The 72,089-nt window shown below is 35.9% G+C and overlaps 3 protein-coding genes across 9 annotated transcripts; all 3 read left to right on the top strand.

Annotated features, from left to right (window-relative positions):
• Positions 1–30,119: 30,119 nt before the first annotated feature.
• On the top strand, positions 30,120–35,896 carry LOC130941804 (zinc finger protein CONSTANS-LIKE 9-like). Of its 5 annotated transcripts, XM_057870400.1 has the most exons (6): positions 30,132–30,438; positions 31,305–32,033; positions 33,016–33,252; positions 34,048–34,358; positions 34,997–35,128; positions 35,285–35,896. In XM_057870400.1, exons 2-5 carry the CDS (start codon positions 31,464–31,466, stop codon positions 35,124–35,126), a joined length of 1,248 nt encoding a protein of 415 aa, XP_057726383.1. In that variant the 5' UTR covers positions 30,132–30,438; positions 31,305–31,463; the 3' UTR covers positions 35,127–35,128; positions 35,285–35,896. The 5 variants fall into 5 exon arrangements, with proteins under 5 accessions (XP_057726384.1, XP_057726385.1, XP_057726383.1 ...); XM_057870401.1 differs by having other exon boundaries at positions 30,120–30,275; positions 34,997–35,896; XM_057870402.1 differs by having other exon boundaries at positions 30,126–30,275; positions 31,302–32,033; positions 34,997–35,896.
• Positions 35,897–44,395: 8,499 nt separating this feature from the next.
• Positions 44,396–49,452, top strand: LOC130940554 (uncharacterized). 3 transcript variants are annotated; one of them, XR_009070333.1, is made up of 6 exons: positions 44,396–44,542; positions 45,136–45,814; positions 46,011–47,262; positions 47,339–48,144; positions 48,429–48,709; positions 48,970–49,452. XR_009070333.1 is itself a non-coding variant. In XM_057868727.1 (5 exons), exons 2-4 carry the CDS (start codon positions 45,254–45,256, stop codon positions 48,142–48,144), a joined length of 2,619 nt encoding a protein of 872 aa, XP_057724710.1. In that variant the 5' UTR covers positions 44,396–44,542; positions 45,136–45,253; the 3' UTR covers positions 48,970–49,452. The 3 variants fall into 3 exon arrangements, 1 of the variants encoding a protein (XP_057724710.1); XR_009070332.1 differs by having other exon boundaries at positions 47,339–48,709; XM_057868727.1 differs by lacking the exon at positions 48,429–48,709.
• An 8,192-nt stretch (positions 49,453–57,644) lies between these two features.
• LOC130940359 (probable E3 ubiquitin-protein ligase XERICO) lies at positions 57,645–59,195 on the top strand. The gene is made up of 2 exons (XM_057868471.1): positions 57,645–57,727; positions 58,450–59,195. Exon 2 carries the CDS (start codon positions 58,592–58,594, stop codon positions 59,063–59,065), a length of 474 nt encoding a protein of 157 aa, XP_057724454.1. The 5' UTR covers positions 57,645–57,727; positions 58,450–58,591; the 3' UTR covers positions 59,066–59,195.
• The last annotated feature ends 12,894 nt before the right edge of the window (positions 59,196–72,089 follow it).

Genomic DNA, 72,089 nt, shown 5'->3' with positions numbered 1-72,089 from the left:
AAAGTTATAGCCGTTTGAGTGCGAAGAGGTCAGGCTGGACAGCTTAACAACTTCTTGTATTCCTTCCACTTTTGCATGCTTCCTTTCCATCCTCCAAGCCATTCCTACCCTATAATATCTGAAAACACTTAACACACATATCAAGGCATCTAATGGTAATAAGAGAGGATTAATAATAAGCAAATATAAGATCAAAGAAGCATGTTTTCAATCATAGCACAAAATCAGGAAGGAAAATGTAAAACATGCGAATTGTATGAATAAGTGAGTAAAGAGTTGATAAAAACCACTCAATTGAGTATAAGATAAACCATAAAATAGTGATTTTCAAATTTTCGTAAGACTTTTTAGTGAAATTGAAAAAATTAAACTTATGTTTTCAAAATTAGAATTAAGATTTTCTTTATTTTGGTTCATACTTATATTTTTCTGTCATTGTTTAATTTGTTCGTTTATTTTATTTCTTGGTTTTAATATTAATTTATAGTCTAAGTCGTTGGATTGTGAGGCAAGACTGACGGAGACCTTCAAGTACACCCATACTTTGAAGGCAAACAAGGAGAGATTTGCTGACGAGTGGTCTGCGGCCCAGTATGTGAGTTTAAATTAATCCTAAGTTTCAATTTTATTTAGTTTAAAGTTAATTATTTAACTATTATGCTAATCACAACTAACATGTGTGACGCAAGAGAAGTACACACAGAGGTTGGAGGCCGCGACCCAACAATCTCAGCCGCCTAGTAAGGCCAACGAAGCTAGCACTGAGACCTCAAGGGTGGATCCCGATAGAATTTGGTGCGAGAAGGCCTCTGAACCCCACAAAAATTACCGTGTTGGGTTGGGGTCGTTCTTCGCCAGTGACCTCTGCTCCTTTGCGTTGGTGACTTCCTCTGCCTCTATCTCTGCCACCAGCCCTACTGATCCCCAGGAAGTTGTCGACCTGAAGGAGGAGATGCAGAAGCTAACACAGGAGCTTCACCAGCAGGCGAAGTAGTCTGAGCAGAGGTATCGAGAGATTCTTGCATGTGTTGTCGTGAGCTCGAACCTGACGGAGAAGCTGGAAAAACTCGATCGATTGCGACAGCAGATGGAGGAGTACAACCAGCAGATATGCGTTGGAGGCAACGGCGCTGCTGGTTCTACGGGACTGCTAGTTCCAGCGACGACGCTCCTGGTAGGGAACCAACAGTAGCACCTCCTCTACCGCCTCAGTCGGGGGACCACAATGCCGCTGTTGTTGACGGCAACGAAGCTTACAGGGATCTGTAGGGTTTAAGGTTTTGCACATATTTATTTGTCTACTTTATTGTATTCTACATTTGTGACATTTTATTTCATTCAGACCCTTTATTTTTGAATAAAATAATTTTTTAATTTCTGAAAACGTTAAATTTTTACTAGTAATTTTGTTATCAAGAGTCTACTAATTGTGACTTAACTGTGCCAAAAAAATTTAAAAATAAAATTAACATTACCGTAGGATTTACCATCAGATTGGTGCCTAAACACGTGAAACGGCACCAAAATTAGCGTCTGATGTATCCGATAGTAACCATCAACACAATCTCGCCAAATCCATTGAAAAGACTGACAAAAAATCTGCCCGTAATTAGAGTCACACAAAATAAATCCTCTGGTAAGCAATTTTTTGCGACGTTTATACCGTCAACCCAAGGACAACGAAAATATATTTAGCGACGGATTTATTTGATTAATCCGACGGTAATCAATGTTTTTTATGTAGTGCGAATGCAGGTTCGTCGAAAATGGCATAGTCAAGGAAGGGTTGTTTGAAAAGCCTGATAAAATCACTAAGGGCATCTTCAACCCCTTCACATCAAGGCAAAAGTAGAAGGTGTTCCGGGGGTTACCTGAAACTGTAGGTCGATCTCGGATGAGATTTTCTGTGCTGGTCGGAGCTGATGTGTCCGGCAGGTGTGTAGCGGCCGGAGCTGGTGTGTCCAACTTGTTGGACTTGGTGGTGGTACTGATCCTTCGTCCCCGGAGGGTGGGGGGTACCTCCAAGAGACTCCGATGCTTAAGTTAGCAAGGGTATTAAGCAGGTATTGAGTAGAATCAGAGTATGAGTTATACCTGGGTGCTCCAGTGTATTTATAATGGTGAGATGTGGCCTCCTGTGGATAAGATAAGTTAGTTTATCTTATCTTATCTTTGAGGTCATCTTTTAAGGGAACCGCCTTTATCTCTATGGGCTTTGGGCTGCCCTTGGATTTGGGACGTGTTCCTCTATTTGGGCCCTTTGTTTGGGCTTTTCTGTGACTTGGCCGAGCTCTTTGAGAAGAGGTGGGTTGTCCTGACCTGAAGAGGTCGGTCGCTTTGTCTGTAGAACATCCCGGGTCGGACAGCTCAACCCAGGGTATGAACAGTGCCCCTGCTTGAGCTCGGTCTTCTTTTTTGAGGCCGAGTCCTTGACTTCGGTCCTTCTTTGGTGAAGCCAAACTCAAGCATTTTGTCGATTCCTTTGTATCAGCTTTTGAATGTAGAACGTTTTCCACTAGAAAACGAGCGCCTTTGCACCGGCGCTTTTTTGGGAACGTGCGAGGGTTTAATGCTTTTAATTTTGAGCATTAATTGCCCCGTTTCTCCTAGGCTCTTTACTTTCAATTTTGAAAAAACCTGAAAACGGTTTCTTTCCTTTGCTCTTTCGTAACTTCTTTTCTCAGTTCACTCCACTCTCTGCTTCTGTACTTCTGTTTTCCTTTCGTTGCGGCGTCATTTGGTGTTCTCTGGTGCTTGGGATCTTGCATTGGTTCCTGCGACATTTACTTTTGTTCGCATTCTTCGTGAGAAGGCATTTCCAGATTTCGTCTTCCCTCTTTGAAGCTTACTGCTCTTTTCCAGGTTGGTACTAGCTTTTCTTGCTTTTTCCGTAGCTTCGTCTTTAATTTTGGTGAATGTTCTAGTTTTGCATGTTTGAAAGTTTGGATCTTTTTGCGATCTTTTACTTGTTGCTGTGATATGCTTTTCTTATCTTCCTTCTTGTGGTTTTTCTTGGAATTTCTGTTGAGGCTTTCTGGGGTTTTACTGTTGCTTTCTGGTTGCTTTTGGTATTGGTAGAAGATTCGTATCTGTTTCTTACTTTTGGATATTGCTTCCTGTCTGATCTTTTTCAAAAAGGTTGCATCTTTAATGGTCCCATGCTTTGTTGCTTTGGGAATGTTTTTGTTTGGTAGGCTTTGTAATGATTTGCTGTGTTTTTTCTTTGATGAAAAGCGCTTGTTGTTTTTGAATCCTTTTTGAGAAATGCTTGGGATGTGATCTGTAGAGTATTTCTGAAAACCCTGCTTTATTGCTGCCTCCAAAGGATGCCCCAGGACTTTGGTTTGAGTCTTGGGGTTTTCCTTTTTGTGGTTTCATCATCTGAGAAGTATTGACCGAGTTGTTTTCTCCCTATCCGAGATATTTGTAGTAACCCCTATCTTTTTTTTCTTACTTGTAGGATTTAGTTGGCCTCATGTCTTCTCGCAATAACATTGTAGAGATGTCTTCCAGAGTTCCCGAGGGGATGTCCGATTGGCTGGACTCCCTTGTTTTGTTGTGTGTTTCCGTTGTGGATGTTGAATTTTGCACAGAGCTGAGGAAGCGTCATAGGATTTGTGGTAACGATGCTCGTGAGGGGGATTACGAGCTTGTTGCTCCTGATTCTGATGAGAGGGTTTGCTTTTCGACCTCCATTGAGAGGGAGCGTCCTTTCTTTTATGCCTATGAATACTTTTTCAGCCAGTTGAATGTTACTTTTCCTTTTACTGCTTTTGAAACCGACCTGTTGTGGTCATGTAATATAGCTCCATCCCAGCTTCAACCCAATTCCTGGGGTTTTATTAAAATTTTTCAACTTCTCTGCCGTGAACTAGATGTAACACCTTTCCAGACTCTGTTTCTTTACTTGTTTGTTTCTGCCAAGCCTGGCGGTTCTTCAAAAAAGAAAGCTTCTTGGGTTTCTTTCCGGTCCGCCCAGGGCCATAAAGTGTTTGCAATGCATGATGAGTCCTTTAAGGACTTCAAAAACTACTTCTTTAGAGTTTGAGCTGTTGAGGGGGCCCGCCCCTTTTCTCTTGATGAAAATGACGAGCCCTCCTTCCCTCTAGAGTGGCAGAAGGATGTAAGAGTGTCTCGCTATACTTGGAAGATGCTTGATGATGTCGAACGTGTTTTTGTAGTTGTTCTTGAGGATCTCTGGGAAAAACCACCTCATCTTGATAAAAAGATTTTTGACTAATCCGTCCTTGGTTCGGACTGCTTTGGGTATTTGTTTGTCTATTTGTCTTACTTGTTTCTATACTTATTTCCTTTTTCTTCCTCTTTTGTAACTTTTTGTCGTGGCTGTTTTTGTGTTTGTAGAGATGTCAAAGAACAATGACTCTATGAAGGCCTTCAAAAGGGCAAAGAAGGCAACTGCTGCTCTGAACATCTCGGCCAAGGTGGCCGGCGAGGGATCTTCACAGGTCCCCGTGAAGCCCCCTGTGCCGAGTTCCCTTCGGCCGAGGAAAGTAATTCCTACTCCCCAGTTTCATCAGGTCGATCCTCCTCAGACATCTGCTGCTGCTTCTGGTGCCCCACCTTTGAAAAAGCAAAAAACATCCGAGCCTTTTAACTTGGATGCCCCAGACTTTGATGCCATTGAGTTTGTTGACCAGCAAATTGCCCCCTATGGTGAGCTTTCCATGGACGACGTGTCTCTTCTTCGGCATTTGAATTTTATCACTAAAAATAGTGTGAAGATGGCTCATATGGGTGCGGCTATATTTCGGACAGTTTAGAGGATTCTGATTCATGCCACAAAATCCTTTATGGAAGAGGCCAAGTCGGAATTTGATCGAATCAAGGGTCTAAAGGAGGAGTTGGAGGTGAAGTTGGCGAAGGTGGAGAAGGAGCTGGAGGGTGAGAAGGCCAGCTCTATTGCCCTTGCTGCTTCTTTGAAGCTGGCCGAAGACATGGCATTGAAACATAAGGATAGCTATGTCTCGGCTTATAGGGAATTGATGCATCTTCAGGAGGATTTGGAAACAGCTCGGGTTAATTATGGTGAGCTTCAGGGTCACCTTGTGGGTAGCGTAACTGCTGCCTCCGAGAACCTGATGGAGCAGTTCCGGGTTGTTGCTCCTGATGCCGACTTGACTCTTATCAGCCTGGACAATGTCGTGAGAGATGGTAAGATTGTCCCTGATGACCAGGATGATGATGAGACTGATCCTCCCCCCGTGCCTTCTCTTAAGGTGTCGACCTCTTCTGTTCCCCCTGTTACATCTGATCCAGAATGCCAGATTCTGAACCGGGAGGATGGGACCGTAGATGCTGTGCCCCTTCAGACTCGTCCTCCTTCTCCCCATACTGATGCTGCCGGGAAAGCTCCCGATCTTTAGCTGATTTTTTTCTGGATATTTTGTGTAAATAGCCCGGTTTGTGGGCTTTTGAACTTTGTTTTGTTTGTTCTTCTTGACGCTTCTAGTTGTCTGCCTTGCAACTTTTTTTTGAAAAACAAAAGTAGCTTCCGAGGTTGGTTTGTGGTGACCTCTTGAAGCTTTATCGTATTATTCATGATATCTGTTGAAATTTTGCTGTCTGGCCTCTTTAGGTTGTTTTCGTGCTTATCGTTTGTAGCTTGGATCCTTTTGAGGCCGTGCCTGTGGGGGGTCCGACTTGTTTCTCGGTTTCCTCGCTCTTGTTTGTATTTTTAGTACATCATAACCGATTTCTTTATGTTGGTCCCCTTCTAAGTTATTTTTGTAATCCTCGTTCCCGGACCTTTTGTCAGGGATTACTTTCATAACTTATTTTTGTGGGAGACCGACTTCGTTAGGTCGATCTTTTTTTAGTTGTTTTTGTAATCCTCTTTCTTGGACCTTTTATTAGGTTTCTTTCAGGGATTACTTTTACAACTTGTTCCGTAGGAGACCGACTTCGTTAGGTTGATCTCTACTAAGTTATTTTTGTAATCCTCTTTCTTGGACCTTTGTTAGGTCTCTTTCAGGGATTACTTTTACAACTTGTTTTGTAGGAGACCGACTTCGTTAGGTCGATCTCTTCTAAGTTGTTTTTGTAATCCTCTTTCTTGGACCTTTGTTAGGTCTCTTTCAGGGATTACTTTTACAACTTTTTTTAGTGATAGGAGTCCGACTTGGTTGTGTTGGTCTCCTTTAAGTTATTTTTCGTAGTCCTCTTTCTTGGATCTTTGTCAGATCTCTTTCAGGGACTACTTGTATAACTTTTTTAGTGATAGGAGTCCGACTTGGTTGTGTTGGTCTCCTTTAAGTAATTTTTCGTAGTCCTCTTTCTTGGATCTTTGTCAGATCTCTTTCAGGGACTACTTGTATAACTTTTTTAGTGATAGGAGTCCGACTTGGTTGTATCGGTCTCCTTTAAGTTATTTTTCGTAGTCCTCTTTCTTGGATCTTTGTCAGATCTCTTTTAGGGACTACTTGTATAACTTTTCGTTTTGGGCAGACTTTATTATGTCGGGCCCTTCTAAGTTAAAGTAATCCTCTTTAATAGGGTTGGCCAGGCCTCTTTCCAGGGTTTACCTATAACTTGGGTTGACTTGGTCCGACTTCCGCACGTCGACCAGTCTTTAAGTTATTATATTAGCTATCCGTAAGACCTCGTCAGGTTCTTTTTTGGATTGCTTTCGATAACTTCTTACATTATTCTGTGTTCATCTTTGCCGATTTGTAGAAAATGGTTGGCATCTTTAGATCGTCCTTTGGGTGAATCGCGTTTTCACCTTTATCGGACGATTATCTTTATCGTGGTCGGGCAGTGAATTTGTTTTTCACTTTCTGCCGACCTGTTGCTTTATAATCGGACGATGAATACTTCAGATTAATGCGTCTTGGACTCTTGTGGAATATCTAAATAAACTTTATTCAAAGAAAAAATGCAAATATATACATGTGGAAATTTTCTTATCCTTTAAGTCGGGCATGATCTAGATCTCAACATGGTGCCTCATTAAAAAACCTTTTCAGGAAAAAGAGCGCATCCATTTAGTGAGATCCTTGACCTTTTCTAACGGTAGTACCTTCTTAGGTTGCAGGTGTGCCACGATCGGGGAAGCTCTCGTCCATCGAGCTCGGACAGTCTGTAGTAGCCCTTCCCAAGTACTTCTATGACTCGATAGGGTCCTTTCCAGTTTGTTGCCAGCTTCCCTTCTCCGGGTCGAGTTGTTCCAATGTCATTCCGGATTAGGATGAGATCATTCTCTGTAAAACTTCTCGGCACTACCTTTTGATTATATTTGGAAGCCATTCGGCGTTTTAGAGCTTCTTCCCTGATCCGAGCTCTTTCTTGGATTTCGGATAACAAGTCGAGCTCTTCTCTCTGAAGTTGCGAGTTTGCTCGTTCATTGTAGTGGACTACTCGGGGAGATCCTTCCTCGATTTCTATCGGAATCATTGCCTCCGCTCCGTATGCTAGTCGGAATGGTGATTCGTTTGTAGTAGAATGGGGGGTTGTTCGATACGCCATAGGACTTGTGGAAGTTCCTCGGCCCAAGCTCCCTTTGCTTCTTGTAGCCTCTGCTTTAGTCCGGCCAATATGACTTTGTTGGCCGCTTCAGCTTGTCCATTGGCTTGGGGATGTTCAACGGAGGTGAACTGGTATTTTATGTTCAAGTCGGCCACCAGTTTTCTGAAGCCTGCATCTATAAATTAGGTACCGTTGTCCGTGGTGATGGAGTATGGTATTCCGAACCTCGTAATAATGTTCCTATATAGGAATTTTCGACTTCTTTGAGCGATGGCGTTGGCTAGGGGTTCTGCCTCGATCCATTTTGTGAAATAGTCTACTCCTACTATGAGGAATTTTACTTGTCCTGATTCCTGTGGGAAGGGTCCGAGAAGGTCGAGTCCCCATTTCGCAAATGGCCAGGGTGAGGTCACGCTGATGAGCTTTTCTGGTGGAGTAATGTGAAAGTTGGCATGCTTCTGGCATGGTGGGCATGTCCTCACAAATTCTGTAGCCTCCTTTTGTAGAGTTCGCCAATAGAATCCCGCCCGGAGTACTTTTTTGGTGAGAGCTTGCGCTCCAAGATGATTACCACAAATGCCGCTGTGCACTTCCTCCAAGACTTTCTTTGTGTTAGAAGTCGGTACGCATTTTAGTAAAGGTGTTGATATCCCTCTTTTGTATAGTGTGTTGTTTATGATAGTGTAGTACTGTGCCTCCCTTTTTAGCCTCTTTGCCTCCTTTTTATCTGTAGGGAGTGCTTTTGTTTTGAGGTAGTTTATTATGGGGGTCATCCATCCTTGATCCCGACCTATTATGGCTAGGATTTTTTCTTCTTCCGCTATTCACGGGTTCTGTAGTATCTCCTGGATGAGGCTTCTGTTGTTGCCCCCTGGTTTGGTGCTGGCTAATTTTGAAAGGGTGTCCGCTCGGGCATTTTGCTCACGAGGTATGTGGTAGATCCTATATTCCCCGAGTTGTCCGAGCTGTTCTTTGGTTTTATCCAAATATTTTTTCATGGTCGAATCTTTGGCTTGGTAGCTTCCTGTTATTTGTGAGGTGATGACTTGTGAGTCACTGTAGATGTTGAATTTCTGAGCTCCAACCTCCCTAGCCAGCTTCAAACCTGCTAATAGTGCTTTGTATTCTGCCTGGTTGTTTGAGGCCGGGAATCCGAATTTAAGGGAGAGCTCAAGTTGAGTTCCTAGGTTGCTTTCGATTATCACACCCGCACCGCTTCCTGTTTTATTTGAGGATCCGTCCACGTATATGTTCCATTCTATGGGAATTTCCGGGGTGTCTGTGAATTCTGCGATGAAGTCGGCCAGGTGTTGTGATTTGATGGCTGTCCGCGCCTCGTATTGGAGGTCGAACTCAGACAACTCGATTGCCCATTGTAGGATTCGTCCTGCTAGATCTGTTTTCTGCAATATCCCTTTTATGGGTTGGTTGGACCGAACTTTAATGGTATGCGCTTGGAAATATGGGCGAAGCCGCCGGGATGTGAGGATCAGAGCATAGGCAAACTTTTCTATTTTCTGGTAGTTCAGCTCAGATCCCTGTAGCGCTTTGCTAATGAAGTAGACGGGTTTTTGCCCATGTTCGTCTTCTCTGACTAGTGCTGAGGCTATTGCCCGGCTCTCTACTGCGAGATATAATATGAGCGGTTCTCCTTCTCGTGGCCGAGATAGGATAGGTGGTCGTTGATGAGCGGATAATTTGTACGCTTTTTGGCATTGTTTTTAGTATGTTCTTAGTATCTTTTAGTTAGTTTTTATTATATTTTTATTAGTTTTTAGTTAAAATTCACTTTTCTGGACTTTACTATGAGTTTGTGTGTTTTTCTGTGATTTCAGGTATTTTCTGGCTGAAATTGAGGGACCTGAGCAAAAATCTGATTCAGAGACTGAAAAGGACTGCAGATGCTGTTGGATTCTGACCTCCCTGCACTCGAAGTAGATTTTCTGGAGCTACAGAAGCCCAATTGGCGCGCTCTCAACGGCGTTGGAAAGTAGACATCCTGGGCTTTCCAGCAATATATAATAGTCCATACTTTGCCCAAGATTTGATGGCCCAAACCGGCGTTCAAAGTCACCTACAGAAATTCCAGCGTTAAACGCCGGAACTGGCATAAAACTTGGAGTTAAACGCCCAAACTGGCATGAAAGCTGGCGTTTAACTCCAGAAAACGTCTCTACACGAAAATGCTTCATTGCTCAGCCCAAGCACACACCAAGTGGGCCCATGCTCTGTACACCCTAGGCTACTAGTTTTCTATATATAGGACCTTTTACTATTGTATTTTCATCTTGGTTCTTCTGGTTCCCTCTTTGGGGCCGAAACCAATGATCACTTTTGTTCTTATGTATTTTCAACGGTGGAGTTTCTACACACCATAGATTAAGGTGTGGAGCTCTACTGTACCTCGAGTATTAATGCAATTACTATTGTTCTTCCATTCAATTCCGCTTGTTCTTGTTCTAAGATATCACTTGTTCTTCAACTTGATGAATGTGATGATCCGTGACGCTCATCATCATTCTCACTCATGAACAAGGTGACTAACAACCACTTTTGTTCTACAAGCAACCAAGGCTCTAGTGAATATCTCTTGGATTCTTTAATCGGAATCTTCGTGGTATAGGCAGGACCTGATGGCGGCATTCAAGAGAATCCGGAAGGTCTAAACCTTGTCTGTGGTATTCTGAGTAGGATTCAATGATTGAATGACTGTGACGTGCTTCAAACCCTGAGGGCGGGGCGTTAGTGACAGACGCAAAAGAATCACTGGATTCTATTCCGCGCCTGATTGAGAACCGACAGATGAATTCCGCTATGCTGTGACCAGAGCATATGCAATCGCTTTCACTGAGAGGATGGGAGGTAGCCATTGACAACGGTGAAACCCTACACGAGCTTGCCATGGAAAGGAGTAAGAAGGATTGGATGAAGACAGTAGGAAAGCAGAGAGACGGAAGGGAAGGCATCTTCATGCGCTTATCTGAAGTTCCTACCAATGAATTACATAAGTATCTCTATCTTTATCTTTATGTTATTTTCGTTCATCACCATTATACATTTGAGTCTGCCTGACTGAGATTTACAAGATGACCATAGCTTGCTTCATACCACCAATCTCCGTGGGATCGACCCTTACTCGCGTAAGGTATTACTTGGACGACCCAGTGCACTTGCTGGTTAGTTGTGCGAAGTTGTAGTGATCACAATTTCGTGCACCAGCCGTCCTAAGAACTCTTTGAAGTCTCGGAAGGCTTGCTCACATTCTGTCGTCCATTCGAACTGTTTTCCCTTTCTTAAAGTAGCATAGAAGGGAAGAGATCTTATCGCAGCTCCTGCTAAGAATCGGGATAGAGCGGCCAGCCTCCCGTTGAGTTGTTATACTTCTTTGACACAAGTTGGGCTCTTCATGTTGAGTATGGCTTGACACTTGTCTGGATTTGCTTCAATCCCCCTTTGTGTGAGCATGAAGCCCAAGAATTTGCATGCTTCTACTGTGAAGGTGCATTTTGCGGGATTGAGCCGCATGTCGTGTTTCCTGATAGTGTAAAACACTTGAGCCAGGTCAGATAATAATGTATCTTTGCTTTGTGTCTTTATCAACATGTTGTCTACATAAACTTCCATGGTTTTCCCGATGTGATCTGAGAAAACTTTATTCATTAGCCTTTGATAAGTAGCTCCTGCGTTCTTGAGACCGAAAGGCATCACGATGTAACAGTAGTTTACTTTCGGCGTTAGGAACAAGGTCTTTTCTTGATCTGACGGATACATGGGGATTTGGTTGTACCCTGAATACACGTCCATGAACGAGAGATACTTATATCCTAATGAAGCATCTACTAGAGCGTCGATGCTTGGGAGTGGGCAAGGGTCTTTTGGGCAGGCTTTGTTGAGGTCGGTGTAGTCGGTGCACATTCGCCACTTCCCATTTGACTTTTTCACCAAGACGACATTTGCTAGCCATAGTGGGTATTTGACTTCCCTTATGAACCCGGCCTCTAGTAGCGCCTGTACTTGTTCTTCTACAACTTGAGCTCGTTCTGGTCCGAGTTTTCTTCGTCTTTGTTGTACCGGCCGGGATCCCGGGTAGACTGCCAATTTGTGGCTCATTAGTTCGGGATCAATGCCTGGCATGTCGGCAGCTTTCCATGCAAAGAGATCAACATTATCTCGTAGGAACCGTATTAGTGATTCCTTTGTGTCTCTTTTCAGGATCGTGCCAATATTAGTTGTTTTATCCGAGGTGTCTCCGATCTGGACTCTTTCTACTTCTCCTTTGGGTTGTGGTCGGAATTCTTCTCGCCTCTGAACTCCACCGAGCTCGATTGTGTGGAACTCTCCTCCTTCACCTCGGAGGTTTAGGCTTTCGTTATAACAGCGACGTGCCATCTTTTGATCTGCCTTTATTGTAGCTATCCCTTCCGCAGTTGGGAATTTCATACATAGATGTGGAGTTGAAACTATTGCGCCGAGTTGATTTAACGTTGTCCGACCTATTAAGGCATTGTAGGCTGAGCTTACATCGACCACGATGTAGTCTATCTTGAGTGTTCTGGATTGGTTCCCCTTTCCGAAGGTTGTATGTAGCGATACGTATCCCAGCGGTTGAACTAGGGCATCTCCTAGTCCGAACAGGCTGTTCGGGTACGCTCTTAGCTCTTTTTCTTCTAGATCGAGTTTGTCGAAGGCAGTTTTGAATAAGATGTCAGCAGAGCTTCCCTGGTCAATTAGTGTACGGTGAAGGTTGGCGTTAGCCAGTATGATCGTAATGACCACGGGGTCGTCGTGTCCCGAGATGACTCCGGATGCGTCTTCCTTGGTAAACGTGATTGCTGGGATGTCTGGGGCTTCCTTTTTTCCTTCGACGTGGTACACCTCTTTGAGGTGTCGCTTGCGAAATGATTTGGAGATTCCTCCTCCAGCAAATCCGCCGTGTATTACGTGAACGTGTCTTTCCGGTGTGCGAGGTGATCGTTCGGATCGTCCAACATCCTCATCCCTTCTTCTTTTTCTTGGTTTGTCATCCCGATTAGCCAAAAATCGATCTAATTTTCCTTCTCTTACTAGTTTTTCTATGACGTTTTTCAAGTCAAAGCATTCATTGGTGGAATGTCCTCGAAGTCGGTGATATTCACAGTATTCATTCCGATTTTCTCCTCCTCTTTTGCCTTTAAGTGGCCGAGCTGGAGGGATTTTCTCTGTATGGCAGACTTCTTTGGAAACATCTACCAAGGATACCCTAAGAGGAGTATAGTTATGATATTTTTTTATTTTCTCTTCGGAGCGATCTTCCTTTTTCTTGGATTCTTTATCTCGGTAGGTAGAACCGAACCTTGAGGCTTCGCCAAGTCGAGAATTTTCCTCCATATTGATGTATTTCTGTGCCCGTTCTTGTACTTCGTCTAAGAATGTCGGGTATCTCTTTGATATAGATTGGCTAAATGGTCATTCTCGTAGGCCATTTATGAGGCCCATAATGGCAGCTTCTGTTGGAAGACTTTGTATGTCCATGCATGTTTTGTTGAATCTTTCCATGTAATTGCGAAGGCTCTCCCGATCTCCTTGCTTGATCCCTAGTAGGCTAGGTGCGTGTTTGGCTTTGTCCTTTTGTATGGAGAATCGGGCCATGAACTTCTTGGCCAGGTCGTCGAAACTCGAGATGGATTTTGGAGGTAGGTTGTCGAACCATTTAATGGCTGTCTTGGTGAGAGTTGTCGGAAAGGCTTTGCAGCGAACTGCATCTGAGGCATCAGTGAGGTACATTCTACTTCTGAAGTTGCTGAGATGATGGTTGGGGTCCGAGGTGCCGTCATATAGAGTCATATCCAGAAGCTTGAAATTTTTTGGAATTTTGGTCTTCATAATTTCTCTGGTGAATGGATCTTGATCTTTCTGAGAGCTATCCTCTGTGGGTGGTCGAGTAGCTTTAGTTTTGAGATCAGTTTCGAGTTTTATAAGCTTATCTTCTAATTCTCGGCGCCGCCTTATCTCCCCGCGTAGATCTTCTTCTTTTTCGCGTCGATGTTGGGCTTCTTTCTCAAGTTGCTCCAATCGATTTTGAAGTGCTTCTATTACTCCTGGATTTGATGAATTTTTGTCTCCGTTGGTTTCTGGAGTATCTTTGAGTATCGTGTCCGCATTTTTATGCGGCGTTCTGTCTTTCAAACCTGAATCGTGGTCGTTGTCATGGTCATCCACCATGTTAATGGGATGACTTCCAGGTTCCCCGGCAACGGCGCCAATATTCCGGGGGTTACCTGAAACTGTAGGTCAATCTCGGATGAGATCTTCTGTGCTGGTCGGAGCCGATGTGTCCGGCAGGTGTGTAGCGGCCGGAGCTGGTGTGTCCGACTTGTTGGACTTGGTGGTGGTGCTGATCCTTCGTCCCCGGAGGGTGGGGAGTACCTGCAAGAGACTCCGATGCTTAAGTTAGCAAGGGTATTAAGCAGGTATTGAGTAGAATCAGAGTATGAGTTATACCTGGGTGCTCCAGTGTATTTATAATGGTGAGATGTGGCCTCCTGTGGATAAGATAAGTTAGTTTATTTTATCTTATCTTTTATCTTATCTTTGAGGTCATCTTTTAAGGGAACCGCCTTTATCTCTATGGGCTTTGGGCTACCCTTGGATTTGGGACGTGTTCCTCTATTTGGGCCCTTTGTTTGGGCTTTTTTGTGACTTGGCCGAACTCTTTGAGATGAGGTCGGGTTGTCCTGACCTGAAGAGGTCAGTCGCTTTGTCTGTAGAACATCCCGGGTCGGACAGCTCGACCCAGGGTATGAACAGAAGGTTTTGTTGATTAATCGGATTCTGGTTGATGGAGGAGCAGCGATCAACCTTTTGCTAGAAAGTATGCTACCTTTATCCCAAAAGACAGTCAAAGATCTGAACAAAACCAATCTGGCTATAATTGGATTCAACGAAAAGTCGACCATTGCTCTGGGAATGATCCCTCTAAGTGTCAAGGTTGGAAGTGTCGAAAGACCTACAGTATTCATTGTAGTACCTACTAAAGCCACTTTCAACATGTTGATGGGAAGAGAATGGATTCATGGAGTCGGGGCTATTCCTTCGATCCTGCATCAGAAGTTGGTGTTATGGGACGAAAATGGGAGAATTAAGAAAATTGAAGTTGATGATAGCCCATGCTATGTCAAGCAAATGAATGTCAACTTCAAAAAATATCATGCTAGTGTCCATCCACTAGACATTGATATGAGCACCTTTGACCCATCACTCATCAAAGGTTGCTATGTGGGGCCTAATGGGATGAGATTAGTCCCTAATGCTAGGGAGGGCTTGGCCGATAAGAAAACTTCCTAATGGAAGTATCGAGCCATTGGGCTCAACTCTTAGCCTATATGGCTGAGAGAAAAGAGTGAACAGGGGAATGTGCACTAGATTGTATATATGATCTCGATCCCTTGGAATTTGAGAAGTCTGATTTATTTTCTGAAGATTTGCATGATAAAAAAAGTCAAAGTGCAAGATCCATTAGAAGAAGTCGAGATTGGCGGACTAGGAAGAATAACTTACATTAGTCGATGGTTGGAATCCCATTCAAAGCAAAACTCATAGAGGTGATGAAGACGTATCATGATTGTTTTGCTTGGGATTATTATGAGATGCCCAGTCCATGCAAGGCATTAGTCAAGCATAAAATACCATTATATCCTAATGCTCAACCCATCAAACAAGCCCCTTGACGTTTTGCACCAGAAGTAATGATTAAGATCAAGGAAGAAGTTGAACGAATGCTTTAAGCCGGGTTCATAAGAATAACCAGGTATGTTGATTGGATTTCTAATATTGTACCTGTAATTAAAAAAATGGTAAACTTAGAGTTTACATTGATCTCAGCGATTTGAATAAAGCGACTCTTAAGGATGAGTACCACATGCCAATAGCAGAGATGTTGATCAACTTTGCATCAGAAAGACAACTTCTAAGCTTCATGGATGGGTATTCATGTTATAATCAAATATTTATAGCGCAGACAGATGTGTCAAAAATAACCTTTCGATTTCCAGGAGCAATCGAAACTTATAAATGGTTAGTAATGCCGTTTGAATTGAAGAATGCTGGTGCCACATACCAAAGGGCTATGAATTTCATTTTTCACGATTTTATTAGTAATTTTATGAAAATATATATTGATGATGTGGTTGTGAAATCGGAGTTGGTTAATTCTCATTTAATAAACCTAGAAACTGCCTTTGGTCGAATGAAGAAACATCGACTTAAATGAATCCACTGAAATGTGCTTTTGATATATCTACAAGAAACTTTCTTGGATTCATTGTGCAAAAGAAAGGGATAGCAGTCGATAGTAACAAGTGCAAATCCATTCTTGATTCTTCCCCACCTAAGAATAAAAATGATTTTCAATCATTCTTAGATAAGGTTAACTTTCTTCGACGATTTATTTCAAATTTATCTAGCAAAATTAAACATTTACTCCTTTGTTAAAATTGAAACATGGAGAAAAGTTTGAAGAGAATGAAGAACATCAAATGGCTTTTGACCAGATAAAGAGATACTTGATTTCACTGCCAGTCCTAGCACCAATTCGACAAGGAAAATGAAATGGTAGTATATTACCTTAGTTGAACCTTGACTGATGTAGAAATTTGATATAGTCCTATCGAGAAGCTTTGTTTGACCTTGTATTTATCTTGTACAAAACTTAGAAGTTATTTAATTGGTAGAGATGTTTATTTCGCATCAAAAATTGATATTTTTAAATGCATTCTCTCTTATCCAATTCTAAGGGGTAGAATAAAAAAATGGATGTTAAGACTGATTGAATTCTCACTATTATATGTTCCTGTTAAAGCAGTCAAGGGACAAGTGATAGCCAATTTTTTGGCTAATCATCTAGGTGTTGAGATTGATGTCGATGAGTATTTAATTGGATATTTAGAGCTTAACCCTTGAAAGTTGTTTTTTGATGGCTTAAGACATCAACACGGAGTAGGAGTCGAAGTTGTTATCATTACTCCTACCGGTGTCTCAACTAAATGTTTATGTTTCGACTTGAATCTGACCTGTCAAACAATGAAGCTAAATAGGAAGCTTTAATTATTAGTTTAAAATTGTTGATAGAAATAAGGGCTCGAACAGTCGAAATAATGGGAGTTTCACAATTAGTAATTCAACAATTAGCTGGAAATTATAGTTATTAATAAAAATCTAGCCAAATATCTTATTGTTGTAGTTTGACTCTTGGCTGAATTTGATTATATCTCAATAATACATGTTTTTAGGGAGTCAAATCAAGAAGCTAATGAGTTGGCACAAATGGCTTTAAGGTATAGAATCTTCCAAAATTTGCTGAAAGAATTTACTGAAATCAAAATAAATTTAACCCCTTTAGACATAAGGGGAGTTTGCTGTGTTTGTCCCGTCGACACGAACGATTGGAGACATGAGCTTATTTCATTCTTGAAAAATCCTAATTAAATAGTGGATCAAAAATTGAAGTTTTTAGCATTGATCTTTGTATTAATTTGTGAAGATTTATTCAAGAAAGTGTTGATGAAGCTTTACTTCAATGCCTGGGAGCTCAAGAAGCTTATTTAGCCATGGCTGAAGTCCATGAGGATATTTGTGGGGCTCACTAGGCAGGTCAAAAATTGAGCTATTACGTCAGCAATCATTATATTGGCCAACAATGATTTAGAATTGCATCGAGTTCTTTCCAAATTGTGATTGATGTCAAAGGCATGCTCCTATTCAGCATGTACCTGCATCAAACTTACAAGCTATTATTAAACCTTGGCCATTTTGAGGATGAGAATTAGATTTGATAGGATTAATACATCCTCTGTCGACCAAGGGGCACAAATTCACTTTAGTTGTTGTTGACTATTTCACTAAATGGGTGGAAGCTGTGCCCATGAAGGAGGTTACACAATCTAAAATAATTGATTTCATTGAAGAGTCAATCATTCATAAATTTAGTATTTCGCAAACCTTGACTATAAACTAATGGACTATGTTTACTGGTCGACAAATGAAAGGATATGCTGAATCACGAAGTATTAAAATCAAACATTTGACTCCTTATTATGCCCAAGCTAATGGTCAAGTCGAGGTAGTAAACAAAATCATAATAAATTTAATTAAGCACATAGGGAGGCAGCCTCGGAATTGGCACAATACATTAAGCCAAGTGTTATGGGCTTATAGATGTTTTCCAAGAGAATCAATTAAATCAACACCTTACAATTAAGTCTATGGGCATAAGGTTGTACTACCATTGGAAATAAATTTGCAAACTATAAGGGTAGCAAAACAACATGATATGTCAGTCGAACAATATTGGTCAAGTATGATCGATGAACTAGACAAATTGGACCAAGTTCGACTAATGGCACTGGATAAAATGATCCAACAAAAAGAAATGATAGCTAAGTCATATAATCGAAGGGTAAAGAGCAAAAAATTTACAATTGATGACTTAGTCTTGAAATTGGTACTTCTAACTGAGTAGGTAAAAGGAAAATGGTCACCTTTATAGGAAGGACCTTTCAAAAAAGAAAAAGTGTTTGATGGCAATGCGTACGAAATACGAGATATAACCAGTAATTAAAGCATACATATAAATGGGAAATATCTCAAAAAATAACATGATAATCACCAGAACAAAAGGCAGTCGAAAGTCACATCTTAAGATTAAAATACAGAACATAAATAAATTAGAACAAGGTCCTAAACATCAGTTTCAAATCCTCTTGATGCTTACCCAAGTTTATGGTTCCCTAAGCTGCTGTATCCCTGGAATTGGTAGCTCGAGTGACTGCTTTGACAGAGCTTGTCGACCATTAACACTAGTAGTATGAACTTGCTCGATCTTTTGAAGTTTGAAGGAAAGAGCAGCATTAGTTGCTAAAACCTTGTTTTTACTAGATTTCAAGTCAGCCAACTCTTTTTCTAAACTTTCCATCTTTAACGCCAATTGTTGCTCTCTTGTTTGACCTTCTGACAAAACTTTAGAAACCTAGGACCTAGCCTTCTCACATTTCTTCAATTGTATGTCATGTTTAGCTAAGGCCTCGATTGACTGATTCATCTCATTATTAGCATCTTGAATTTTTTTTATAGATGAACATAAACATCTTCGATAAAGGAACTTAGAGCTGAATGAGTGTTTTTAGGAATATGGAGACTAAGGTAAGCAAGAGCATTAATAAGTCAAACTTTTAAATTGGCATCATTATTAATATCCTCTAGAGGGTGATTCAAACTATCAAGGATGATATTGACTTGTTCGATGATCTAAGGGCCGGGGCCTGTAAGAGCAGGAGAAGTGACTACCTTTGTGATTTCCTTTTCCTGAAGCGGTTTCTCAGGGATCAATTCTTTAACATATGGAATAGCAGTACTTAGTTCTGGACCTGAAGATACCATTTTAGTCCCCTCAGAAGAATATACCTATCGAGCCTCTGATAGGATGTTCTCCAAATCAAAGTCAATGTCGTCAAAATTTAAATCCCCAGCTTCTGAAGGAGGAACAGTAAAGGATACCTCTAAACCCTAATCAACAGATTTTTGTATCGATGGTTGAATACGAGAAACCACAGTTGCCGCAGCAGTCGATCCTGACCCATGGGTAGAACCAGACTCTTGGTGAGTTTCAACACCACTTAGAATAGGGTTACAACTTACCTGAAAAGAAAGAGAAGTCAAATAGCAAAAAAGGAGTAATTTAACGAATTTGATTAATAAAGAACCTACCAAAGGAGAAGTCGTCGAAGTATGTGAAGCAGCAGTTGAGGGTGGATTCTGAGCAAGAGTCAGAACAGGGACCGATGGAGGCTGAAGAATTTCTGTTTTGGCACGAACAAGTTGATCGACTTTTGGGTCAGAGGGGTGTCAACATCAGCAATTTGAAAAGTCCCTTTCTGGGATTGCTTCCACTGAGATTGCCTCAACTGCAAAATGACTATTATATGAAATACAAGTACATGATAAAGGAAGTTCTAAGATCCATGACTAAAGCATGTACCTTGGAGGAAGTGGTAGGTTGACTCTTCTTTGGTGGCTCAATGTTTAGTAAGATGTCAATAGGGCCATGTTTTTTGGAAGTAAGGATCACACCTTCCGACTGACCTCTGCCTTGACCACTTCAACCAGATTTGGCCCTTTGGTGAAGCAGTATCATCATCTAAATCCCAGACTTCTTCGACTTGGGGAGGGTCAGTAGCAATTCTGATAATGATGGTCGGTCGAGCACCTGCATTGAAAGAAGTTATAATAAGAGACTTTGAGGAAAATAATCAATCCGAAAAGTATGAAGTACCTAGAGGATATCTAAGGATCTTCGTATGACCACTCACTACATGATGAGTATCTTGACCATACTCGAGATTAGTCAAAGTTACTCCACACGTCCTTGGATCATTTTTTTAGAGTTTATAAGGGGAATTGGGAAAAGACGGGGATTTGAAAGGATGCATAACGATTCTCTTTTGGCCAAAGGATCTTTAGCGTGAGCTTTGAAAAAATGGTTGAGACACCTGTTAAAGTATGCATCCCGCTTCTTTTTCCATACCTCTAAAGCCTCGTTAAAAACCCATTTCACCTTTCCAAAGTGCCATTTATAGTATTTCTCAAACTTTATGATTTCAGTAATGTGTTTACCTCTGGTCTTCTTTGATGCTGGTGCACTCTGCACAATAGTAGAAAAGACCAAATTAGCAAAATCCTAGTCGACAGAGGCACTAAGAATAAAAGTACTTTGACAACCAATCATGAAAACTTAGGATTGACAGGAAGCATCGGGTGACATCTAAATGCCGATATCAGATCGACATCCTTTGATAGTTCAGGTCCAACATCTTGGTCATATCGTCCACTACTGAGGGGAGTAGATGACAAGTTTCTTTTTAAGGGACCAAGTCGATTCTTGAGGTAGACCGACAGGAAAAACTTAGCGAATTAATATCCTAGCCCACAAGTCATTGACTATTGCTTGGTTTGCTGGATGAGAAGAAGTGAAGGGATTTAAGTGTGTAATGGCACTAGGTCTAAAAGAAAGAGGGTTAGGAAAGTATGAGATATTGTGATCTTCTTTGATGTCAAAGAGAATAGAGAGGAAGTGTAGAAAAGCACCTATAGAAGACATAGTTTTGGATTTTGTCCAAGAAAGCTGAGAAAGACGAATCCCATCAATAGGGGTGATAGAAAGCTCAGTTGAGGAATTCGTGAATCGAGGTTCAAGAATAGATTTTAACCAAAGATTGACAACCCAAAGAGGACCAAATGGGTTAATCAGGGAGTCTCCTCGACAGATCTCACCGACGATCAAAGAAAGGGCTTCATACAATTAACTTAGAATCAAGGAAGGGAGATCAATGAGTTTCTTATGATGAAGCATAATAGCCAGAGGCAAGTAGTTGTTTTTCTGAATTTGGACCAATTTTGAACAAAATACAAAAGAATTGAGCCAAAGGAGAAGAAAAGCTACATGTTCACTATCGGAAACAGGCTCTCCCTCGGAACCCATATTATTTTGAATGAAACTCAAAATGGAATTAGACTCGAAGCTGATGTTAAAGTCATCTTCTGGATAGTCGGTCAACCATGAACAAACTCGCCATCAGTCGGCAAACCGGTTAGAGTTGAAACTTCCATCAAAGTTGGATCCATCATTCCATATGAAAAATAAAAATTGTTGGTAGCAGGACACCAAAAGTATAGACTCGCCCCTAGCAAAGGAGCTGTGTAGGAAAGATCAAAGGTGGCTAATTATAGGGCATGAAAGATATTGATAGCATTCCAAACAAATTTATACACTAGTGCAAGTCGGGACATCCAATCTGAAAAGTAAGAACTCAAATCCCTAGGGGGAGTAGTTCTAAAAACATGACTAGCAAAATATGAGGTTTTAATGCTTTTACAAAAAATCAATGGTAAATGTTCTAGGGGTGTGAAAAGAATGAGGAAATAAATTGGATTTGTTCTGAAGTGGCTATCGGACATAGGAAAGAATGCAATACTCGATTGACTAAGAATGGAAGGAATACCTGGCTACGCCAAAAGTCAGAGGTCTCGACATTTGGATTGGGGCTCTCAAAGTTCCATCATCATTTTAAAATTCAATCACTTCAACCACTAATTAAGGAGGAGGAATAATCACTACATCGTCATCTTCTTTGAAAGGTATAGAAGAAACAACTGTAGCGGTAATGGTTGACGGAAGAGAAAATGATGAAGCAGTAGTTGCCAATGCACGAGCCATCGAGGCAACCACTACAAAGGAGATAGTAGCCATGGTCGCCGAGGAGGAAGAAGCAGCAGTCATGGCTGGTGTAGTACTCGAGTGGAGAATAAGTTGAGAAGCCATAGGCGAATCGTCGCTTGAGGAAGAAAGATAGGATTTTGTCTTTGAAATTAGGGAAGGAATAATTATAAAGGCATTTATATTCAAAGTGGCTCATTAAAAATCCTAAGGAAACGTTACGTATCCCCAAGAAAATCACAACACTTTAACATGGTATAACTAATGCGGACCACACGTCGGTCTAGAATTTTCTCAAAAAGAATCTCATCGCAAGTATAGTTCCAAACCAACAAATGACTCGTATCAGAGTTTAATTTGTTTGTCAAGAATTCAAATCAATAAAAATTGGGAGTTTTAAATCCTGGGTTGTCTCTTAAAGAAATTGTAGTGAGGTGTGCGTATGGGATTTGAAAGCAAAAGACAAGAATTTAAATGGCAATAAATTGAAAAACAAACAAGTAATTTAAGTGCTGAAAGGAATCTTGGCAAGAATTGAGAGTAAAGGTTTCATATCTAAGTCATTGACCATAAACATGGTAATTAAGAAGAGTTAATCTCACTTCGTCATATCCAAACATTGGGAAAAAGTCAAATAGATATAATTGATTTTAATCCACAAGTCCTAGCCAACTCACTAATTATACTTAGTGAAAGACTAGCGTTAGTGGAAACAAAACCAACTAACAACTCTAAATTATCAATCAATATTAGACATCAATTACTCAAGGTCACCCAAGTTACCAACCCAAGCCAAGAGTTGAAAATTCTACTCTACAAGTAGTCCAAGCATTTTATCAAATACTTACAAAGCATAAAAGTGAAACATCATAAATTGCAAGAATAATAAAACCTACAACTACCAAATTTAAGAAAGTAACATCAACAACATAAACAAACAAATATGAAACTTACAACATCAACTTCATTAATGAAAATCAAGAATTCACATGTCAATCAAATAACAAATAGAAAAAAACAAACTAACACCAAAGTCTAAGAGAATTATAATTCAAGAATAAGAAAACAAAACTAGAACTACAATTAAACAAGACTAAAATCTAAAACTAACACTAAAATTAAGAAAAACCATAGGGATTCTAGAGAGAAGTTAGAGCTTCTCTCTCTAGAATCCCCCTAAAACCTAAGAAAATAATGTGTAAAAATGTAAGTGTCTGAGTGTCTCCCCTCCCTCCATCATCTTGGCACTTAAAATGCTTTAGAATATGGCAATTAGAGGCCTTTTGGAAGCCCAAAACGAGAAAGCACGTGTTTCATTAATCCAAGCATGTGGAGGTTTTTCGCTCATGCAGAAAAGTCTCGCGCACACGAAGTTAAAGTGCTCACACGGATAACTCACAAGCGCGACAAAAGCTCACCTACGCAAAGAACTCGCATGCATTATAGAAGCTCGCTCACGCGAGGTCTTCAGCAACTTTCACTCCAAATTGCTTCCCGAATTTGCTTCTTTGCTCCGTTCTTTTTTATCCCTTGAAGCCACTGAAGTGCCTTAACTCTGAAACACTTAAACAAAATTGATCAGTATCGAATGGCATAAAAATGGATTAAGAAATCAATGATTAAGAGCATAAAAAATATATTTTTTACTCATGAGTTCATTGGAAGTAATAATTGAAAAACTCCATGAATTAAGCCAAAATTGTGTGATTTAGTTGATAAAATCCATACTTTTCAAATATGAGATCATTTTAAATGACTTATGGATGATTTTTTATTTGCATACGGACAAAATTATACATTTAGTAATATATATTGCAAGATGTTTGTGAAGTTAGAATGTGCACTTACCTCTTTTGTTTTATTTTATTTCAATGGATAATGTATTTCTTTAACTAAGTTTAACGTAGTTTATTTTGATTAAGCATTTTGAATGATGTTGCGAATATGTTTAGCACATTTTTAGTTGGTATGCTCTTTGTAGACATGACGACAAATAGAGGTGTTGCGGATCAGCTTAGTGGTCGTGGTCGTGGTAGAAGGAGAGTTTCTATCGATACCCCTGGAAATTCTGAATCCTCTCCCTCTACTCTGACTACCCTGATGATGTCACAGGTTGTGGGTGCATCAAACGAGCCGTTCATCATGGTCCCTAACCTCAACTATGGCCCGGTGTCTCGACGACGATGCCACCTCCATCTGCTCAGCAGCCCACTGTCTCGATGATGCCACCTTCAGGGACGAACACCACGGCGCTGAAATCCTCTCACAGGAGCTAGCCAGTTGATGCCCGTCCACCACTTCCCATCGTACGGATGACGATTTGGTCTGATGGTGAAATAACGTAAATACTACTTCAAGTCTTTTATATGTTGAAAGTGTTTGATAACTCGTGATTAGTGATTCTTGATTATTGATTCTAGTTTTAGTGGATTTAAGGTCGTAGGTTTGAACTGCTAAAAGTGTTTGATATATCGTGATTAGTGATTCTTGATAGTTGATTCTAGTTTTAGTTGATTTAGGGTTGTAGGTTTGAATTACTGAAAATGTTTGATATATCCTGATTATTGATTCTAGTTTAGTGGATTTATGGATGTTGCTTCTTGACTATTGACTGTTGTTCATTGATTGTTGACAATTGGAGCTGTTTAAGTTAATTGTTGACGGATAGTGTTTGTGGCGTATTCTAGTTATAGATGAAAATCTGCCAAAATTTCTAAAAAAATCTCTATATATTATGGTTATTTGCTTTTGAAGTTTTGAATTATATTGCCATATTAGTTTGTTTGTGAATTATTGATAGGTTTGTGCCAAACAACAACGTATGTACTCAAGAGATGACCAATGACATCAAACTAATGTACGATCATCCATAGCCAAGCTATAAAAGGATCTCCTCTGAGACCAGAGAATGATTATTTCAGCGAATGACAATGTACTACGCTCAGATACGTGCCGGTGGTAGCAGCCCTGCTGGTGGCACCGGTACTATTGGTGGCAGTAGTGCCGCTGGTGGGTTTAGACTCAGACCGTGAGAATGATGACAATGACTACCAGGATCTTTAGTGATTAGGGCTTTGTCTTACTATTTCATTGTATTTATTTGATTTATTTGACTTTTAATTTATTTGTATATTTAATATTTAATATTATATAATAGGTTTCTATTATTTATAATTTGACCACTAATTGTGTGAAAAATAAATATAAATAAAAAATTAAAATTAAAAAGGAAAAATTTTAAACAAATTGCGTCACAATATTTTTTTAAAAAAATTGACATTATCGTCAGATTTACCAAGGGCATAATCCGACGGTAACAGTGCAAGAAAAAAGATATTGTGGCGCCAACATTACCGTCGAAAAAATTTGCCGATAACCAAATAGTTTTTTGGGCAAGTAATCCATCATAAAATCTAACGGTAACTGTTTATCAGCGAAGTTTATACCGTTGGATTCTTTCCGATGGTAAATTCGTCAGTAATTAATTTACCATCGGATTTTATTGTTTTTTATGATAATTTCGACGGTACTCAATGTTTTTCTTAGAGTGAATATTCTTCTGAATTAAAATTCTACCCTGAGTTTTCTTCCACATGCTCCATCTACCTTGCCTTATCAGAATTATGTAGCTCTCCCTAAAATGGCTAATTAGCAAGAATTAGAATTCCCCTTTCTCCTTCCTTGTCTCACTCTCCACTTCATTACCATCCTCACTCTTTTGTGTGGTAGTCTCACGAACCGACAGACTAGCAAAACTCTTGATCAAACTTAAGGGAGTTGGATGTCTGTCTCACCAATTCTTTTTCTCTAATTACTGATCAAAATTTGGGTTCCGGTTCTCCTTTTGTGTGCTGACCCTCCTTTCGAATTGCTCAGCTTGGATCCAAGGTCCCCATTTCTCCTTTATGGCCTCCCTGACACTAAATCTTCAATGAATTTACTGCATCCTTAGACTTCATGCCCTAAAAATTCACAGTAGTAATAGAAGTTTCCTATTCTTTTGTATTTGATCTGTAGTTCTATCACCTTTTTATCACCTCCTACAATCTTCATTGATCTCTTCAATGGTTTCGTGACATTTAGTCTAATATGAACTTTCAGTATTTGCTCTTCTATTCCCCTCAAGGAAAACAAATCAACATCTAGATCCTTTCTCATCACCTTTCCAACCTTTCTGCCTAATGCCTTCATTTTACAATGCTCCGGTAACTCCCACAATTGAATCCATATAGGCACTTGCAAGAATTTTGTCTCTTAAATTGACTCTTCTCCTTTTTACTTTTTTAGGTCGAGAATATAATTTTTGAATAGCCACGGAGCATCATTCTCAATCCTAATAATCTCAATCTCATTTCCAAAGAAGAATTGAAACACATTGCTGCCATGATTAAGAACTTTGAAGCCTTTAGGCTATCTCCAAATCAAGCACAAAGTAGCCTTTACTTATGATCTACCATCAATTTTTCTACTAAATTTCTAGCACACTTTTTCCAATCATTCCTTTATATCCTCCTCACCAAATTCAACAATTTGATCTTTTTCCCACACCTTCTAACCCCTGAGAAGCAACAGGTACTGTAATTATTGATTAATAGTGAGAATTACTTACAGAAAATTTAATAACAATTTGCTACACAAAATCTTAGTAGAGCACCTTTATTTAAAATCTTAGCTCAATAGGGCACTTTTTTATTTACGGTTACTTAGTTAGGGTTAGGAGATTAGGGTTTTAAATTTTTACTTTTTAATATATATATATATATATATATATATATATATATATTCGAGGCTAGGAGAGGCGGGATGTTTAATACCCATACCGCCTCCATAACCAAACTGAAACAAAAGGATTTTATGTAAATTCCGCCCGAATCTGGTTGGCAATTGAAAAAATCGTTTCCAATTGGGGTGGAACGGGAGGAGACGAGTTAGTTTGAATAATTATATCCATTTTCTATAACTTTGCAAGTAAGTAATTATTTATATACATGTTGTTTTTCTTGTAATTATCTTTTGCTTTTGTTTTTTTAGTGTTTTTTAATTCTGTCGCAGATGATGATGATGATGATGATGATGATGATGATGATGATGATGATGATGATGATGATGATGATGATGATGGTGGTGGTAGTAGCTGATCTTAATTATTAATTAGCTTGAGTTTCTTTAACATGAAAAAAAAGAAAAAATATTATTATAAATTAATATAAGAGTAATACTCCAAATAGGTCTCCAAAAAATTTACGATCCGACATATTTGTCTCCAAAAAAATTTAACTAAGTTTTGGGCCTGACTTTTTTTATTATACACCAGATACGTCCCTAACCCAGTTTGAAATAGTTAAGACTAACGACGACGTCCTATGTGTCAGTTAACTAACTGACGTGTCATGCGCAGGACAATTTGGTCCCTGGCCACGTGGACAAAACGACATCGTATCATATGAGAACAGAATGATGTCGTTTCAAAGTGCACAAATTAGTCTTTAGTTTAGAAGCCCATCATGACAACGAGAAAGACGAAAACCACTATAGAGAGCTTAGCTCTAAACGGGCGGTTGATGTCAAGTTCATTTCCCACCCGAGTGGAGACTGCGAATCCTAAGGAGGAAGGGAACACATAGATAAAGGAAGTAGATTGGATGAGCACGTGAGGTGGTGGAGGCCGGAGAGCCAAACGCGTCTGATGAGGGAGAGGAAGATGGAGAGGTTAGAGGCGGCAGAGGCAGTGAAACCACTGATGACGCTGAGGTGGAGGCGCGTGACGAGGATGTAGTTGAAAGGGAGGTGGAGGAGGGTGCCAACGAGGGAGGCTTGCGTGAGAGGGTGAGTGATGCCCTGCGCGCGAAGGTAAAGGCAGATTGGATGGAAGAATGAGTTTGTTACGAGGTCTAGGAGGGAGAAGATGAGGTAGGTACGTGCCATGGTGGCGATGTCAAGGTGCTGGTGGAGACGCGGAGAATGGCGAAGATGTTGAGCCAGACGAGGGAGATTGGTAGAGAGAGGAGAAGAGGAGGAAGATGATGTAACGATGGAGTGTTGGCCACTCTAGAAACTAATTTGTTCACTTCGGAATGGCCAAAGACTAAACTATCCTGCACGTGACACGTCTCACTTAACCAGACACGCACGTCAGCTAGTTATAATGGACACGTAAAATGTCGCAATTAGTCTTAATCGGTTCAAACTGGGCTGGAGACGTATCTGGCGTATAATGAAAAAGTCAGGTCTAAAATCCTAGTTAAATTTTTTTGTGGATAAATTTGTCGGATTGTGAATTTTTTAGAAACCTATTTGAGATATTACTCTTAATATAATAAATTGATTATATAAACAAAATTGAAAATAAAAATATTTTAACATGTTTTCGAACTCTAAACGGAATAATTTTTTTTTTAAAATGATCTTATAAAATAAAATAATTTTATGCTTAAATGTACACCTTTTTTAGTTGTTAAGTAGTTGAGTATTTAATTTCCACTTGAATTACTAACCTCTCGATTGGACTAAATAAGTATATCCTTAAAGATATAACTAAGCTGACATAAACAACTTGCAATATAAAAATAACAAAACAATATTCAAAATCATATGAAACACAAATCACATGTTAAGCAATATTAGCTACTCTCTGTTTTTAAATTTATTAAATAATTAAAATGTATTAGAATAATAAAATTAAAAAATAATTATTTATTTAATTATTTTACTATTTTTATTCGCTAATCAGAGAATAAAGAAATTAGGAAATGGATAAGTCAAATAAGTAGTTGCATTAGCGAAAGCAGACAGCAGTTAGTTATGGCATAACTATGGTCTATGGTTATAATATTTTTTGTTTTCAAGTATTATTTTGTATACACATTATTAAAATCAATAAATTAAGACAAATATCATATACATAATTTCTTTACACACTTCAAATAAGATTTTTTTTCAGTATTAAAAACATCCGATAAATTTTTCTTTATAAAGTTGTCTATTAACATATATAACACACATATTATATATATATATATATATATATATATATATATATATATATATATATATATATATATATATAAAGTGTATAAAACCTTCGTCAAGTCACCAAAAAAATATAAAGGGTATAAAAGAGTGGTACAAGTTAAAAGCAGAATAATATCTCAAATAGATTTTTAAAAAAATTTTAGTCAAATAATTTAATTTTTAATAAATTTTAATGATCAAATTATTCCGTATATGTTATTTTATTAGATGTATCAATTTTTTATATTATTTAATAAAAATTAGATAAATTATTTTTTATATAAATAAATAATTCAATATAAAAATTAATTAAAATTTATTTTAAATTAAAATATCTGACTAAAAATTTTTCAAAAATTTTTTTGAAATATTATTTTCCGTAAACTAGGTAACAAGTGATTGCGGTGAGAACACGAAACTGACAAGAAGCCCATAAAGTGGAACACCTAAGACCGAAGCGTGAAAAAGCCAACCGAAAATGGAAAACCAGATTGTGAAAAAGTTCACTAAATAAATCCCTATTTGTCCACCTCACCCATCATGTGATGCACTTTTGGGGGGGGGGGGGGGGGGGGGGGGGAAAGAGGTTCAAGTTCAACCTTCCTATGACCATTAACAGTACACCCTTTTATTATTTATAATATTTTTTTATTATTTAAACACAATAAACAATCCCAACAACAACATTCACACGGACACAGATAAGAAAAAGTGCAAGGAGAGAGAAAGGGTGCAGAGGGGAAAAAGTTATGTTATTCAATATCAAAAAGTCTTGGATGCTTTTGGGACAAAAAATAAACGCTAGATCTGCTCAACTCAAATAATAGCTCAACAACATCCTAGTTAATATATTAAAAAATTCAATTAAAAAATGAATAAATATACTAATAGTAACAATAACATTATAAAATATTGCAGCACTTTTCTTTTATATTACCCTACTAAAATTAAGTGGGTTTAATAAAAAGATTTCGCTAAAATATAGTTATAAAAATAATTTATTTACTTAATATTTTTATATTTAATTCTTTAATTAATTTGGATAAGTCAAGTGATTAATTACTTATTTGTTTAAATAAATATCACAAAATTTAAATTTTATTTTGTGTATATAATAATTTATTAATTAATAATAAATTTTTAAATAAAATTTTAATTCACAACAAATTAATTCAAATTAAAATAATATATATATTTGACCCTTTTTCTTTTTAGTTTTTGGGTGATGGGGAGGGACCAAGAAATAGAAAAGGGGGAAAGGCTTAGTAAGCTTTTGCTTTCACTATGAAAAAGACATGGCCCCACATGCATTATATGTTTTTTACTCTTTTGTTTTGCACTTTTTATCAGCTTAGCTTATGTCACAATACCTACATACCCATTGCATTATTCTCAATTTCAATTTCTCATCTTACACCTAACCCCCTCTTTCTCTCTCTCCCTTCCATATCTAATCTACAATCTAACCTATTCCTCCTATCTATCTGCACAGAGCAGAAGAGAGAGAACAAGAAAGAAAGAAAGAAAAAAGGGGGTCAGTGTTTGTTCTCTTCAATAGTCCTGCTTCTACCCCTCTCTAGGGTTTCCTTTGCTTTCAGTTTTTGCTTCTTAATATTTTATTCTGAAAAAGCAAATAAAATAAAATAAAATTTTTGGTATTCCTTACCGATCTTGTCCTCTGTCTTTCTTTCCGTATGGTAATTTCTTGCTTTCTGATCTCTTTCTCCTTTCTGTTCTTCTCTGTTAAAAGTTCATGCTGATTCCCCTGTGTGTGTTTTAGTTCATGTTTTTCTGTGAAGCTTGAGATAAGGAAAAGTAGGGAATCTTATGTGAAGAGTACTTCCTTTTTTTTCTTTTTTACTTTTTATGGTATATTTGTGTTTTGATTGGATTTGATTTGATTTGTTGTTCTTGTTGTTTCTGTATTCTTCTTCATATCCCCCCGCCCCCTTTTTTTCTGTTTTGTTTTTACTTTCTGACCTTTATGTATTGTTAATAATGATCTGCTACTTTTAGTCATTCCATGGAAGATGATATCTTTTAAGGATGCTGGAAAAATAAGTTTAACTTTTATTTGGTTTATTTTCTAGTTCTACTGGAATTCTTTCATGGAGGAAATTCACTTTTTTTTTTTTTGGAAATCAAAACGGAATTTTGGTTCCTTAACTCCAAAAGGATATTTCAACTGTATTAGAACTTTGGTTGATTATAAATTTATAATTTATTATTCTTATTGAGAAAGTGGTTTAGTTTCTTTGCTGCTGTGACAATATCTATGGAGTTTCCATTTCAAGTATTATTTACCTTTTCTGATACTTGATTCATTGCTTTGAACTTTCCTTTTAGTCTTTATGTCTGCTATTGGCTGCAACTTTCCATAATTTACTAGCCATAATCCATGGCATCTATGCATAATTCTGAATTTGTAGTGGAATTTCCATTTTGTTATTTATTTCTCTGTATATTCGCGAAGTTTATTTCTGTTAGCATGGAAATGCTTACTTATTTGTCTTCTGGCCAAAACTGAACTAAAACTTCCCTCCTTCATTGCATTGTTTAGCAGCTTGTAGGTTGTACAACTGAGATCAGCTTCGACGTCTGAAAATAAGAAAAGGATTTTGTTTTTCAGTTGATGTTGCAGCTTCTGTAGACAATTACTAATTGGAGAATTCTTATTCTAGATCAAGGAGCAAGCTAAAAAGTAAAAAAGTCAGTTTAAGAGATGGGTTATTTATGTGACTTTTGTGGAGAGCAAAGGTCCTTGGTATACTGCCGCTCAGATGCTGCATCCTTATGTTTGTCGTGCGATCGGAATGTTCATTCTGCTAATGCCCTTTCTAAGCGCCATTCCAGGACCCTTGTATGTGAGAGATGTAACTCACAACCTGCTTTTATAAGATGTGCTGAGGAGAAAATTTCACTCTGTCAGAACTGTGACTGGCTTGGTCATGGTACCACTCCGTCTACTTCGGGGCATAAGAGGCAAACAATCAATTTATATTCTGGCTGCCCTTCAGCTGCAGAATTTTCTTCAATATGGTCCTTTTTCTCAGATATACCTGCCATGGGTGAAACATGTGAGCAGGAACTTGGTTTAATGAGCATTAGTGAGAACAGTGAAAAGAGTGCTTGGGTTCCTCCAGAAAACCAGAATGCTTCTAGTTCTGCTCAAGTGACCAATCTACCCGGCAAGGATAAATCTTGGGTTGGCACATCTTCAATGCCTGAGTCAAGCTCAGAACCTCGTATCATGGACCAGCCACCTGGACCTTCCAATGCATGCGTGCCTAAGGTAGAGCCTATTACACTTTTGCTGCCGAAATGTTATAAACTTGATGGACATGTTAACAACTGTATAATGAATGCAATTTCAAGCTTGTTGGGAGTTGGTTCTGCATCTAACTTTGTTAGTGATTTATATCGGTCCGTTATAGAAGCTCTCCAGTAATAGTAAAACTACAGGGAAAGTCCTAACCATGCTAAGTGATGGACTTTTTAATGACTGAACATGCTAAAAGAAGTTTCAAGTCCAAGGGTGAGCTCTTAGGTAGCGTTTGTTTTGAGGTACTGAGACAGAGACTGAGACTCAGTATTGTGTTTGTTAGTTCAGAGACTGATACTAAAATTCTCTGTCTTTAAAATTTCAGTATTTCAATATTTCAGTACCTCCAAAAAGTAGGACTGAAACTTTAATAACATTTTATACCTAAAATACTTTCATTTCAATTAATTAATTCCAATTTTACCCTTTGTGAAAATTAAATTAGAGTTTCATTCTTGTTTCAATTCCTGTCTCCCATTTTACACCAAACAGAATACTGAGATTTATTTCAATCCCTGTCTCTTAGTCTCTGTCTCTCAGTCTCAGTCTTTCCGTCTCTGTCTCTCCACCAAACGCTACCTTTTGGTTTTGGGATTTACATTGGTTAGATTAGGCTACTGCAGTAGTTGTGTAGCCAGAGTCTAATTAAAATATGCATTTAAATTTACTAAGAGTTCTCTTTCACGAGTGTTGAAATTGTTATGCCAAAATTTGTTCTATGGATTCCGATGATAGGTGACATACTGACTTGGATAGTTGCATGTTGATACAAGGCAATTGGGTATCAATATATTAGCATAATGATACATGCTGTGGACATAAAATTTCTCCGTATCTTGTATGCAATTGAATGCCATTTAATGGGATTTTACTAATTCTTTAGTGAAATGAATGACGTAATGTTTAGCTTTTCATCAAATCATTTGTTTAATCCGTCTTGATGAATCTGCAGTTATATTGTCCTGTGAAAACAACTCCTGCACTCTGTGAAGATGATGATAATCTATATGATGATTTCAACATGGATGAAGTGGATCTGGATCTTGAGAACTATGAGGAACTTTTTGGTGTGGCTCTCAGTCATTCTGAAGAGCTTTTTGAAAATGGTGGAATTGATAGCTTATTTGGGACAAAGGAAATGTCTGCCAGTGCTGGGGACTCCAATTGTCAGGGCGCGGTTGCTGCTGAGGTACTCAAATCTTGTCATCCTTTGTTTCTGATGAGCTTGATTATTCTATTATCGTTATCTGTTATTTAGTCATGTATATTAACTAAATTTAGTGTGTGGCCAGTTTCTTTATACAGTTCAAGGCTGTGTTCATCAGGAAATTTGTGTGATTTAGTTCTAAAATCACGTTGTTTGTTCACATGCGTATCTATCTTTTCGAGTTATCGCCTTTACTCGATCCCAATAGGATTTGTCTATGTGTTTCCACCATCTTGATTTGTTTAACGTTCTTGGTCAAGTACCTGATTTGGTTAACCATTAGCATTTGTCTCATTTAATTAAACAATGTAATGCAATATCCAGTGGTTTAAAATTGGTAAGTGTGCTAAGCTTGCTGGTTTTTTCAGCACAAATGTTCACCTTTCTCAATGTTGTAAACCATACAATATATAATTTATAATTAATCTGGGGTATAGCCAAACTGATAATTTAAATGATCATGGTGCTGATTTTGATGTCAATTGTCTGGAAGTTCTGAAGTAGCATAAAATTGAGCATGTTCCCTTTGTTTTTTGGAGAAGAATGGATCACATTTCTTTTATTTGAACTTTTACTTATATTCTGTTGTATCACATGTGGTGAATGCATTTAAGTGGAGTAAATGAGATTTTCGCTGTTCAGTATTTGTATGCTTGCAATACGGAAATCATTTTATATAGTAGACAGTAGCTAGTTTCCTTTATACTATCCGAGTTAAATGGTTTTGCATTACTTTGTGCTAATACTTATTTATCATATCTGTACTTATGGTTTCAGGGCTCAACTGGATTAATCAATGCAACACAACCAGCATGCAGCAATGCTGCATCTGCAGATTCGATGATGAGCACTAAAACTGAACCAATTATTTGTTTTACTGGAAGGCAATCCCAATCGAACATTTCTTTTTCTGGTGCAACTAAAGATGGTGGTGGTGGTGGTGGTGGTGACTATCAAGACTGTGGGGCTTCTTCGATGCTTCTCATGGGAGAGCCTCCCTGGTGTCCTCCTTGCCCCGAGAGCTCTATGCAATCTGCTAACCGCAGCAACGCTGTCATGCGTTATAAGGAAAAGAAAAAGACACGAAAGTAAGTATTTTACTCATACTGTCATTACTTATACTAATCCCAACAGTGTTGCTGCAATATGGCTGGCATAGTTGATGTGAAAATAATCGACCCCATCATCTAGCAGTGCATTGTTCTGGTGTCGACATGTGATTTTTAAGGTCACTAGTTACCTGTCATCAATTTACAACAACAATAGCAACCAAGGATATCCTAGTTGTTGGAATTGAGATCAATTTCATCATTGTTGTTGTGCTCGGTCAAAAACAATTCTTAATCAAACCTTTTGGAACTTGGTCATCTTTTATGCTTCCTCCTTTTTGTTTTTCTTTTGGAAAATTCTACACCTTGTCATCATATTATCTTCTAAGTACAGTTTATTGATCTTTAGAAACCAAGCTTTCTTTTCTTGGCTGAATACGCAGTCAAATTATTGATACGCGTCTACCTTGCATTTTACCTTTCTTAACCCCCACCCCCAACCCCCCCCCCCCCCCTGGGTTCCTTTTTTTTCTCTTTCAATACCCAGCATTCATCGGCCAAATTTGTAAGCCAAGCTATCATCCCCATTGACCAATTTGTTCAATTTGATTTATGTTTAAACTTGTTAGCTTTGTAGCTCTATTGGTGATTAACATCTTGTTTGGTAATCTTTCTAGGTTTGAAAAGCGAGTAAGGTATGCCTCTCGTAAGGCTAGGGCTGATGTCAGAAGGCGCGTGAAGGGCCGGTTTGTCAAAGCCGGTGATATCTATGACTACGACCCAATGAGCCAAACCAGAAGTTACTGAGTGTACAGCTTTTAACCGTGATCCTATAAAAGAAAAAAAGACTCATATAGTTGCAAAAGAAAACAGTTAACTGTTTCCTGGAAAAACAAAAAATGGATGAAAAAATTGATGCAATTTTTCTCTCCACAAAAATGACAAGCTGTCTGGTTTTATCACAGGGCCCTAAATTTTCTTCAAGGGGGAAGAAGGTTGTAACAATGCCATGCCACCAGGATCTTAGTTCTGGAGCAGATTGTGTCCTTTTACCTTGAAGGATAGATATTTCGCTGCGATATCAGCCGAAAATGACACAATATCAATCACGAAGTGCCCTGCCTCCTCCTTCAGGCAAATGGGTTTTGAATTTTGATTGCCTCTGTTGGCAAATGCTGCCTCTTTATTCTTGTGCTCTTAAGAATGCAGAATTCTTTAGTCCTCTGACCCTTGATTATATATGCTGCACCCTCCCTCTCTCAATCTCATACTCCCTCCCATTCTGATCTTAGTCACATGTACAAGTGGCTAATTTGATACTTGTTTTTATGTTCATAATGTTGTAATATTTTGCCTCTTGCACTTTGAGATGTATAGCATAAAGCAGTACATAAAATATGCAGTTAGAGGTGTAATTGCCCAACAGATATATCAGGCATCACAAATTGTAAATTGTAAGGTATTTATTATTATATTATTATTATTATGTATAGGTTAGAACTCTATTTATGCTGATCACAGGAAGCAGTTTAATTGGACATGTATCATGTATCAATACAAGTTTTGTTTGTATTTTATTTTGGTGCCATTGATAGACTTCAATTAATGGCCTCGTTTAATTTCATACCATCTGGATAAAAATTTATATTATCTGCATGAGTTTTAAATCTTTTCATTCGAAATACTCAATTTGTCGAGTATGCAACTTGTTCACTTTCTGGTGATTTATATCTCAGTTTTGTGGAGGTAGAATGATCTTGTCCCATTGTTTCCAGAAGTTGAAGTAACCAGATTTATAACAATAGAGTCTGAATATCAAACTGTTGAGGCATTCTTTTATGTTTTATGGAGTAAATTTTGTCTGGAGAGATTTTCTTCATCATTTCAATGAATTTTAATGAAGAAAGAAAGAAAACAGGAGAGAAAACAATAAACTACAAATCAATATAATAAAGAAAAAATTTATTTATATCATAGAATAAATAAAAATTTTTCAACAGCCAACGACAAACTTCTAGAAGACTTTTTTAATATACTATTTGAAGAACCTTTTTCTTTATATGATATATCGGTATCAAACTATCAATGTGCCATTCTGGGCTCATTTTTTTTTTTATATGGAACAAAGTTTGGTGTTGTTCAATGTAATGGATGCATGGACAAATTTTTTCCTGCTATGATGCCAGGTGTAAAACATTATCTGCGTTTTACTTTTGGCCTGTTATTGTTTTTTTTTTTTTGTTTAGGAAAGGGGACAAACGTGGGCTGCGTTTTGTTTTTTTGCAGGCTTTTCAAAACGCAGATTATGTTTTGTGCTGAGTGTTAGCTTTTTTTTTTTGGAAACGCAAAATGCAAGCTGTGTTTTTTGTGTTGTCAGATTATTTTTTTGAAAAATGAAAAACGCAGGTTGCATTTGTTGAGAAAAAATATTTTAACGGAGAGGCCTGCCTATAAATACGAAGCACTCTACGCGCAAACGGCCTCACTCCCATTCTACTCATCATACTCTTCTTTCAAATACATATGTTGTAGTTCTTAGTTTTTTTTTTTTTTTTTTTTGCAGTTAGGTGTGTCAAAAAAATCGGAATAGGTGAGGTTGAAGTTATAGAAAATATTGCAAATTTGCGAGTATATTATAACGGTGAAGTTATACCAAACACACATGAAGAAGTGACTTTTGTTTGTGAATGTCCGTTGTCATTTGCTATTCCATATACCATGAGCTTTGTCGAGTTGCAAAATGGGCTTTGTAATAACATTCAAAGCCACATTTTGAAAAGGGTGAGCAACCTTTTATACAGAAGTCCTGTGCAAGTATTTGGTGGGTTAATACAATTTCAATTAATGCCCATCACTGACGATACCAATATGCAGCAGATGTTCTGTATTTATCAACAAACCTGATTTCACGTGCCGATGATAGAGTTGTACGTTGAGTTTGAACAGCAGTCAGGGTCGAGCGCGGTCGGCTATATTGATGAGCTCGAGGATATAGATTGGGAAGAAGATAATAATGACAGTGAAGAGGAGTTCGAAGCTAACTATGAAGTTGATGACGAAAACGATGACGGAGACTTGGCAGTCAATCCGGAGGTGCAAAATGAAGCGAATGCGATTGTAAGCCAGCACCCATTTAATATTCCATCTTTTATGCGGACTCTAGATCTCGAAACCATGCATGACCCGGAATTTCCTGAGTATGCTAATACGGGTATGTTATGATTATTAACTCAAGTTTCCTACAGTGTTTATTTTATTTGCCTTGTCTGACTGATGGCGGTGCGCATGTCGTAGGTGAAGGCAATGCTGCGACGGAAGATGGCGAGTTTAGTATTGGAATGGAATTTGGTTCGGAGAGTCGGTGATATCTGCAATAAAAAACTACACTATCTCTAGAGGAGTTGATTACATTGTGTATGAGTCTGAGCCACAGACATTCTATGCGAAATGCAAGGGGTATGGTGCAGGGTGCGATTGGCTTATCCAGACTAGCTTTATTCGAAAGAAAGCTTGTTGGAAGATAAAGAGATACAATGGCAAGCACACGTGCACCGTGGGAACGATATCACAAGATTATGCCAAGTTGGATTCGGACACAATTGCAAATGTCATTAGGCCGTTGGTCGAATCAGACCCCTCGATAAAGGTGAAGTCTGTAATTGCAAAAGTTCAATCTAGGTTCAACTATACTGTCAGTTACCGCAAGGCTTGGTTGGCAAAGCAGAAAGCTGTTGCCAAGGTTTTCGGTGATTGAAAAGTTTCTTACCAGACTCTGCTAGTATGGTTGAAAGCAATAACGGTTAAAATGCCAAGGTCTCGTGTTCAAATCAAAACGCTCCCCGTTTACTGTGAGACTGAGGAGGTTCAAGGTGTAAGAGTTCTGCACCGCATTTTTTGGAGCTTCTATCCGTGTATTGTAGTATTTAGACACTGCAAGCCACTGGTGCAAGTTGATGGCACGCACCTGTATGAAAAATATAAAGGTGCACTTCTGGTAGCGGTTGCATAAGATGGGAATCAAAACATTGTGCCTATTGCATTTGCCATAGTTGAGGGTGAGACGGCAGACGCATGGGAGTTTTTCCTAACAAATTTGCAGAGATATGTTGTTACCATTGATGGTGTGGGTATTATTTTTGACCGCCATACCTCCATCGACGTTGCAATAGCTCGCAGTAACGGTCGTAGTACACTGGGAGAGGATGGAAGTCAATAATCTCCTCGCCTAGCTGCAATGTATTGTAGCGGTCAAATGTCCATCTGTTAACCCATTGACTGTAAATCTGTCCCTAGTCATGGTTCTGTGCTCCTGTCAACCGCTTGCAATGATCATGACCTTAACGCGGGGCCTGGTGGTATCTGCTGCATCCCGAACTATCGTCTGACCCGGTCTGTCGGGTGCCATTCTATGCACTCGAATGACACTAGAGGCGACTGGGTGGAGCACATAACCATATGGGGAGCGAGGACATCCGGAATCCCCACTCTCATATATGGCCGCCATATAAACTGCACAATAGTTACCAAGAGGCTGATTAGAAAAACTATTCTTCTGAATAAAAACATTGGACATTAATGGTGCAACTTATGTCGTCAACTTCTATGTCATCGAGTCCTCGCCTAAAATGCACAGTAGGCCGTCTATATATCTCGTATGTCGGCGCCAATGACTCCACCTAATGAAAGCAGAATAACAATATTAATAAGAAGAACAAAATAATAATAATAATAATAATAATAATAATAATAATAATAATAATAATAACAACGATAAAAGCCAATACCGTCGCGCTAGTGGAATACCAATATCGCCGAGTTGATCGCGGGGTAAAGGTGCCAGGAACAGCATACGCTCCCATGCCCAAACAAAAAGTAGTATCAGTGGGCTATCCATTTCCTTGCAGTTGTATCGTGAGGCACGACACAACGATCTGTATAGGTGTGCTAGACTGGCTGCCCCCCAACTATACCCTGAAATCCTGTGGAAATCCCGAAGTAGCGGTAGAAACTTCGAATTCAGTCAAACGGTCGACTTATCCGGAAACACAATTGTTCCGAGCACGCAGAAAATGTGCGCTCGGACGTATCGCTCGAGAGACTCCTGCGTATCACAAGGCTCGGTGTCTCTGCACCGCCAGACCCAAGCAATATTAACCTTCCCGAACACGTGATCATCCGGACTGGGCTCCCGACCAAAACACGCAATGCAGTTCTCCACAAAAAACTGGTGGCTGCTATCTGATCTACTCGTAACGGCCTTCCCATTAATCGGGAGACCAAGAATATAGCTCACATCTTCCAATGTCACTGTCACTTCACCGACCGGAAGATGAAATGTGTGAGTCTCCGGCCTCCAGCGTTCCACCAAAGCACTCAGTAGTACAGAATGACCTCTCATTTCGCCTACTCGCGAAACGTGTTGAAACCCAGTCAATGCCAATGTCACTGCAGCTACCTCATTAAAAGTATCTGGCGGATCTAATTTTTTAGGCAATAAATTTCTGATAGGCTGCAAAAAGAAAAATAATCATTATTAAATTCTAAATAATATCGATTAATAATTTGTTCAAAAAAATTAGCAACAACAACTAAACAGTATTATTATTATGTTAAAACATAATAATAAATTATTAAAAATTAATAATAACTTATTCTCACTATCATAATCAGTATTATAAAATAATCATAATAACACTCTAATTATAATAATAATTACTCAAATATAACAATAATAACAATAATAATAACCATTTATTATATTATCTATAACCTACACGGTTTATTATTAACATACAGTATTAATTATTATTACAAAACATTACTAAAGTATTAAACATAATAATTTTTTTAATTAAACATTATTAAAAAACCGTTTACTGTTAACACTTAACAGTATTATTATTATTATTATTATCATAAAAAATAATAAGAAATCACTAAAAAATAATAATAAATTATTACACATTACTGTTATTAAAAATTATTAATAAATTATTCTCATTAACATACCCACTATTATTATTATTATTATAATAATAATAATAATAATAATAATAACAATAATAATAATAATAATGTCACTAACAATACAAGAGATTAATTTGCCTATTAATAACAATAATAATATAATAACAGTATTAAAAAAATTAAACCGTAATGAGAAATAAATAACAACATAATATTAGTTATAATAATATTAATAACCCTAATACTATTTATTACAACACAAATAAATAAAATTCGAATAAATCGATATATTTATTGTTAAATATTAAAAAAATTACTTACAAATTGAAGATGATCCAAATACTCAATAATATATTCTTCTGATTTGGTATAGTCACACACCATTTTTTTTCCTTATACTATGCAGTTCTTCTTCAGCAAGCTCCTTCCCAGTTAACTCTTACTTCCTCACTTTCCTTTAACTATTTCTCACTTTGCTTCAGTAACTAGTTTTTTACTTTGCTTCCCTTTCATCTGCGGTTTTCGCTTATAAGGACCAAACTGAACACCCTTCGAGAACACGTAGCGCGCATGCAGCTAGGGAGCCTGCAAAACGGAACCTGCGTTTGGCTCTGTTGCGCTGACAAACGCATCCTGCGTTTTGCGCAGTCCCAAATTAGTCAACACCTGCTCCTGTCGACATGCAGGGCACGTTTCGCTTGCTAGTTTCCTTCCCTCACCAATCGCAACCTGTGTTTTGCAGGGCCTATATTTTTCTGATTCCAACACCTACAAAACGTTACATGCATTTTGCAGGTTTTTGATCAACGTAGGTCTACAATTGTGGACAACACACCATGCATTCATATACAAGTTTATCACCAATCTTTTATCCATAACCAAATTAATTTCTGTGCCATTCTGTTGGATATGAGATTTGAATTTTATGTATATTTTATGTTTCTTTTAGTTATAAAAAACTATTTTAGATAAATTTTTATATAAATAATATATATTATTTTTATAATTATAATCCAAGAAAAAATTTTAAAGAAAGGAAGGAAAGTCCAAAACAATAATAATAATAATAATAATAATAATAATAATAATAATAATAATAAAAAATTAACTAAAAGTTATTTATCTAATAATCTAAAAATTAAAGAATAAATTATTTTTTCCATATATTAGTGTGATTTAAGGAATTATTTTTGTTCAAATTTTAAATATGTATTAGATTTGATTAAATGCCTGGTTATTTTATCTGTTAGAACTTAGAAGTATATAAAATGGTACAATCTTATCAAATAATAATTAACAAAGAGAATAATTTCTCATTTAACTTTTAAAAAATACCAGAGCAATTACTAATGAATTAAACTCTAATTGAAACCTTACCCCTTAGGGGAAAAAGTAGAAAAATAGAAAAAAAAATAAAAAATGTTGGAACCAACTTTTTTTGTTAATACGTTATTTCCTTCTTAAATTTTTTTTATCTGTCTTTAATATTTATTTGTTCACTATTTTGGTAATAACTGATACTTGGTTATTGAAAAATTATTTCTTAACAAAACAGATTAAATAAAAAATAGGGTGAAGTATGTAAATGTCTTAAATTGAATTTGGTTATATGTATGTTTCTTTTGATTTTCTATATAAATTAAATTAATTAAATTCGATTTATACCTTTTTAATGTGGATTCGATTTAGTCTGTTTCATGCTTCTGGCATAGTCAATCGACATAGTTAGATTCGACTTACTAGCCATAAGCTTTTGACAACGCACAACAATGGTAAATTGAATCAAATGAGTTTGATTTATAGAAGAAGGTAGTCAGTGATAAATCGATACAATTTGTTTCGATTTACTAAACTTGTTGCTCCAAGATAAGTCGAATCTAATTAATTCGAATTACTAGCTAAGATTTCGAAATCAATATTTTGAATTTACTTAATTCGATTTAGTTACGAGTATAGCCTATATATAAATACAACTAGAAAGTTGTTCTTCATAAGAGTGGCACTCATAATGGCTAGTGATGATAGTTTTTTAGTTCTTGTGCACTACAGAAAGACGATTAAAAACAAAATACGAGAGAGAATAAAATTTACTGGTAAAGATCTATTGAGAGTGTTTATTAATCCTTCTACAAGTTTTGCTTAGATTCAGAATACTATAACCCAAAAATTGAGAGTTAATGGCACAAACAGGTGGAGAAATTATTTTATAGGATTTCGATTTCTGTTGTCCTAGATGGTGCGAAGTACGACTCCTTTGTAATATATAGTGAAGATTTGCAAGTTTTGTTTTACTGTCGTTGTTAATTTCCTGAGGTCAGAATCCATGAGGCCAAGCTTGGAGACGTGGTCTCTAGTTCAAGAGGATTGAATCGGATTCCTCAATTTATATAGCAATGCTAGAAGTATTTAGTTTAATTTCTATTGTTGCCTCTTCATCTGTACCTGTAATTGCACCAGAAGTAGTTTTGGTGACATCTCTGTCGTATGTAGTTGACCTCAACTGCGTTAATAATGGAGAAATTGGAGATAATCGATCTTTTGGTGAGCTTGCAATTACGATGGCAGATACTCATGTTATGATCCCAGTTCCAGGGGAGGGTAGAGAACCGAATCCCATGGAGGATGTACTGCGGAATGACGATGATGTGGAATCTGCCATGATAGATGAGGATAGTGATGACGATCTAGTGACAAGTAGTCCAATTAGTTGGGGTGGGTCATCAAGTTCAGGAACTTAGCAATATCCCCTTACTGTATTCTCATGTGCATCCTGAGGAAGCTCACTAAATGTATCCTGGATCCAAGTACACTTTACAGTGAACTTGTCAATACAGTCTATAGGAGGTAACATACCCAGTGGCTTCTCGAACTAAGTCCATGCAAGTTAGCCGCTTTCGATATACTTTTCAAAGTTTGTCAGACATTCACTAACATAGTCTCCATCTATCGGGAGGCAAACTAGTACGCTACATCTAGTACCGTAATTGTGCACTCTCCAAATGACATATGAAAAGTATGTGTCTCTGAACGCTATTTCTCTACAAAAGTACTAACTAACGGCTCATCTAACCTACATCAGTAGTCGTTGAATCTCACATGATAGTATAACTCAACCATTTGCAAGTACGTATGATCTGGTCGTCCAGAGATATACCATGAAGCCTCCTCATGTTAAAAAAAACATTGGGTGGAATGCATAATGATAAAAAAAAATACTAAGAACTATAATAAACTTTACGTAATTAACAAAAAAATACATTAAACGAATTTTAAATTATATATACCCTTTTGGAAAAAGTACCAATAGCTAAAATTATAATCTTACAATATATTAACCTTATTCATAAAAATCAAATTCTCACTAAAGCTAAATCTACCTAACACGAATATTTCTAATAAAAAAAACTTTAATGTACAATCCTAAATCATTATTATCCCCCACATTTCTAATTTAAAAATTCTAACAAACTTCTAACAAATACTCCAACTAACATTTCTAATCAAATACTCTATGTTACTAAGTATTGTTAATATTTTTAATTTAATTTGAAGAAAAAAATTTCATATACTAACATCTTTATTGATGTTATATCCATAGTTTTGAATCTTATCGTTTAAAAGTCTAAGATTTCTCTCTCCCTTAAGGTATTATGGAAGGAATAAAATGGAGATGTAAATCGTATCAAGCTAATTCGAATTCTTATATAGAGTATGCCAAAACTAAATTAAATTAATTGATTTTAATTTTATAATTAGCATCTCTTACTAATTCGTATCTATTTGATTCAATTTACTTTGAGTTTTTCTTTTGTAAATCAAATTCAATAGCTTCGAGTTATTATAAGCTTTATCCAAAATAAAGCGAATTTAATAAATTCAATTTACTATATATTACATAAATCGAATTTTGCTGTTTTGATTTGGCATGTGATTTTAACATATACTAAATTCGATTTATATTAAAAATAAGTATAAAATTCAATTTACATAAAACATCAATTAAAATATGTATGTAATCAAATTCAATTTAAAATATATATCTAATTTTAATCCACACACTCTATATAAATTACTCAAAAAACATCATCATCTCAGTAGGTGCATCAGCTTCCACGCCATTTGCGCTTTAACGGTTAGCAACGAAGCTTCGAGAGAGAGAAAAAAAGAGTTGGGTTTTCAGTTCAGTAGGGTTTCGCTATCTACATAGTACATACAAGAGACACACACAGCGAAGAACCATCATCGCTTCTGACTCCGTAATCTACTAACCCTTTTTCTATTTACAATATTTGAAAACCTTGTAATTTCTTTTCCCTCAATTTTTCCATCTGGAATTTTCGGTGACACATTGCATGCTACTTGTGATATTTCAAAACTGTTTTCTTATTAATAGCATTCTGAATTTCTTTTTCCCCTATTAATTTATCTTTCAAAACACGAGTTGCATGTTGTACTTTTCGTTGTTGTTTCTTACAATGCAAGCTCATGGAGTTTCTGGCTTTAGCCGAAATGTTTCTTAGTAGCTATTCTTTCCTTAGAAGAAAGAAACAACTACCTACATTATTGGTTTCATGCAATTTGTTATACGGTACTTTTTCATATTGATTTTTAATTTTGATGATAACTTGTTCAATCATATGTTATATAACTTGTGCAAATTTTTTCTGTCCCAAAGATAGAAAGTTCTTGTATTTTCCTGCTTTCTGAAAGTAGGGACAAAAAAAAATTCTCTCTCCAAAGGCAACCTTAAGAAGCCTTAGAAAACAGTTATATGATCAGGATTTAATCCCACTTGTGTGTTATTTCGTTGACCTTTTTGTGTTCTAATATTTTCGTGATGTGTTTGCAGCACTGGTTGATAAATAGCAGTTGGTTGGAACAATAAGAGAGACAATCCAAGTAACAAAAGGTTGGAAGAGGGATGAAAAGATATAAAATAGTTTACAAGTAAAAAAGAAGAGGAAAGAATGGATACTAGCAACAATATTGTTGCTATTGTGTATTTTGATGGTTCTATTAGTACAGCCACAAATGAAGGTGTGACATTTATATGTGATGAACCAACATTTTTCACAATTTCCCAAACCATGTCCTTCGTGGAACTAAACGCTGGTCTTTGTCAAGATATAAATGGCGGCAATAAAAGGGAAGTGGTGAAAATAAAATACAGGTGTCCAATATCAATTGTTAATGGAAATATAAAATATCAAGCAGTTAAAATAAGCAGTGACAATGATATGAGACTACTGTGTATGACATATAGACAGTTTCAACCACACATTACTGTCATTGAGCTATATGTAGAGTTCGAAGATGTTGCTAAAGCCAATGACGATGGAGCTGGTCCCAGTTCATGTCCGGTCAAAGAGCAGTGTGATGAAGAAGTTCCGACATCATGTCCAGCTAATCAGCAGTGCAATGAAACAATTCTGAGATCATGTTCAGCTAACAAGCAGTGCGATGAAACAGTTCCGTGTGTATCTCCAGCTAACCATCAGTGTGATGAAACAGTTCCTAGTTCATATCCAGTGAGTTATAGTTTATTTTGTCTCATTAATGTTTTGATGTTCTTGTGGAATGTTATTTTTATGTTTTCTTTTTTGGGTACAGAATTCTATAATTTTTTTATTCTTGTGAATAATGATGTCTGTTGTTTACATTTTATTTTTATTTTCACTAATATATTGTTTTTTTGTTTTTAATTAATATTTTCCTACAAGCCAGCAACTTGAAGAAGTTAAGCCAAGCCCATTTCCAATAAGAGGTACAGAGTGTGAAATTAACAATAGTGAAAGTGATAATTTCTTAGAACAAGAACATAGAAGTGGTGGCAATGGTGCAGATGATACTGATGGTTGTGAAGATGAGGAGAATGTACCAAATAGAGTGGCTATTGAGCATCCATTCAAGCCTGTACCATTCATGCGTACTTTAGATCTTGAAGCTATGCATGCCCCTGAGTTTCCAGAGTATGTAAATGTGAGTAAGAATTATGCTGCAAATGGTGAATTGTGTGTTGGAATGCTATTCAAGAATAAAGAGGGTGTAGTACAAGCAATTAAAAATTACAGTTTATCTAAATCAGTGGATTACAAAGTTCATGAGTCAGAACCAGCAACTTTTTATTGCAAGTGCAAGTACTTTGGTTCAGGGTGCAAATGGCTTGTTAGGGTCAGTTTCATAAAGAATAAGGATGTTTGGGAAATCAGGAGATACAATGGACCACACACCTGTAACTCAGAGATGGTCTCTCAAGACCATACAAAGTTGGATTCTGACATGATTGCACAACATATAGGGCCTATGGTCCGAGATGATCCGTCTTTCAATGTAAATAATGTGATTTCAGAGATTCAATCTCGGTATGGATACACAACAACATACCGTAAAGCATACTTGGCAAAACAAAAGGCAATTGAAAATGTTTATGGTAGTTGGGAGGGCTCATTTGAAATTCTGCCGAAATGGTTGGAAGCATTGTCTCTCATTGTTCATGGTTCAATTGTTGAACTTGAAACACTACCAGCCTACCATGGCACTGAGCTGTTGCCGAATGTTCGATTATTCCATCGATTGTTTTGGACATTTGGGCCTTGCATAAAAGCGTTTGAACATTGCAAACCAATAGTCCAAGTAGATGGGACACATTTGCATGGAAAATATGAAGGGACTTTATTGGTTGCAGTTGCACAAGATGGCAATCAAAGTCTATTGCCAATCGCTTTTGCAATTGTTGATGATGAGACCGTAGATGCATGGTATTTTTTTCTATTTAACCTACGTAAGCATGTAGTGATGAAGGATGGGGTTACCATCATTTCTGATGACCACGAGTCAATTAGAACAGCAATAAATCGATGTCATGATATGTGGGCACCACCGAAAGCATTTCACATGTATTGCATTCGACACATAGCTTCTAATTTCTTGAGGAAATTTGAGAAGCCCTACTTGCATCGACTTGTTGTGAGCATAGGTAACATACATTTTGTTTTTGTTTGTGACTTATGATCTTTTCAAAATATCTCAACCAACTACATCTTGTTTTGCAGGGTATTCAAGGACTGAGCGTGAATATAATTACCACTACAAGCAAATGTGTCAACATGGCGATGCATATACCAAGTGGCTTGATGAAATTCCTCGAGAAAAATGGGTTCAAGCCTTTGATGGTGGACACCGATATGGACATATGACGACGAATCTTGTTGAATGTATAAGTTCTGTGTTAAAAGGGGTTCGTAATCTTCCCATTGCAGCCTTGGTTAGAGCAACATACCTTCGGTTGTGTGAGTTGTTTGCTTCCAAAAGTAGAGAGGTATATGCTCGAAAAGATACGGGAAATGTTTTCTCAGAAATGCTGATGACACGCCTACAAAAAAACCAGCTCGCAGCTGAAAGTGTACTTGTTACTGCATTTATAAGTGAAAATGAGATATTTTATGTTCAAGAGCCATCAAGCAAGGAAGAACTAAAAGTTGATTTAAGGCATGGATACTGTGACTGTGGTGATTTTCAAACTGATCGATATCCATGCCCTCATGTAATTGCGTGCTGCTCCAATCAAAACATCAATTGGGAAGTTTATGTTAATGATATTTATAGGATTGATAAAGTTTGCAAGTTGTATGAGAAAGAGTTTGAGGTGGTGGGGCATCAAAGTACATGGCCAGTATATAATGGCCCAAGAATTCAGCCAAACTCCTTGTCAAAGCGCAATATGAAAGGTCGGCCCAAATCAACTAGTTTTCTAAACGAAATGGATGAGCGTGAAATACACCAACTCAAGCGTCGCCGTCGTGAAGGACTTAGAGGCAAACGAGTTCGACGCAGAGTTAAGTCAAGTTTGCAGTTATGAGTAAGTTCTTGATGATCTTTGTATGTATTGATTAATGCAAAATGGACTTTCATTTATTACTTTTTCAATCTTGATGCGATGATTTATTAAATAGATATATTAATATAAAGGATTGCTCTTTAAATAACGGTAGTGTTGCTCTTAATCTTTTAAGGACCATTCTGACTGTTAATCCAAAATATTAGTTTTTTTCCCTCACGATGATGGCTTTTACCTTAGCTATGATGCGCTTTTGTATGGCTTTGGTTATTATGTGTCTGTGGATAACTACTTGGTACTTGTAGCTTGGAATGAGAGAACTAAGGAAACCGGCTTGATTTCTTTACCTTGAGAACCATGATGGATTAATCTTGATGCTTTACCTCCCAAAACCTTGGAATGGTATCACTGGCGAACTGATTGTATTACTTTGATCTGGGAGAGAGGAGTTTCTCCACGACGCCCACCTGCACCACAGTCATGACTCACCGTTAAGTCTTCACTCCAATCTCGTTCTACTAGGAGGGTGCTAGCCTTGTATTTCTATGATAATGTTAAAAATAAAATATGCAGAAGATGAAAAAGGGTATGTTACATGTGCTTTGCACCATGTTAGTTTTGTTAATTTTGCTTGTCATGATTTATGCTTGGTATGCATTATGCATAAACTTGCAACCAAATGTGATCTTTGACTATTGATGGTGAATTTGAATTTATGAGTTCTTAAGGAATCAATCAATTAATCCATGTCTTGCTTCTTATGTTAAGCTCTGGCTTTGAGGTTTTAGGTTAAATTCTTTTCTGATGTCTAATGTGGTGAGTTTTACTGCTTGATCTTCACTGCAGAGCAAATTCTTCACCAAGAATGTTTTGAACAACTAGATGTTGCTACAGATCAGAATCATAAAAGGATCTAACAACGAAAGAAAATCAGGAGTGAAATAATTCAACAACTTAGACATGTGACTCGGTGCTAAGTAAGGTGTATGGTTCACAAGTTGAGCTAGAAGCAGCTTGAAGAAACTTTGGTGTTAATTTGCCTTAAAGTATGGTTTTCATCCTAATATGAATGTGAAAGAAACTCGAGAACATTTGAAAGTGCAAATGGAGTTTATCGTGCTACTCAAATCCAATTTCTCTTTTGACTAAATCTAGTAGTAATGTTTCTTTAATTTTTTGCTTTTCCTTTTTATGTTTCATTTTTAGGCCAACATTAATACTTTGACCTTGAGTGAACACCCAATTCAATCTCTCGGCATTATTTCGAAGGACGAAGTGTTCCCTAACAGAGAAAGACTCATTTAAGTTCTAGTTCCTTAATAACATGATTTTTCCGTCATTTTTTACTGTTAATTCGTAATGAAAATTGCTTAGGTGGCACGTTTAAGTGATAAGTGTCATATATTCATATTATCATTGTCAAATTGGTTAAGAATTTATTTGTTTTTAAATTTAAATTAGTCAATAATTTATTTGTTTCTATTCACTTATACAAAATATTGTTTTAATGTTAAATTAGTTAGAGGTTTGTTTGTCATGAATTTATTTGTCTTAAAAAGATTTGATGCAATATTTTTTTAAAATTAATTTTTTATTATTGTGAAATTCATTATATTAATATTTTTTAGTAAATTCTTGAATATATAGTATAATAAATATTAATTAATTCATAAATTATTCAAATTAAAAAATATTATTTATTAGAAATCTAAATAAATAATTTTTAGTGAAATTTTTAAATATATAAATAAAAAATAATACAATTAAGAACAAGGAATATTAGTGAAAATTGACAATTTATAAACTAGTAAACACGCATATATAATAATAATAATTATAATATTTATACTAAACCTTGATATGTACAAAATTTTTTGAGTAATAGGAAATTCAATTTGTCATCACTTTAAATTTAATTAATAATTGCATTTGACTAACTTTTATAAAGAATCTGCTAGTCATCCTTATTGACTTGATGTCACTTCTTGTGGTTACTTATCATGTAATTTTGGCAATTCTTTTATGTAGGTTTAAGTGTTTTTACATAAAAAAAATATAATATAAAAATTACTACTTTTGTACATTAAGGATGTTATTATTTATTGTCTAATAATTCACTCATATATCAAATAGTAATATATTACACAGTTACTTTTTTTTAAAATTATATTACTAATTTATTAATTGTATTTTAATTTTTATTAATATTCTTTGTTCTTAATTGCAAATTTTTTATTTATATTGTTAGATACAAGAGACTAAGAGAGTAATCTGAAGAGTGTATTATACAGTGTGATCAAAGGTACAATATACAAGAGGTATTTATAGGTACTAAATGAATCAGAGTAATAAATGCATAGAATCCTATAATTAATATACAGATATACTATATAAATATAGATGATACTAATTGATCCTAATTGATACTAATGATTCTCTAACATCCCCCCTCAAACTCAAGTGGGAGCTAAGGATACCAACTTGAGTTTGGATAACAAAGTCCGGAAACGAGTCGGGTGATGAGCTTTCGTGAAGATATCAGCAGTCTGGTCTAGTGTTCCAACAGCAATGAGACGAATAGCATCAATAAGGATACGTTGCCGAACAAAGTGACAATCAAACTCAATGTGTTTGGTGCGTTCATGAAAGATATCATTATGAGCGATCTGAATAGCACTGCGGTTATCACAAAAAACATCAGTAGGGGACGACTGAGGAGCACCCAAATCTTCGAGAAGCCAACGAACCGAGACAACTTCAGCAGTGGTGTCAGCGAGGGCACGGTATTCAGCTTCTGTGCTTGAGCGAGCAGTGAACGTTTGCTTCTTAGCACGCTAAGAAATGAGAGCGTCGCCAAGAAACAAACAGTAACCAGTAGTAGAACGACGATCAGTGGGATTACTAGCCCAATCAGCATCGGAGTAAGCCTGAAGAGACAAAGAGGAATGGACAGAAAAATAAAGACCATGAAAGAGAGTGCCTTTGATGTAGCGAAGAATGCGTAGAACTGCCGCATAGTGAGTAGTACGAGGAGTTGACAAGAACTGGCTAAGTACATGAACCGGATAGGCGATGTCTGGTCGGGTGACAGTCAAGTAGACGAGACCGCCAACTAACTGTCGATAGAGAGTCGGATTATCCAAAACAGTGCCATCCATAGGGGTAAATCGAACATTAGGCTCAAGAGGAGTAGACTCATCAGTGCGACTATCTGTAATCCTAGCACGAGCAAGAAGATCTGAAGCATACTTAGCCTGAGAGAGATATATGCCATCATCGGTGGAGATGACCTCGAGACCAAGAAAATAGCTGAGAGAACCAAGATCTTTCATCTCAAAGGTACAGTGAAGTGAGGCCTTGAGATCAGAAATACCATCAACATCATCCCCAGTAATTATCATGTCATCAACATACAAAAGTAGAAGAACAACTCCACGTTCGCTTTTACGAATGAAGAGCACATTCTCATGAGGGCTAGAAGTAAAACCAAGACTGCATATGGTAGTGCTGAACTTGTCAAACCATTCACGAGGAGCTTGCTTAAGTCCATAAAGTGCCTTGCGAAGGAGACAAACCTTATTAGAAGGACAAGGATATCCTAGAGGTGGTTTCATATAGACTATCTTTTTCAAATCCCCATTAAGAAATGCATTCTTCACATCCATCTGACTGAGAGACCATTTTTTAACCTCGGCAATGGCAAGAAGAGCTCTAACAGACGTAAGACGAGCGACAGGGGCAAAAGTCTCTTCATAATCAATACCATACTCTTGCGTACAACCTTGAGCAACCAAGCGGGCCTTATAACGGTCAATAGAGCCATCAGAGCGAGTCTTGATCTTGTATACCCATCTACTGCCCACAACTTCCTGATCAGAAGGAGGATCAACCAGATCCCAAGTGTGTGCTTTTTCAAGTGCCTGTAATTCTTCTTGCATTGCTTGTTGCCAATTTGGGTTTGAGGAGGCTTCTCTTTAATGTCTTGGGTTCATGTTGATGAAGAATAGTAGAAAAGCAATGGTAATCAAGAAGATGAGGAGGTGAATTCCTTACCCTAGAAGAACGAGCGGGAGGAGGAGGCATGACGGTAGGAGCAGGATCATCATCCGGTCTGGAATCATCAGGAGATGGAAAAGGCGGAGGAACAGGAGGCTGTGGAGGGTCACTCGAGATAGGACCTGTAGAATCATCACTAGGAAAAAGATCAATATTGGGGTTAGTAAACAAAGGTGACTGAGTAGTAAGAATCGACTCAAAGGATGAGAACCGAGAAAACATGTGATGCTCCCAGAAGACAACATGACGAGATATACGAATACGTTTAGAGAGAGGATCCCAACAACGATAACCCTTGTGTTCAGTGCCATAACCAAGAAAACAACACATACGAGCCCGAGGTTCAAGTTTACTATGTTCATGAGGCTGAAGAAGAACAAAACATACACAACCGAAAATTCGAAGAGAACTGTAATCTGGGGGGTATGATAAAGACGCTCAAAGGGAGTAACATTACCAAGAACAGAAGAAGAGAGTCTATTGATAACATGAACAGCAGTAAGAACAGCTTCACCCCAAGTACGCTCAGGACACGAAGAAGAAAGGAGCATTGCACGGACGGAGTCAAGAATATGACGGTGTTTGCGTTCAGCTCTACCATTTTGTTGAGACGTACCAGGACAAGAAAATTCAGACAGAGTACCCTATTCTGCAAGAAAGGCTAAGAGTTTGGAATCACGGTATTCCATAGCATTATCATGTCAAAAAACCTTAATGACCTTGGAAAACTGAGTTTTAATCATAGTAGCAAAGTTGATATAGATCTGAGGTAACTCATGGCGATTAGTCATCAAATAAACCCAAGTAAAACGGGAATAATCATCAATGAAAACGACAAAGTATCGAGCTCCGCCCATAGAGGCAGTGGGAGCGGGGCCCCAAACATCAGAGTGAATGATATCAAAAGGAGAGCAAGCAAGAGATGAATTATTGTGAAAAGATAAAGCAGGTTGTTTGGCAGTTTGGCAAGAAATACAGTCAAAAGATTCATTCGGAACCTGACCTAAAACACCCTGAGACACAAGAGGACGCAGTTTTCCTAAGGAGGTGTGGGCAAGACGTTGATGCCATAAGTGAAGGGTAGAGGGAGAATAAGCAGCACAGAGATTTGGTACAGGAGGAATATGAAGACTTTCGAGTTCAAACAACCTTCCGACCTTACGTCCAATCCCGATGATTTGTCCCGTCCGAAGATCCTGTACACGACAACCAGAAATAGAAAAGGTGACGTCAAAACCCAAATTAACAAGTTGACCAACAGAAATAAGATTGAAGTTTAATTTGGGAATGTAGTAAGTATTAGGAAGATTAAGAGATGACTGGGATATAGAACCCTTGTGTGTTGCATGCAAGAGGGAGCCATTTGCAGTGTTGACAAAAGGTCCATTTGTAGTTGTAGACATGGACGAGAAAATATTACGCAATGGAGACATGTGATTAAAGCAACCCGAGTCAAAGTACCATTTAGAATTACCTGGAGGGGTCGATAAAGCAGCAGGGGTATTACCAGAAACAGAGAGAAGACGCTGTAGAAGAGATGCAATATCAGATAGAGAGACAGGAGACGGGTTGAAAAGTGCAGAGGTGGTAGGTTCAGTAGTAGCAGCAACAGCAGAAGCAAGCGCAGGACGTGGTAGACGAGTAGGACAGGTAGTAATCAAATGTCCCGAGAGCTTACAATAACGGCAGAACAACTGTGAACAATGGTAGCTAATATGCCCTTTCTGGTGGCATGTGCGACATTCAACAGTGGGGCAGACAGAGAAAAGGTGCCCAAAACGGTTGCAGTTTCGACAGAATGTATCCTTTCTGTCTGTGGCAACAGAAACATCCGACTTTTTCATAACAGTAGTCACACAAATCAAAGAGAGGAGAGAAAACTGCAATTTCGAAGCAGAAAATGAGAAATCGAAATGCAAAATCGGAAAGAGCTCACCAAAAAACCTTAGAGAGGGTCCCACAGGTCAGCCACGTTAGCGCCACGTCAGGGCAACGGAGACACGTGGCAGCCCGTGAGAGGATGAGAAGGACGAGCTGGCGTCGAGGTGGCGGTTGGGTCAACGCGCGGGCCGGGTCGGGTCAAGAGCGGTGCGCGGGTCGCAGGGAAGGCTGGTGGCGTGACACGTGGCGGCTTCAGGATCGTTGGATCAACAGCAAGATCCAACGGCTACTGAAGCATCTCGGGGGAGGATCAATGGAGGTGGACAGCGAGCTTCTAGCGGCGCGTGGCGGCGCGTCCCGGGGCTTCTGGCGGCGATCTCGGCGGCGTTGGAAAGCTGACGACGAGAGGATCACAATGGTGTCGGAGGTGACGAACCAAAGCGTCGGAAACAGATCGAAAAAGGCGAGCAAAGAGGCACATGTGGAAGCTGGAAGGAAGAGCAACCTGGTTGTGGCAGCGTCTTTCGGCGGCGCGTGGAAGGGCGTCTGGCTGCGTTGAAATCACGGCGACAAGACGAACAAGATGGTTATGGGGGTGACGAACCAAAGCGCGAAAAGAGAACGAAAAAAGAGGCCAAAGAACACTGCCGGAAAGGAAAAACAATGGGGCTATGAACTAATATTCATTGAAAAAAAAAAGGCCTAAGCTCTTGATACCATGTTAGAAACAAGAGACTAAGAGAGTAATTTGAAGAGTGTATTATTCAGTGTGATCAAAGGTATAATATACATGAGGTATTTATAGGTGCTAAATGAATCAGAGTAATAAAGGCATAGAATCATATAATTAATATACAGATATACTATATAAATATAGACGATACTAATTGATCCTAATTGATGCTAATGATTCTCTAACATATATATTTAAAAATTATAGCAAGAATTATTTACTTAGTTTCGTAATAAATAATATTTTTTAATTTGAATAATTTATTAATTTATACTTATTATATCATATATTTAAGAATTTATTAAAAAAGTATTAATATAATAAATACCATAAAAATAAAAAATTAATTCAAACAAAATATTGTATCAATTTTTTTTAAAACAAATAGGTCTTTCACTAATTTGATGTCAAAACGACATCGTTTTATCTGAATAAATAAAAACAAATAAGTCCGTGATTAATTTGAATTTAGAGACATATAATTTCTTAACTAATTTGACAGTGACAATATAACACTTAACATACTAGTTTATTATCTAAACATGACATTTAAATAATTTCCATTATAAATTAACGGAAGAAATAACGGAAGGATCTAGTTGTCTCCAAAATGTTAAGGGCTGAATTGAGTTTTATTCCTTTGACCTTTTAAGCTATGGTTGAGAGTATTTAATATTTGATTAATGATAAAAAGTTTTAATTAATTTTCTTAGTTATTTCATAATTTTTAAATTAGTAAAAATTGACATATATATTTTATTTTTTTAAAAATTATAAAATTAAAATTTAAAATTTGTTTAAAAATAAAAATAATTAAAAAAGAATTAAAATTTTGAATTATTTAGTGTTATTTAGAGATTGAATTTGTTACTTTTAATATACTTTTTAGGATTTAACTATTTTCTACGCTAAAAATTTAATGTATTAGCTTAATAATAGAAAATTTTCAAATTTATTTATATATTTAGTGTATTGAAAATATAAACAAATTATCTTTTAAATAATTTTTAGTAAAATATTTTACTTCATGATATTCTTAAAATATATCCTTTATGTTAGTAAAATCCTAATTTTATTACATGGTTATAGATTTTGATTACTGAATCATCATTTTGAGAGGATTTTTTACTTATGTAAGTATGTAACAGATACTGGTCCAAAATTACTTCAATAACACCGTAAGACAAAAATATCACGAGGATCCTCATCCACAGTTTTGTATGTATTCATAGAATATTTGTATTGTAGTATATATGTCACTATATCAAAACCAGTGATGTGTGCCTTGTCCATATTTTCATTTTCCAGACTGGAAGATTAGAAAATCAGTATGAACATATACAGATTTGGAAACATTCGTGATGTCATTAAAAGAAAAAGAGAAAAAAAAATGAGCAAGGCAAAAATATTTTTATAAACAAAAAGAAAAAAAAAAACAACATTGATACATGCTTAATGTTTTAGAAATACAAAAATATTATTTGATGAACATAATTCTTTAGATATACAATCCTCGTTATATATTTAATAAAGACAATGACGGTTGTTTCCTACAGATAAACATTAGCATTTTTCTATATTTAAATGATAGATAAAGACAAAATTAAAATAAAAATGAAAAACACTTTTGTGTTGTCTTTTTCTAGCATTTTATTTTCAGATAATAATGCTGTTAAAAATACATTTAGTTATTTATTTTTATTTTTTTTCATAATTCTACACGTAGAAATGAAAAAATGCTTGTAAATATTTCCAAAGCATATATTAAATATGTTATAATAGGTATCCAATATTTTTTCTATTATGATAATAATATATATAATGGAACAAAAAGTATAAGCTAAAGTGTTACTTATATTAGAAGGAGTACAGTGAGTATATTTCTATTTTAGGATTAAAGTATATTCTTTATCTATAAAATTTGTTAAAAATTTAAAAAATTCATAAATTTTATTTTATTTTAATTTATTTTAAACATTTTTAATTTATATTAAATATACTCCTGCAACTCAATTTGAATAAGTTTAGAATCAATTAATTTTTCAATAATTAGTCTCTAATTGTATCTGATTTGTTTGTGTGAAAAATTATTCTTGTAAAATTATCATTAAATTAGTCTTAAATTTTTTAAAAAATTAATTATCAATAATATATTTAACATAAATAAAATTTATAAACAAATAAAAACAAAATAAATTTTTGTAGTATATTTAAAATTTTTGATAAATTTTAAAAATAAAAAATATACTTTAAATATTGGATTTAGCTAAGAATATATTTAAAAATTATTCTTAGTAGAAGATTTTTAAATTTTTATTTTAATAACTACATAATAAATATATTAAAAATTTAAATATCATATATTTTTTATAAAATTGTTTTCAATTAATATTTTGTAAAAGATATATGTTGACTATATTTTTAAATGTTTTAAAATGGCAACGGATCAACTTCTATTGTATATAATTATATAACTAAGATTTGAAAATTTTCATTTTTTACATTACAATTATATTTACTTATTTATGGATTACTAATAAAATAGAGATTTACATACCATTTTTTTATATGAATTTAATAGTTAAAAATATTAAATAATAATTTAATTAAATTTATCGAATTATTTAATAATTTTTAAATATTAATTTAACATAAAATAAGTTTTCACTTAATAATAATTATACTGTGCATTAGTACCCAAGAAAAAAATAATAAAAAAAAGGTTAACCATGGTTAGGAACACGTTTCGAGGAACAAAAGGGGTGGCTAACTAACCATGGTTAAAGGAGTGTGGTTAGTTGGCCCAAAATGCCAATTATCAGTGTTTGGAAGGTGGTGGGGTTCCTCTATCTATAAAGCAAAGAGAGAAATTCAGAGTTTCATTCATCAAAAACCCAGAAAACCCGTAATCTTCAAAATCCTATCTTCCAACTTGTAAGTCTCAAAAGCGCAATCTTTTTCTTCTGGGGTTTTGGTTTTCTCTTCTGGGTCATCTCTGAAATCAATCATGATTCATATTGAATTGTTTTTAGAAAAAATATAAAAATGCTAGATCGTGTGAATTATGTGTGTGTTCTTGTTCTGTTGATATGTGAAGTTTTGATTTTTATTGCTCCTGTAGTATTTATTATGTGCAATTTTAATGAATATTCTATTACATGAATGCTTCTTTTAGTTGGTTTCTGTTAGATCTCGCTGATGAAGAAGCTACCCTGAAATGCTTGTTACTTATTTTCCTCAATTTGTGCAATCTGGATTTTTTTACACAAAATTATATGCTACTTAGGATTTTGTTTTTTTTATTTGTTGCATCATTCTCATATTTTAATTTCCTGGTCTTTTGAAACACAGAATTTGTGTTTTCATTGATTTTTCCTTCTAATTCAAGCTCATGGCATGTGTCATGTGTGTGACTTTTTATTGTTCTTCTAATTGCTATCATGTTTTTTCTTTCATATTGCTTTAGAAATTAACTAGTGAAATCAGATACTATGTATAGAACTAAATAAGGAACCATAGAAAATAGCTATAATATGTTCAGGATTTAACCCCAATTTGTATGCTATTTCAATCTATAATTTTTATTATTCATTATCTTATTCAACTTGTTTTAGTTTATTTTAAGTTCTCTAATAATTTCATTAATATGATTACAGGTCAAAGCTGTTTTACCTTCCTCTGTGGTTGAACAAGTTTTCATATCAATTTGGTTCACTCTTTCCATGTTTATTGATCCTTCTTGATTCAGAAACAATCTGTTGTTCTAAATTGGTGTTCGAATCGGCATTGATAAAGAAAATGGGCCTCTCAAGTCTGCCATCGCCGTCCGAAGGAGTGCTATGTGCACTTCTTGTTAACACTGTGCTCTCAGTCTCCATATTTAAAGGCATTGTTAGGACAATCCTTCACATTGTTGGCATCCACCTTTCATCATCCTCTTCGCCGAACGCCACCTCCCAGAGCCATCAACCATCCGAGACATTCGAGTTCCTCCTTAGCCCCTCAGAAACATTCATCGAAGAGTTTAGGAGCCGCACGCCTACAATCCGCTTCGACAGCATGTTCTCCTGTGGGAAACCTGAACATGACTGCTGTGTGTGCCTCTCTCAATTTGAGCCGGAATCTGAGATAAACCGCTTGCCCTGCGGCCATCTCTTCCACAAAGTGTGCTTGGAGAAGTGGTTGGATTATTGGAACATCACATGCCCACTTTGCAGGAACCCTTTGATGCCTGAAGACAATGATCCATGGCTCTTAGTAAGCAATGAATGAGTGAAATCATGCTTTTGCTAAAGGAATGAGTGTGAATGTTTCATTATCATTGTACAGTTTTTAGTGTACATATCCTTTTTTTCTTTCTTTTTTTTGATGTTGATGCATCTTGATACCCTTTGCCACTTTATATCCTTTATCTATGTTTTGTTTGTGCTCTTCAAGCACAGACTGAGGGATACATACTTTTTTGCTTGAAACTTGAAAGTTATATCTATGTTTGCTCATAATGGCCCTCCTCTTGTTCTGAGCTTTAAATTCCATATTGGGAATTTGATCCTGTATGAAACCCAAAAAAAATGTATTCCTTTTTTGGAGCACTTTGATGAGTTTGATCACCATGTATGTATAGTTTAGTAACCTGTAAATTAAATGTGGTTGGCAATAAGTTTGCATAACAACTAAACTAGGTGATTTTGCCGTGTTAATGTTGATCAATAATTATGTTATTAGATATAGTGGGTTCCTTAGTACTTGGTATATATAAGGTAGTAGCTTGTAAATTAATGTGGTTTGCAATTACTTGTAAAGTTATTATAAAATAGGATTGGATTTTTTTTTTATGGGCGATTAGTGTAAAATTTACGTCTAAATATAATTATATATTGGTGGAATCTATTATTCTTATAGTTATAGAAGTTATATAAGAGTATTGTTAAGGTTTTCTTATAATGGATAAGGAGAAATTGAAAAGTTTAAGAGATCAATTCATAGATAAACTAAAGGTTTTGATAGTTTTTTTGAGAGATGGTATAAGAACGATTTTAGTAACATGATATGAAAATGATAAAGTTTGAAAAAAAGATAAAAAAAAGATAGATGATATTGTAAGCAATGAGGTATATGATGAAATAGTAAAAGTAAAAAAAGATGTTAGTTACTTGCTGTAAAAAATAGTATGTGAAAAAAGAAATACATTAAAAACAGATGTTGCAGTTTTGGTATGCAGAAGATATAGACAAAAACACAAGATACTTTCATAACATAATTTTAGCGAGGAGGAAAAATAATAGGATTGATGCGGTAGTAATTAATGGAAGATTGGTAAAGAATTAAACTAGAATAAAAATTGTTATCAAGGAGTTTTATAAGGATTTGTATTATCAGGAGATATCTCTTACAGTGAATTTTAGAGATGGATTGACGGATAGGATAGATGAAGAGGATTCTGTAGCTTTAGAGATGATGTCGTCGGTTGAGGAGATTAGAGAGATAGTATGGAACTATAAATTATCTAAGGCGCCAGGAAGTGATGGTTACAATATGAATTTCATTAAGAAATGTTGGGATGAAATTGGGTTCGAGTTTACAGTAGTTATGATGGATTTCTTTCAGACATTTAGGTTATCTTCATATTCTAATATCACGTGGGTGATACTAACACCTAAGTTTATTGGAGTTAAGGATATCAAAGACCTTCGACCAATTAGTATAGTTGGGTTTGTGTATAAGGTGATTTCGAAGGTGTTGATTAGGAGGATCAGATCAGTGATGTCAGGATTAGTAGGGAAGACTTAAAATGCTCTTGTAATGATCTGAATCCTAATGAGCTATTATCCACTTAAGTATTATATCTACTAGAGGAATTTCATGAAAAGATATCTGTCAGTTACAGATTAAGGAGTAACATGCAAGAGATAAGATAATTATTGGATGATAGAGAGGATAGAGTCGTGTGAAAGTTTGATAAAAAAAAAGTGTATTTTTTACTAACTTATTTGTACAAGTGTTGCAAGAAGAAATGTTTTTGGAGAATGTAATAAGCTATAGTTTCATTAGGACTATTTGGATAGGTTTAGTTCTACCAAGAATAAAGTTATTTGTTTAGTCTGTCTTGATAGGCAGGGTGAATAACATGAAAAAAATGAGTCGGTTAGAGATTGTTAATTAAAAAAATAATGCCTGTGTATTATGTAACAAGGATATTGAATATATTTACTATGTATTTTTTTTATTGTAAATTTACTTGACAAATATGGTTCACATAATTATTTGATTTTGGCAGGTAATAATTTTTTTTATGTAACTTAAAGGAATATTTATAAAGTTAGACATGAGTAACTAATAGAAAGGAGGAGCCCAAAGAATTATGGATGTGTTTCTTTGAAATTATTTAAAATATTTAGATGGAAAGAACTAAAAAAATATTTTAAAATAAAAAAACAAATGTTAAAAAAAATATCAATAAATCTTTTTTTTAGCTATAAAGAATAAAGTGATGTGAATTTTTTTTTTTGTTGTTGATGGTAATATCAAAATAATAATGAAATAAGTCTTTGTGTTTTTATGTTATTTTGATTGTTTGGGTTATTTGTTGTGTTTGCTTTTTTTTTGGGTTGTTTTATTCTACTTTACTGTGTTGAATTCTTTTGTTAAGAGAAAAACACCTCTCGCTCTATACAATTTGATTATGTACTCCCTATTTGATTATTGCTCACTCTATATATAAAGTTATAAACACCAAACGTAATGCGTTGTTTTTGGTTATAATTTTTGTTGCCATTATTGATCATCTTATGTTATTAAAACGAATAAATGACCATTTGTATCCATGAGAGATGAAAATGCTGATATTTGTACCCATGAAAGCTCGAAACTAATCTTGTACCCATGATAGATGTTGTCCGTTTGACAAAAGTGCCCTGGCTTGGATCTGAGCTTGGTTCGTGGATTTCCGAACCTACGTGGCACTCCCAACCTCCCCCCCAATCTGAGCCAACCATTCACCATCATCATCTTCATCTTCATCTTCTTTACCATCACCATCACCATAACCTCCATAACCTCCATCACCATCACCTCAGCACCGCCACAGCCACCTCCCTTCACCACAACCTCCGGCGACAACGACTTTAAATCGAACCAGCAGCAGTAGCGGCATTAGCCGCACCAACAGCTTCCCGCAACAACAATGCCATCGAACAACTTGCAAAGGTATTGACATAACCCTAATGCAATAATGTCTCAAAATTCTCAATCAACCATGAAAATAGAACGGTAACAATGAGGGTTTTGGAACAAGGATAACTTACTAAAACTTGAAAAGAACAGAGGAATGGAGCGGCAGCAGTATTAGCTTCGTTTAAGCACAAACAACCCCACGGCCACCACCACAGCAGCAGCGATTTCAGCACACAAGAGAGGAATCAGAAACAGAGACAAGGCTGAGCAACAAACGGAGACAGTGGTTTCGGCGACAGCGGCGGCGACTCCCGCTAGTGACGGCAACGAGCTCCCGTGATGATGACGGCGACTGGGTGTGGCGGTGGTGACAGGATCGGCTTTCCCTCTCTCTCTCATCTTCGCGCACTTTCTCTCCCTTTTCGAAGCTCGACAGTGACGCATAGTGAGGCGCGATGGGGTGACGGCGCGATACCCCCTCTCTCGGATCTCTTCTCGTGCTCTCTCCTCACTCTCTGAATCTCTCGTTTCTCTGCTCTCTTCCTCCTTGCTCTCTTATTTCCTCTGTTAGTGTGTATGTCATGTGTTTTTGTCGCCGGAGGTTGTGGTGAAAGGAGGTGGCTGTGGCGGTGCTGAGGTGATGGTGATGGAGGTTATGGTGATGGTGATGGTGATGGTGAAGAAGATGAAGATGAAGATGAATGGTTGGCTCAGATTTTGGGGGGGGGGGGGAGGTTGGGAGTGTCACGTAGGTTCGGAAACCCACAAACCAAGCTCAGATCCAAGACAGGGCACTTTTGTCACACGGACAGCATCTATCATGAGTACAAGATTAGTTTCGAGCTTTCATGGGTACAAATGTCAGCGTTTTCATCTCTCATGGATACAAATGGTCATTTATTCTTATTAAAACTAATTGGTTCATTTGGAAGTAACTTTCTTCTTCGGTCAGAATCTTAATTCTTAAGAGAGACACTTAGACTTAGCGGCTTGCCAGAGAGAGCACGATTAAGAAAACAAATCCAGCATTTGACTTATTATATGTGTATTTGATTAATAAAAAACCTATATTGGTTTTCAAATTTTTTTTAGTAATTATCTTATCGTTATTATTTGTTAGTCTTTGAATTTTTAAACTAAGACAAAACAGTTTTTTTTTTTTTAATATTTAGTTTTGCAAGTTTATGAAATGATTAGGCCAATTGCTTATAAATAAAATTAAGGATTAAAATAATAATCATTCAAAATAAGTTTGGGAGACCAATTTGAGATTTTATTATATATGTATTTGACATTTTTATCTTTAAATTTTTTTATTACGTTAAAATCTTTAAAATTTACAAAAGTAAAATATATAAATTATTTCATCACATTTTTAAAAATTTATTTGTCTAAATAAAAATAATAAATTTGATTAAAATAAAAATTTATATATTTTATTTTTATAAAATTTAAAAATCTTAATATAATAAAAAATTTTTAGGAACAAAAACGCCCTATGCAAAAATCTTTAAAAACATGCTTTGGTAAAATACTCATTTTTTAAACATGTAAGTGGTGCTAGTTTACAAGTTGGAACGTGAGTCGGTGTTTGATTAAATGTCTTTGTAACAATTTTAATGTAGAAGATTCATGTACACAGGGAATTAGCTTAGAGCCTGTTTAGAATGTGGTGAGAGAATATGATATTTTGAAAAAGAGTTTAATTAGAAATCAATTATTTATCGATGAATATCATTATATCAATTAATTCTTTTAAATTTTATTTTTAATTTATTAATATTCAAATGAATTTAAAATAATATATCAAAAGAATATTTCAAATTCTACTAAAAAATATTAGAAAATAAAATAAAAAATTCAAAATCAAATGATGATTTTTGTAAAAAATTATAAAAAAATGAATGATATGTATTTAGAACTGAAATCATATCAATGAATATGGGTAAAAGAAAAGAAAAGCAGAAAAAAGTCATTTTATTTTTCTGGTCATATAATACGAATAAGCATAATTGATAAGTCTTTGTTATCATAAAAGTATAATATGTATGCATATGTATGATTATATGATTTGTTTATTTTGTTATGACATTTTGTGAATTTAATTAAAGTTATGTTTCTACTTATATACTGATTATCACATTACGGTAATTGCATGTAATGTTTAGTGTGATAGCATATTATTATATATCTTCTCGTATAAAAGTTGAGTTGAGTTGATTTTGTGATATATAGAAGGAACTATATCACTAATAGATATCTACCCTCATAATCCCATTAATTCAATTTAAGTAAGAATGACGATTTAATTATTTTAACGTAAAGTAGTGTGCTTTTATGATTGCCGAATCTTCAAGTCATATATGAATCAAATGAAAAATTGTAAATTATTTTATTAAAATAATAATGTAGTCCATGTAATTAATAAAACTAATTATAATGAGTTAAATATGATGTTTGTTACTAAATAAAAGAAATAGAATTAGTGAGAATTTTAAATAATAAAATAAAGAATATCTTTCTCATGTCTCTTCAGAATAGAAGAATAGATGTTACATTTTTCAAAAAGAAATACGTAAAAAGAAAAGAAAAAGACCTTTGCTCAACAACAATTTTCTCTGTGCCATCAATGAGAAAGTGAAAAGGTAGAAGAAAGGGAAAAAATATATATAAAAACAGGAACTTATTAGGAGATTGCACAATAATTTGGTTGATTAAAGCGTGGTGTGCCTGCAACACAAAGGTAATTAGAAGCAGCAGAAGCATAGTGTGCCCACAACCCACAAATTCCCGAATATAATTAGGACTAAGCTCTAATATTAAAGAACAACCACAAGGCAAAAACAACATTTTAATACTTACTGACATGGATTGGGATATGTTTTGATTTATGTTCTTATGATGTGATAATCTTAAATTTCAAGATCTTCTATTAGTGTTAGAAATAGTTTCTGAAGTGATTGTAGAAATAAAAACTAACATTGTATTTTTAGAAATTATAAGGGGATTGAATGAGCAAGATGCATAATAAAAACGCAGATTATGTTAATGAAGCCATTGCCTAATGTCAATCATACATTTTTCTTACTTATACAACAAGATAATAACGATTCATAGATGCCACTAGTTTGAAAGCTCTATTATCTACTTCTCAGACTAGTGAACAAAAGCAAGAATTAATTTTCTTGCTCCAACAAGAAAATTGAAGCATCTTGGTGTCATTCTTTCTTCAGAGTCAAGTATAAATTCATAACTTTACATTTGAGCATTCACATCTCAAACATTTTGTCAATGAAGTCTTTCTATTCTATATATTGGATCTTAGATTCAGGAGTCAGGGATCATGTTTGTCATAAACTTGCCAATTTTATGACTTAACACATAAAGTCAATTTTAGTCAAATTTTCAAATGGTTCTCATACCATTACATCCATACTATGTTGCACCATATCTTTTTCAAAACACTTATCCCTAAAAATTGTATTTTATGTTTCATCATTTAATTTTCATCTTCTATTTATGTCTACGTTAACAAGGAATTTGCAATGCAAATGCTCTTTCATTGACAAAATGTGCAAGATACATTATTAGAAAATATAGAAAATGATTGGCATAACTCAGAAGGTAGGAGAATTGTATATCTTGGTATCAAACACAAATAAAGAATCATTTCAATATTTTCTACACATTCACAATTCACAACTACAAAATATACAATCACAAAGCACTCATTCAAGCATACATGACATCAACACTACTCAAAATTTTAAGTAAAACATCATGCAACACAAACCAAATAAACTACATTCGCAGTGAGTGTAATAAAAATAGAACATGACATCTTAGATTATGACATGCTCCACAAGAAATATTGCATGTATTAAGAAAAAGTAAGAATGGACAAAAATATATATAAATTTTTACACGGTAGACAAATGTACATTTTAATTTTTTAATGAGTCATGTGTATACACCAATATCAAGCTTCGTTGGTCATTTTTATCCTTTTGTCACCTGAGTAACTTTTCCTACAGTAGTGGCTGCCAGGTGGCACCTTATTTGCCATGGTAGCACTGTGCATTATGTGACATGGCTATTTTGATGACACAGTGAAAAATAAGTGTTAAATTATTGAATTTGTTAAATTAGAATTAAAAAAAAAGATTTACAAGTTACAATATTTTTTCATTCTTTTCCCTCTCAAAAGTTACTTTGAACAGAGCCTTAGCAGAGAGTGAACAAGAAATTCTTCATTTTCTTCATTATCTTCCTTCGTGATCTTTGGTCTATGAGATTAAAGAGAAATTCCCTCTCTAAACCTTTTTCGCATCTCTCATAACAAGGATTTGTAAACCCTAAGGTACCAAAATGTCACAATCTCAATGAAAGAAGAACATAACTCATGCTTATGCGAGTACTTTGTGGTGATTCCTCTTCTGCGCCGAAGAATGGGAAGAAGAAGAAGTTCGACTACACAACAGCAAGTGTCTGCATGGACTTGACGCAATGATGCTTAAGTCTGCGAAGTGGAACCCAGGGAGATTGTTTCTTTGTTGTCCATTATGGGAGGTATGTAATTTTTTGTTCTGTTTATGATGATAAATGCTATGCATCTTATGTGAAAAGGTTGAAATTGTTCTCAGATTCATGAATGTAGAAGGTTGAATTGAGGTGTGATTATTTTATTTGGGCTGATAAAGTTATTAATGCTAGAAAAGATTGGAGGATTTAGGAGTAAAGTGAAGAAAGTAAATGAAAGTCTGTAGAAGAAAGCAAATGGAATGTGAAAAAAAAGATGAAGAAGATGTTACATATAATTGATGGGAATAATCAAGAATTGAAGAGTATTAGAAAATGGGTACAACGTGTATGCTTAGGAATAAGTACCTATATTTTGTAGTTGTGCTTTTCATCAGTAATTGTAATGCCCTGTAAGTAAAAGTAAAAATATGTGATAAGATTGTTTTGTAGCTTTCATTTGCATCAAATTTGAATAAAAATATTTGTTTCAATGTTATTTCTAGAGCAAGTCCAATTCAATAAACAATTGATTGCTAATTCATAATAATCAACACTTATCAACAATTGGATGGGTAATAAATAAGCATAACTAGAAATTGTTATTAAAAACCAACTAAAACACAAATAATGAAGACAGAGGCCTAAACACCAAACTACAATTCACATTACAAAATAGCAAACAATAAATCTATGCTTATCATCATCAAAATAGAGGACTAAAGTTGCTTGTTCTTCCACTGTGGTGGCTCTTAAGTTGTGGTAGCTTTGCAACACTCCTACACTATCCTTTTGAGTTGTTTGTTCTTTCATCTCTTTGTAAAATTATTTCAAATGTGTATAGCACAAAACCGATTAAGAACTCTAGACATCACTTGTTGCATTGCCGGAATAAGACCATGTTCAATTAATATTTGAATTATTAACACAATTCAAGGTCATTTGAATTTAATGAAGATTAACTACATATCTTCTGTTGGTCACTAACAAAGTTTCAACTATGCACGCTGTGGTTGTCCAAGTCATTGTGTAAATTCTCCAAGAACCATTTCTAGTTATCTCTGGTATCTAAATCCACCACAATATAGGCAATTGAAAAATTTTGATTATTTATATCTTGACCTATTCTTGTGAGTAGTTGTCCACCATAGAAGTCCTTCAAAAATGTGCCATCAAGGCCAATGAATTGTATACACCCTTGCACAAAACCCTTCTTACATGACTTAAAAGAAATGTAAACTCTCTTGAACAAGGATAAAGAGTCAGGCATTTGAGTGGTATCCAAATGAACAGTTGATATTAGATTTGCAAGCAATAATTGGTTAAGATAATCCCTCAACTCAGCATAGTGTTCCCTCTTTGAACCTTCAATATTTTTCCTTGCCTTTTTCATGGCTCTTTGGATCTTGTAATTAATAGCCACATCTAACTCCTTCTTAAACCAAATTTCAGCCTCAGCACAAGTGATTTTTCGTTAGTCTCTAATTTTTTCTTCTAGCATCTCAGTAACTCACACCCTATTTGCAGACTTGTTATATGTCTTCTAACACAGATGTGCTGATCCACAAAAATCTTCACTTGATAGCTCCTCGACTCATTTGACCTGGAACAATATATTTTCCAAGGACAATTCTTGTCCCAACAAATTTCCTTATATTTTGTAAGATCTACCCTACTGAATTTGATGTTTTTTCTATTCTCATTGTCCTCTTAAACTCATCCATGGTGGCAAACTCCATTCCAAGCTAGATGAAATTGGCCAAAAGGTGCTTATGGGTTTTTGTAAGGCCATACATTGTGATCACTATCATATTCATCCTCACAATTAGATGACATTGGACTATGTAAATCTTCAGATTCTTACTAATGGTAGTTAGTGTTAGAGTCACTATCATCATCAGATTTAGAAGAATCAGGCTCCACACGAGAAATAAAGATCTTTGGTGCTTGATTCCTTTCTCCTTGCACAAACATTTGACCAGTGGGAGCTAGCCTCTTATATGATGCTTTTCTGTTCCTCTAACTGACTTTTGATTACTGGGTGGGCACTTCATTCTAGTCTTGATTTTGTTGTACTGGCTAAGTCCCTAACACAGAACTTATTTGTGAAGTTGGACCTATTGCATTATTGACTCCAGATTCAGGTTGTGTTTGGGCTTCACTTTGTCCTTTGGTGGGCTTTTGGGATACATTATGGGCTTGGACTTGGGCTTCACTCTACTATTAGGTAGTGTTTTGGTTAACATTTGGGATCTTGAGATTGTGGGATTGTGGGATTGGTTGGTTTGCAAGTACAGGCTTGGGAGATGGATCTTTTTGGCATTGATCTGCTCTTTGGCTGGTTCTGTTGTCCTTATTTTCATTCTTACCATTTACCTTCTTTTTTGGACTTGAATTTCTACGGGTTATCATCTTAGTCCTTCTTTTTGGAGTTTCTTGTGGTATAGGTTGTTCAATAGAGTTAGGAATCGGGTTTGGCTTATAATCTACAACATCTACCACTTCAATCTCCTAAGCTAAATGCCTAAATCAATAGTATGCACCCAATAAACATGACACAATGTCCCATTCTCAATAGCAAATTCATACATTCGAACTACATCACTGTCAAACTTAATTAAATGCAAATCATTAGCTATTTCATTCTCAGCCTAGTAAAAATCCTTAAATAACCCCTACCATGAAAAATGTATTAAGGGTTTCGATATTCACCCTTGGAATTGCAACAACCTTCACTCCAACATATTTCAGAACTCTATTCGTGTTTCTCTCAAATTGTCCCTTATGATGATACACACATGTTATATGATTTGTCATATGTTTATAGAAAAACTCCCAATCAAACTATAGAACAACCAAAACCTAAATTAACATCAATCACTAATGAACAACCTTTTTCAGTAAATCATAAACTAGAGTCAACAATTAACAAGGGAGAAAACATTACCTTGATCGCGTCTGCTGCTCAACTCTCCTTGTTCGCCTACTACTTTGCGTGTGTAAGAAATCCTTCTCACCTTTTCATGTTTGTCTTCAAAATAGAACGAAGATCACAAATAGCAACAAACTCAAATGCGAAGACTTCATCAATTCACTTTTATTGTTCACTCTTTATTAGGGTTGTGTTTGCAGTAATTTTTGAGAAGGAAGATAATGAAGAAACGTTGTAACTTGTAAATTTTTTTATTCTAATTTAACAAATTCAATAATTTAATACTTATTTTTCATTGTGTCATCAAAAGGGTCATATCACACAATGTACAGTGCCACCATGGCAAATAAGATGTCACCTGACAGTCACTATTGTCAAAAAAGTTACTTAGACGACGAAAGAATAGAAATGACCAACGAAATTTGATATTAATGTGTATACGTGACTCATTAAAAAAATTAAAATATACATTTATTCATTATGTAAAAATCTATGTGTACTTTTGTCCATTCTTCCTAAAAGGAATTATATCCATTCATTGCTTGTAAGTAAATTATTGAACCTTGCGTTGCTTTCTATTATATAAAACAATGGAGACTATCGTATTGTACTTGCTCAAGAGTTTCTAATAAAATATTTTATATGCGTCACTTTTAACATTTGGGATCCCATTTCAATTATATTGCTGGTTTTGGATATTTTCTTATCATTGTTAATGATAAAAAAAGGTTTACTTCAAAAAAAATTATGAAGGTTAAATCTAAAGCATCTATCTTTATTCAAAGTTTCATTTCATATGTAAAAATCTCAATTTGGCAAGATTGTTAAAAAGGCTAGGTCAGATAATGGATCTAAGTTCAAACTCAAAAATTTTTAAACTAACGATATCTTATACCAAATTTTCATGTGTAACTCGATAACAAAATACAATTGTAGAACAAAAATAATATCAGCATATACTAAATTTTGCTAGAATACTCATATGTCACTCAAATCTACATAATCTGGAGTGCTTATGTAGTGGCGTTGAGGTGAATGGGTATTGGATAGTAGTTTATGTATCGTTCGATTTGTTGCCCTACTCTTTCAATGCCAGCGAGTTAAGCGAGATAGAATAAGTGGGCTTTTTTCAAAACGGATTTAATTTTCTAGTTCGAATAATCTTTTATGACGGATTAAATATGTCAACAGACAATTAAGTTGGATTAGTTTAGTGATTAGTTCAAATCCTGCCTTGTGATTGGCCAACGACAAACTCTTAAATAGAGCTCTGTACTGCAATGGAGTAGTCCTAATCCTGTCAAGCTAAAAAATACCGTAAAAAACAAAAAAAAAATTGTTAACAGACTTCAATATATTTGCCACCCTTAATGGATGGATTTTATTTTTATAAATTAAATAAATATAATAATTACTAAAATAAATAATGTTAAAAATATTTACCGAAATAATACCCTTTTTTATCTCGTTTACTGTGTAAATGAGATAAGAGAAGGGTATTTATTTCGACAAATATTTTTAAAATTATTTATTTTGATAATTATTATATTTATTTAATTTATAAAAAAATCCTTTAATTGATAAAAAAAACTAAGATTAAGAATGCATTAAAAGACTTTTATTCTCTACTTTAATATATTACAAAAAATCTTATAAAACTCTTCCGATTAATTCAATCCAAACCTTCAATTCTTTTAAATTCATATTGAAACATCAAGTAATATGTTTTCTTTTCTCTCTATAAGTAAAATAGTAAGCTCAAAATAAAGTAAAATATTTAAAAAACAAATTGTATAATCTTAGAACACCAATTTTTTACAACTTCAAACACAATCATTTGAAAATAACTTTTTTTTTTATTTCAAAAAATGCACCGTTAAAAAAACAACATACTATAAATTCGATGTACCGTACGAATTACAAGTATAGGCATATTAAATTGATAAGTTTGAAAAACTCTAAGTTAATATTAGTGATGACTAAACATTATTAATATAATTATTTATAAAATTATTAATTTGATCTTAATTCATCTTTATTTAATTAATAATTTTGTTGGTGCAGATTTTGTCATTGGGCCAAAAAAATAGCAAGCCTAAGATGTTGGAAGTGAATCAACCTTGATTTCAAAAATTGTTAAGTGTTGTGGCTAAAGCAATTTTTTATTATTGGGTCAAATTGATTTAAGCAAGCCCAAATTAAAATTAATATTCAGCACTGATACAAAATTCCTTTGATCTTTATGGTTGAATTGATTGTTATGTTATTTGGGTTAGAATTCAATCATTACTATGAGCACAAATTATTTTGCTTGCTTGGTCCGAAACTAATTGAGAGAGAAAGCAAATATTTTTCGCTTCATGCTTCCAACGGATTCCATTTCCATCATGTGGTGGATTTTAAAATTTTCTTTGCTTGAGTTAATTACCTTGGAAACATGAAAGAGAACATGTCAAAGTGATTTGATGGCAATTAAGTGTAGCTTACACGCTACTACACAAAGCATGGAGAGTTGCACCTAATTAATTTATTTGTGATAACACTCATAGCTTTGCTTTTTTCACTTTCTTCCCTCTCTACTCTCTTCTCTTCTCCTTCGGTCATTTCAATAGAGAAGGCATGGAAGCTAAAGCTAGCTACCGAAAGGAAGAAGAAACAAGCAACAAGACCATT

Source organism: Arachis stenosperma, chromosome 7, assembly GCF_014773155.1.
Source record: "Arachis stenosperma cultivar V10309 chromosome 7, arast.V10309.gnm1.PFL2, whole genome shotgun sequence".
Lineage (NCBI taxonomy): Eukaryota > Viridiplantae > Streptophyta > Magnoliopsida > Fabales > Fabaceae > Arachis > Arachis stenosperma.
Note: the sequence above shows the minus strand (reverse complement) of the source record. Positions and strands in the feature narration are given on the sequence as shown.

Coding starts and splice junctions, on each gene's coding strand:
- LOC130940359 (XM_057868471.1), top strand. CDS start 58,592: ATGGGCCTCTCAAGTCTGCCATCGCCGTCCGAAGGAGTGCTATGTGCA.
- LOC130940554 (XM_057868727.1), top strand. CDS start 45,254: ATGGATACTAGCAACAATATTGTTGCTATTGTGTATTTTGATGGTTCT. Junction 45,815..46,010: donor CAGTTCCTAGTTCATATCCA/GTGAGTTATAGT, acceptor CCTACAAGCCAG/CAACTTGAAGAAGTTAAGCC. Junction 47,263..47,338: donor TCGACTTGTTGTGAGCATAG/GTAACATACATT, acceptor CTTGTTTTGCAG/GGTATTCAAGGACTGAGCGT.
- LOC130941804 (XM_057870401.1), top strand. CDS start 31,464: ATGGGTTATTTATGTGACTTTTGTGGAGAGCAAAGGTCCTTGGTATAC. Junction 32,034..33,015: donor CCAATGCATGCGTGCCTAAG/GTAGAGCCTATT, acceptor ATGAATCTGCAG/TTATATTGTCCTGTGAAAAC. Junction 33,253..34,047: donor AGGGCGCGGTTGCTGCTGAG/GTACTCAAATCT, acceptor TTATGGTTTCAG/GGCTCAACTGGATTAATCAA.